At 34.8% G+C, this 72,089-nt stretch overlaps 4 protein-coding genes and 1 long non-coding RNA gene across 7 annotated transcripts; 4 read left to right on the top strand and 1 right to left on the bottom strand.

Annotated features, from left to right (window-relative positions):
* The first annotated feature begins 12,499 nt into the window (after positions 1-12,499).
* On the top strand, positions 12,500-20,488 carry LOC130988982 (uncharacterized). Of its 2 annotated transcripts, none has more exons than XM_057912979.1 (15): positions 12,500-12,874; positions 13,061-13,234; positions 13,710-13,761; positions 13,853-13,960; positions 14,699-14,783; positions 15,579-15,633; positions 15,743-16,111; positions 17,177-17,236; positions 17,694-17,792; positions 17,933-18,043; positions 18,566-18,637; positions 18,736-18,852; positions 18,963-19,112; positions 19,782-19,882; positions 19,957-20,488. In XM_057912979.1, the coding sequence occupies exons 1-15, from the start codon at positions 12,812-12,814 to the stop codon at positions 20,282-20,284; spliced, it is 1,944 nt and encodes a 647-aa protein (XP_057768962.1). In that variant the 5' UTR covers positions 12,500-12,811; the 3' UTR covers positions 20,285-20,488. The 2 variants fall into 2 exon arrangements, with proteins under 2 accessions (XP_057768962.1, XP_057768957.1); XM_057912974.1 differs by having other exon boundaries at positions 12,580-12,874; positions 19,782-19,886; positions 19,961-20,488.
* A 3,569-nt stretch (positions 20,489-24,057) lies between these two features.
* On the top strand, positions 24,058-26,701 carry LOC130988974 (uncharacterized). Its single transcript, XM_057912964.1, has 3 exons — positions 24,058-24,462; positions 25,329-25,544; positions 25,695-26,701. Exons 1-3 carry the CDS (start codon positions 24,217-24,219, stop codon positions 26,538-26,540), a joined length of 1,308 nt encoding a protein of 435 aa, XP_057768947.1. The 5' UTR covers positions 24,058-24,216; the 3' UTR covers positions 26,541-26,701.
* A 23,962-nt stretch (positions 26,702-50,663) lies between these two features.
* On the top strand, positions 50,664-51,901 carry LOC130988963 (auxin-responsive protein IAA31-like). The gene is made up of 4 exons (XM_057912955.1): positions 50,664-50,864; positions 50,952-51,211; positions 51,283-51,364; positions 51,655-51,901. Exons 1-4 carry the CDS (start codon positions 50,707-50,709, stop codon positions 51,704-51,706), a joined length of 552 nt encoding a protein of 183 aa, XP_057768938.1. The 5' UTR covers positions 50,664-50,706; the 3' UTR covers positions 51,707-51,901.
* Positions 51,902-59,442: 7,541 nt separating this feature from the next.
* On the bottom strand, positions 59,443-61,897 carry LOC130988955 (uncharacterized). 2 transcript variants are annotated; one of them, XR_009090341.1, is made up of 4 exons: positions 61,368-61,897; positions 60,255-60,354; positions 59,844-59,898; positions 59,443-59,744 (listed from the first exon to the last, which is right to left on the bottom strand). It is a non-coding gene; the product is annotated as an uncharacterized LOC130988955 (long non-coding RNA). The 2 variants fall into 2 exon arrangements; XR_009090337.1 differs by having other exon boundaries at positions 60,288-60,354; positions 61,368-61,896.
* Positions 61,898-66,827: 4,930 nt separating this feature from the next.
* Positions 66,828-68,301, top strand: LOC130988948 (lysine histidine transporter 1-like). The gene is made up of 4 exons (XM_057912941.1): positions 66,828-67,255; positions 67,826-67,931; positions 68,014-68,105; positions 68,188-68,301. Exons 1-4 carry the CDS (start codon positions 67,253-67,255, stop codon positions 68,287-68,289), a joined length of 303 nt encoding a protein of 100 aa, XP_057768924.1. The 5' UTR covers positions 66,828-67,252; the 3' UTR covers positions 68,290-68,301.
* Positions 68,302-72,089: the final 3,788 nt, after the last annotated feature.

Here is a 72,089-nt window from a genome sequence, read left to right as displayed (position 1 = left end):
ATGCATGTAAGTGCAAATATAGAGGTCCATGTATTGGAAACAGGAGTGCAGAATGTCAGCAAAGGATTGTCCAGAAAGAAGTTTCCAAGCTTAAGTTTTAGAGAGAGAAAGTGTGTTTTGGCAAAGGCAAAGGCAAAGCAAAGCGGAGACACCGGCGCCAAAGGAGGGGTTGCATTAGGGGGACAATCACCTTGGGTAGCTACCCATTCTTTTTTCTTTTCTTTTATTATTCACCTCCTTTTCGATCCCACTTTTTCTTTATTCATTTTGCTTGCATATTCCATTTACAAAACCAACCTTGTACTACATATTGACTCTTCATTAAATGTAAGGACGAGCACAATATTCGAATATTAATTAGTTAGAACATATCCGTTGTAATTAATTTATGATCAAACAAATTGAAATTAAAAGAATTGAGAATTAATTGGGTGAAGATTGAAATGAAAATGATACTATTAAAGAGGTTAGAATTGGGAAAGTGAGATTCGTTTTATTGGCCTAAAATAATGCAGAAACTCATGATTTGGGGAGACCAGTTCGCGTGACCAGATTCGCACACGCCTTAGTAAACCATCTCATTCCATCCTTTCATTTTCTTTCAATTTTAATCAACGCACCAGATCCTAGGTCTCTCTCTCTCTCACACACACACACACACAAATTTATTCCTTCGTAAATGGTAAAAGGGGATGAGCTAGTCAGTCAGAAGATGGGTAGCCAAATTATTCGTACTTTCACGTTCTAACTTCTCATTATTCGTACATATATAACATTTTTAACAAATAATATTATGAAAAATAGAATAAGAAAGAGAATTCTTTCAATACGTCTCCGATCTCAGGCTGATACTATACCGACATATAAAACATTTACTTAATTATTTATTTATTTTGACTTGAGGAGTGAGCCTGAGGAGTGGCCACCAAACTCCTACTCTTATCTTTAATCAAATATTCAAAATATTTCAATTTAAACAAAAATTCGAGTGAGATTCTCACCGTGAAATATAAATATATAGTATAAGTTTTTATTGATCTCACGCATGACTATACCCTTTTATTTGTGGGGTGGTAAACTGGTAATTGCATATAAATGCACAAAGTATTACTACTTAATTTCGATTTTATATACTAGCTCATCCATCCGTCCCATCAATTTAGTCCACTTTCACTTTTCACACATATTAAGAAAATGCATTCAATCTTCTTTTGAAAAACTAATTTTTATGTTTTTATTTTTTATACCCTTATTTATTATTTTTCACGCATCATTTTCACATTAAGTGAAACGTTAAATAAAGTTAGTTTAGTAAAATAATATTTTTATATAATATTAATTAAAGAAGTGGACTATCTTTTTGGGACTAATATTTTTAAAAATTATGCCTTCAAATACACAAAATTTTAATTGTTCGAATTTTTCACATAATTATCAATTTTCGGCGAATTAATTAATGTCATAGTACCTAGTTGAAATCATGAATATGAGCTAATTGTTAAAATATGACTGGAACTTTCATGAGTGTTTTCAGAAAGATGACCATATGTTACGGAATTTGAAATTTCGTAACATATAGTACTCTTTCTGAAAACACTTAAAGTTACGGTCATATTTTAACAATTAGCTCTCAACAATTAGCTCTCATGAATAGTTGAAGTAGCATAGACATCTAACTGTATCGTTTAGTACATCAATTGTTTATATCATTAAAAATTTCAGACACCCGCATCAGTATTAATTTGGAAGCAATATATTTAAAAATATGTGAAAAAATAGAACAATTGAAACTTGTGTATTTAATAGTAACATAATTTTAATTCAAGTATAAAATCAAAATTCGACGAAAATTTATAAATTTAAATACAATTACCCCTTCATTAATTGATCATAAGTACCAATACATGTTTAATTAATCAGAATAGTAGCATCGATCGCTCTAGTTCTTGGTCAAAATTTCATGGCTGCTTTCACTGGGAAAAGTGAAGACAAAGTTTCTTAATTTTGTACTTTTTTCTTTTATCTCCACTCATTTTGATTGTAAAGCGAGGGAATTTTCTTGCACACATTTAACATTTTGTTCATAGATTGCTCCCATCAATGCAAGCATGTGTTGCCCCTCCTCCCCAAAAAGAAAAAATAAATATACAAAAATATTCAACGTTTAACATTTTTCTAAAAAGCATACTAACTTTAATTAATTTGAACAAAAAATATCCCAAATTAAATTTTCGGCGCTCAAAGTTGACAAGTCATGGCTAGGACATGAAATCAATAATCGATAATATTCTTAACCATAAAATTAATACGTACAGTTGACCACGTTTAAACCCTAAAAATCGATTTTGGATTTTTTTGTTACACAGTTCAAAAATCATAGCAACCAAAATGTTACGATTTTAAATATTGAAACATTTTTAGCAAAAGTGTTAAAATTTAGACATTTTCTTAACCATATAAAGGAACCAAAATATTTGATAAGTTAATAATAAATTTTAACTAATCGAAAAATATGAGCACCATCTGATGAATCTTGATTCGATCGACACAAATTTGTGTCGAGACTATTATATTATTTGTATTATTATCAATTGCTTTATTTTTCTTAGAAATTATCACATGCTCTAATTAAACAACCGAAATTTGAAATTTCAATCTGGGATGCATCGAGAAGTCATGCAAGGGCGAGTAGATTTAGGGGGGTGTATTCCTTCAGGATTTTTATAGATTTCTGCAGACTTTTAAAATCTAGGTGTATTAGTTCAAGACTTTTAAAAGTCTTTTAAAGTCTGGGTGTATTAGTTCAAGACTTTTAAAAGACTTTTAAAATCTGGGTGTATTCGTTCAATACTTTTAAAAGTCTATGAAAATCTAGGTGTATTCGTTAATCTACGAACTTTTAAGTTGGAATGACTTTCATTGATTTCGTTCAAAAAATAGGCATCAACAAATCCGACCAAACACCACGAGAATTCACAAATCTGCCAAAATCACGCGCTCGCTGGGTTCCAGCGCCCGCTGGACCCAGCGCTCGAGCCTGACGAAGCCAGCGCTCGCTGGTCTTGCGCGCGCGCTGGGCTTCCGCGCTCGGACATGCCAGCGCTCGCTGGCATGCAGCGCTCGCCGGGCTCTGCCCTCGGACAAGCCAATCTGTAGAGGCTTGGGATGGAGCGAGGTGGAGATGGGAGGCAACGGGGTGGAGCGAGGTGGAGATGAGAGGTTGCGGTGTGGAGAAAAATAGGAGGAGCGGCGCAGAGGAGGAATAAAATTAGGGCACCCAGCGGCAATTACAAATGCGTTGTAATTGTATTGAATTCCTTGATCTCGCAAGAAGCAGAAGACGATGGCTTGTATTTCCCAATGAATTTGACTATGTAGCATCTGATGTAGTTATACTTTCAGGTATGCTCATTTAGAGGATAATAACTTCATTTTTGATAGAGAAAAATATAGCTTACGTCGTCCCTTCTTGCAGCTGGAGTATTTGGTACAGCGAAAATACTTTTCCAGTAGCGATTGAGAGGATTGTCAACATCAGAGAAGCTTGGCTCAGGATTGAGCTGCAATGGCAATAATGTAGCTTATCTTGCTGGAAGCTCAGCCCCTTTAAATGCTTTAGGACTAAAAGAGACACAGTTTTCCGGTTTACCTTTCCAAGAGAGACCAGGACCATCCATTTCTTCATCGTATACTTCATCATTGGGGTTCACAATTCAGGTAAATTAACACGCAATCACTTCTTAAGCAGATTTCTTGTGCAACATATATAACGTTCCAAATAATGAAAAAGAAATTTCATGAGTCAACGCATTTGTAATCTGTAGAGGCTTGGGATGGAGCGAGGTGGAGATGGGAGGCAACGGGGTGGAGCGAGGTGGAGATGAGAGGCTGCGGTGTGGAGAAAAATAGGAGGAGCGGCGCAGAGGAGGAATAAAATTAGGCCACCCGGCGGCCGCTCGAATATATATAGTGGCCATGTCCAGCGCTCGCTGGGTATCCAGCGATCATGGGCCCTCAGCGAGCGCTGGGTTCCTCTCTACCGCCCGTTGAATCCCAGCGCTCGCTGGATTTATGGATTTCAAATCCGTAGAAATCATGTCAAATTCTTGGTAATTCATTAAAAATTCGATCTGAATTCATTTTAAAATCATGAAGAATCTGAGAGAATTCTATAGACTTTTAAAATCCACGGACTTTTAAAATCTACAAAAATCCTGAACGAATACACCCCCCTTAATTTTGGAAAACAATTACTCCCTCTGTCCCGTTAATCAAGTCCCCTTTCTTTTGGGCACGGGTATTTAGGAGAGTTAAAGTGGATGTAAAAGTAAATGACCCCACATGTTTAGTGAAATATTTAATGTTATTTATACACTAACTAATTTCTTTAACTAATTGCCTTTAAAAAATAAATTAAATAATGTCCTCAACTCAAGATTTTTAATTGAAACTGATACATGGACCTATTCGGTCAATAAATTAAATAATGTCTTGCAAACCATTACTCGAATTTTCATGTAACAACCTTGTCAAAGTTGCAAACAATATATACTTTTTAAATTCTGGCTATATCAAAAAACGTACGGCTTATTCAATATATATTTATATGAAAAATACGGCTTATTCTACGCTGCTCTATAGTGTGTGTCTATGTATATATGGGAGGGTTACAATAAAAACATTTTTTAAAATATAAAATATAAATAATTTTCAACTCTTAGATCATCAAGATCTACGGCTGATTCGTAATCTTGTTGGATAAATTCGTGGTCCTGAGTTCGAATGTCAAAGATAGCAAAAATTTATTTTTCACAATTCGTAACCCTGTTGGATGAATTCATATGTGTTCTACATAAAATTCGTAAATTGGAAAACATTTGTATCCACTGTAAAAATTAATGCATTCGCTGTTAAAATTAATGCACTCAAAAAAATAAAAAAAAAATTGCTCCATTCAGGATTCGAACACAGAATCTGCATTCATCCAACAAGATGGTGCATCCATCGTAGATCTTGATGATCGAATGGCTGAAAATGGTTCTTCGTTTTTCTTTTATTTAGTGATTCTTTTCTGAATATATATAGGAAGAGGTTCAAGAAAGAACCACTAAATAAAAGAAGAACGGAGAATCATTTTTAGCAATTCGATCATCAAGATCTACAGTGGATGCATCATCTTATTGGATGAATGCAGATCCTGGGTTCGAAAGAAAAGGCGTGATTCATTGTTATGGATGGATGTAATCAAGAATGTTGTTGGAGTTACTTTAATTCTAATGGAGTAATTATTTATTTATATTTTTGAATAAATTTTTGATTTTATATTTTTTATTAATTAATTTAATAAGAGAATTAGTATTTCGTTTTTTTGGATACTTAGTCTTCCTTCAAAGTAGGGATGTTGGTTAACCAACACACAAATTTTGGCTTGAAGAAAACTCCAACAGCCACGTTTCTATCCCACAACTTTAGCTACATTTTTCTAGCCCACCAAGCATATATTTCATCTATAAATAGGGACTGAGTATTCTGCAATCATTACTAGTTCATTCACGAAGAAACACAAGTGCAACTGTGCAGGTGCAAGAAGTTATTGTTCCAACATCTACCTCAACGTTTAGTATAAAACACACCTTTTAAGTAAGAAACTCGTGTGTCTAACATTCATTGAGTAGTAGACTCGTTTGGTAGAGCTAGTTAGTAGGTTTGTATGTTTAGGATTCATATATTAAATTCGTTTAACGTCTAGTTGTTGCTAGCATAGTTGATAGGATTAGAAGAGAATTCTATTCTTATCAATACCACTCAATAAGAGGGATTCTATTGAGTGAATTCATGTATATTTTTTCATTGTAAAAGGAAGTTTTTTTAGTTAATATACAACTGCAATTAATTAATATTGCAGTATAAAATCATTTTATTATGCGTATTTTATTTTATATTAATTTTCTGCTTTTCATACAGTAATATTGGATTAATTGTTCCATCATTCTATCCAACATTTATGTGTTTGCGACAAAACCTTTCAAATGTCAATACCACCCCAATTTGTGGGTTGGTCCAAATTGACGAACAATTCAAGAGAGTTAAGGTTTAAATTTGTAATTTGAAAAAAATTCTAACTTTAATGAACTATAACTGAATAGCCCGACAACCCGATAAGAGTAGTCCAAAAATAACCCGAGTTCAATAAGTCTCATGACTCGAAAATGAGTGTGTTCGACTAATTAAATGAATTTTTTTTCTCGTTATTTGGCTTTCAAACATCATTACTTTACTTTTATTATTAGAAGTAGTAGTAAGATTTTCTTTTTAAATATTTGAGAAATGTATTTTAATTCAATATTTAAAGTTTATACTCATTATTTTACTTGTGCTTTTAATGCTTAACATAAAATGTTTAGATGTAAAATTAGAAAATGGTAAACTACTTCTTTAGAAAAAATGTGTGTATTCTTATCCTTTAAGAATTACTCCGTATTAATTATTATGTAAGTTAATGTAGAAATGTCGTTCACAAATATAGATTAATTATTATGTAAGTCAATGTTGAAATGTCACTCACAAATATAATCATCATGACAAATATATTAGTTAATTTTTTTATATAAATTTTTAAGTCCAATTAACCTGACGGATTAATATGAAACCCAAAAGTTTAGAATTATAGTTGAAAATTTATAACCCCAAAATTTTTCAATCTGAACGACTCGTGACCCGATAGGACTAATCCAAAATTCGATGAATTAGCTCTGTTGACATCCCTAATTGTAACCAATAAAAAGATGATTATGGATGGTGAACAAACTTTCTTTTATTTATTTTTTTCGTTTGAAGTTTATAAATAATTTTATTCTGACAAACCTTTATATTTAAAGATCAAAATTTATCTTTTTTGTTAGAAACTCTCACATCACAAATTATTAAGAGTCGTTTGGTTTGAATGATAAGTCATGATTGATAAAATAATTCATTTTAATCAAGTGGCTCATGATTAATATAATCCAGCCCATATTTAATCAATCAATTATATGATTTTATTGTGTATATTAATTATTTAATCACCCCTCAAATCCAATTAATTTTACACAAAAATTTCTGTAAACCCGGATGTACCGTACACTCGGGTTGACTCGTATCCAGATCCTGACCTGCATGCTAATCCAAACCTGCATCCTGATCCAAATCGTGTAAATGATACTATTCAGTTATATAAATGACACTGTAACATTTTAAAATGTTATAGTGTTATTTTTTATTTTATAGTGTTTTTTAAAATATTATAGTGTCATTTACAATCTTATAATGTCATTTATGCATAGTGTCATTTGTATAACATAATAGTGTCAATTACAGGCAGTGTTATTTGTATAACCGAATAGTGTCATTTACACGATTTGAGTCAGAATATAGGTTTAGATCTGAATGTGGGTCAGAATTTGAGTACAAATTAACCCGAATATACGATACACCCCGATGTACCTAAAACCACCTCTTAATTTTATCAAACTTATTTATCTCATGTATCCATCAAACCAAAACGCCTTCTTAGAGTATTAATGCAGCTCGTATTTTTCTCCTACAAGAAAAGTTCATATATACGATTAATAATTACACAAAAAAATAATTACCAAAAGTCCTAACCGAATGATCACTCCTAAATTCCATCATATATACCACCGAACCATATGCTCCATTCAATTTTCATCACCATTACTCATTCTTTTCACCACCTGTGCATCTAAATTCTAACTTAATTTATTGTAAGATTTATAAAACATTAATTTTCTCCAAAAAAGAAATATACAAATAAAAAGTTTTCAAAGAAGACCGTTGATGTAACAAAATTGACTATATATGTATTGACCTTTTATCAGTACACACACTAGATTCGCTAATACTATAAGAAACTTTAGCTAAAAGTGACATAATAACCAAATATAGTTAACTAATATTGGAAGTTGTAAATGTACTGTGATCAGTACACATTTAAATGATTAATTGATTTGTTATTGATTTTAGACTATGTTTATATATAGGGCTCGATAAATCAGTAAATTAGTTTATACTATACATTATTTGTCAATCTATTACAAGTTACTATTAATTAATATTCCTTTTGAGTTTGATGCGTATATACTAGGTGCCTTGAAGTTTGTAGATTTTGTTACCTAAGTGCATCCATGACTTAACGAAAAATATTACTCCCACCAGCTCACAAAAACATGAATATTTTGCCATTCTGGAGCGTCTCCAAAAAACATGAACATTTCTATTTTGGTACACTATCCCACCATAATCCCTTTACTTTTCATCTCTACTTTTCATAAAGTGAAACCCATTTTCCACTCACAATACACTTTATTTAATATTCTTAAAATCCGTGCCCCTTACAAACAATAAATATATGCAGCCACATTGTGACCACCCACACACTAATATAATAAGGATAATCTTGATTTATTTAATTTATTTTTTTAAATAAAAATAGGATTTAGTTATTTTATTATATTCTCTATATTGTACTTATTTTTTAATTTTTTTTGCATTTTTTATTTTTAATTTATTTTTTAATAAAAATAAAAAAGTTACCAAAAAATTGCAAAAAAATTACTATAATGTAGAGAATATGATAAAATGACTAAATTTTATTTTTATTTTAAAAAATAAGTTAAATAAATTAAATTATTTTCTACTTAAGTAAATTGTGGGCAGTCACTATGTGGCTGTTTAGCATTACTCACTTACAAATGTTCATATTTTTATAAGACAGATATAGTAATATATTGCATTAACAATTTTTTGGAGATGTAGGTACACTTCACATCGCGAACTATAAAAAAAAGTTAATAATTCGCTTTATAATCAAACTAGACTAAATATCCACATATATAAAATGGAACTACAATAGATGTAAATTGGACCAATAATATCTTCATTAAGAAGATTCTTGAATACCTTGTCAAGGATATCTAAGCCTAAACGACAAAATTAAAATATTAAATTAAATTAAATTCTATTTTTTGCAAGAGATTATTAATTCAAGTCTCGCTGATGTCACATGAAAGATTTTGTATAGAAACTAATAGCACAAGGAAAACTAATCCCATACAACCTAAATTTGAATGTAAACTGCTTGCTCCGTAGAAAAGTGAAATTCGTATAGCAACATCAATCATTATTCAGCCAACACTTCTTTATCAGATGGGATCCTCTGTCCCAAAATATAGTGTGTACCACGTGTACCACTCTTCATTTCTTAATATTTTTAAATTATTTTTTATTCAATTTTAATTTATTATGCTTTTATATAATATATAAATAATTAACAAGGGTTCACTCATCCATTTAGGGTTTATAATTATTTTTTTATATTTATTTGAATTAATAATAGATTATTTGGGTTCATTAATTCAAAGTTAGGGTATATAATTTTTTAAATTTTAATTTTTTAATGATAAATACTAATTAGAGTTTATAATATAATAATAATTTTTATTTTTATAAAAAACAATTTATAAAACAAAGAAATAAAGAGTGGTACAGGTGGTACACACAATATTCTGGGACAGAGGATCCCATCTGCTTCTTTATGAGGTATAATACAATAAATAATACTCCAAATTAATCTAACTAGCCACATAATATATTTACTCTATGATACTCCCTTGGTCCCATGAATCTTGACACATTTAGTTTCGGAGAATTAAGGAATTATAGATTAATATTTTAAGTACGTAGGTAATAAAATACTCCATCTGTCCATAAAAAAGAGTCCTACTTACCCCATTTTTTTTGTTCATAAAAAAAAGTCTCATTTAACTTTTTGAACCATCACATCATACATTTTCTCTTACATTTAACTATAAATTGTACTTTTATTCTATTTTTTTGTACTAATAATACCTCTACAAATTATACTTTTATCTCACTTATACCTACTTTAACAACTTTCTTAAAACCCGAGTCGAACCCCAAATGAGACTTTTTTTCATGGACGGAGGGAATATAAAAGTGACAAAGTATGAGAGAGAATGCAATAATTATTACTACCTTATTTGGAATTGTGTCAAGATTCGTGAGACGGCTAAAAAAAACGTATCAAGATTCGAGGGATGAAGGGAGTATATACTAACAAACAAATGTCCTAAAGAAAATATCTTGAAATCTCTTCATTAAAGCCGACAAACTAGGCTCGGCCTAATGAATCGATCCGAAATGCCCAATTTAGAATTGGAAAGTTCTTGAAAAATCAAAGCCCAAAAGAATTAGGACTACGAAACTGGCTCATGAGTCATGACAACCCATCGAACTATCGGGCTAAAAAGCCTGCTCAATTTTTGTTGATTTTATATGTATTTTATAAATCATGAATAACCGTATGTCTGTGGTGCAGTGATTAACATATTAGTCTTACAAGTAAAACTGTAAAAGTTTTGTATTCAATTTCTTTCAACAATATTTTTTAATTGGGTTAATTATATATAAATTATTGAACTTTCAACGAATTCTCATTTTGCACCGAACTTTAAAATTTTATTAAAATTACTCAATTATTGATTTTCTCTTATTTTGCATGCCCATCCATTTTTCGGCCCAAATTTAAGCTTAAAACAACGTCGTTTCCATCCAACTATACAATATGACGTCAGTTCTATTTTGTTACATGATCATATTGTAAACACAAATTTTTGTATTTCAATTCGATAAAATACAAAGTGCGCTACAAAGATAATTTTGAATACTTGAAGATAGATTTATGCGGGTTGCAATCTCTAGTTGTTCCTCTAATTCTTCTCTTCCATTTGATTCTCGAACAATCTCGAGGATCCTTGAAATATTTGATTTGATGACGATAAATCCAAAGGGCTCAAGCCATGATTTCGGATTGAACGTCGATCTTGATTTGATTTGAGAGCGCTCTTAGAATTTGTAAGAACATCTTAAAGCTTTTGAACTTGATTTGATTTGATTTGAAGAACGTTCTTAGAATTTGTAAGAACGCCTTAAAGCTTTTGAACTTGATTTGAAGAACGTTCTTAGAATTAGTAAGAAGGCCTTGAAGCTTTTGAACTTGATTTGAAGGATACTTGAATGTTCGAATATCTCTTTGGATACTTGAAGATCACTTTGAAGATTTGAATTGGATTCTTGGACTTGAAGCTTTGGATAGAATCCTTGAACTCTTGAAGCTTTGAAGACTTGAATGGAATTCTCGAACTCTTGAAGATTTGAAGACTTGAATGTAATTCTTGAACTCTTTGAAGTCACTTGAAGATCTTGAGTTGAATTCTTGCAAAACTTCAATTGATGGAATTCTTCTAATTCCTCAATTCTTCACTTGAGAGAATGCTCCTAGCTCTTCAATTCTCCACCACTTCAACTTGTTATCAATGTGAGCACCCCAACACCCCTATTTATAGATATAGGAGGTGGGCTTGATGGGCCTTGAGCCTCCATGCATGGGCTTTGTGGTTTAGGTGCCAATGGACCCATTAATTCATTTATATATTAAATATTAATTATATATCTATTTAATTTAGGAATAAAATCCTTTCTAATAAAATAGAAAATATAATTGAATATTTAATTCATGAATTTACACGTGACACGATTTAATTCGACTACAAATTTAATTGTCTACATATATTTATACCATACAAACATATTTATGCCAAGCAAGTATATTTATATTGTCACCAAGACGAAAAATAGGTGAGTATGCAAAATAAGAAAAAAATAATAGTCAAATAATTTTAATAATTTTTTTTAAAATTCATGTTCAAAATGATAATTAATTTGTTAAAAGTTAAATAATTTTTATACAATTAATCACTTTTACTTTTTTGGCAGACTTGACCCAATAGCCTGATGGCCCAGATGAGTTTAGACAAAGCTTAGAAATTTTTGATCCGATAGAACTAGCGAGGAGCGCGATCCGATCCACATATAATTACTTAAAAGGCCAACCCGACTCAACCATTTACTACCTCTACTCCGATACCAGTGGCGAGCAAACCAACAATTTGATCTAATTTTGGGCCCAACACTCATCAGGCCCAACAAACCAACAAAATGATTTCATATGAAATTCGTAATCATTTCATGATTCATCCGTTGAATCTATAATTTCACAGGGATCAATTTGAAAAAAAATTGAAGGAAATATTGAGAAATATAATAATTGGAAAAGAAGGCGATGTGAACTTTTAATCTCAACAGATTATAAGTTACTTTGCAAATACAAATGAAGATCAGTATTGGATTAACTGCGGTAACTAATCCAATTTTAGAAAGTGGATGTTGGCAAATAAGGATCTTTGTGTATTAAAAATTCCGAATTGACTGCCCTGAAATAAAAAATTAACTTACATTGCTATAGCATTTTGCACTTATGCCCCCCACTATTTAAAACCTTAGGAAAAACAAAAATCATCATCTCATCTATCTCAAATAATAATAATAATAATAATAATAATAAATGAGATTATTGGAGTATGAGGAGAAAAAGGAATGGTGGATAAAATGAGTAAATCAGCTTACAATTAAATGAAAACAAACACGGCCCGAACATCCTAACCGACCCAACTGCACTGCGGGCCCCAATTTAGAGTCTCCTCTCTTCCTCTCTCTCTCATTCTCTTTCTCTCTCCTCTCTCTTCCCTCTCTCGGCTTTCATCCTTTTGGCCGACATTTAATAAAAGAAATAAGAATCCCTCTTCCGTCTCCTTCGTCTTTAAGGAATCAGACACGATCCTCCCTCACCCCCCTCTCTCGCTCGCTTCCTCTGATTCGTAAATACAGTGTAACGATGCACGAACCTGACGCACATGATTTATCGGATGATGCCGATTATGCCGCATCGATTCAACAGGTAATCTTCAAATATGGATGTTGTCTTGATTTCTGCTTAATTGCGTTTTGTTTCAATCTTAATCATTGGTGACTTCCCCATGAATGCAAGAGCGGAATTTATTTATTTATTTTATTAATTAATTACTGTGTGAGACCAATTAATTTCTCAATTGCCCTTGCATTTGGTTCAATTGATTACTTTTAGGGCCCTCTAAGCATAAATCGGAATGACAGCATTGGACGAAGCTCACCCAGCGAGCCGGAAGGCGCAGAGGTTGTATATACTAAGGATAATGTGACAATACATCCTACTCAGTTCGCTTCCGAGAGAATTAGTGGTCGACTGAAGTTGATGAAGCAAGGAAATGCACTTTCCATGGTACTGCCTTTTGCAGTTTATGTGGGAGAAAATTTGAATATTTCGCTATTAGTTTCTGTTATTCGATTGCTAATTTTGTGGTTATGAAATAAACCTTTTCTTGGTTACAAGTTTTACTGTTTCCTATGGAAGAGTAGCTCGTTTTATGGTTCATGCAGTAGAGAAATATGTTTAGTCCACAGTATATCGCATGGTAGTTAACATTGCTTTTCACTTTTGAGAAATTGGATGATATGAGGATTAGAAGGCACACGAGTTTGTGATTGCTAAGTGACACTGTTCATTTTCTTTCCTATAAAATCAATTTATTGATTTCATCTACTTAGTCTAGAAAGTATGAGCATTGAATTTAGGTGCAAAAGTATCCCATGTCTCGGTTATATTTGAAGCCAATTGTAGTATTAGTGCATCGTGTTCTATGAATAATGTATCCTGAACCATGATTTTCAATTAGTCTTCCCTTTTCTTGCTGTAGACATGGCTTCCTTACAAAGGGCAAAGTTCAAATGCAAGATTGACTGAGAAAGGTAGAGCCTCCGATACTGTAACTCTTCTATCTGATGCAAAGTTTTTTTGTCATCCGATACATAAATATACTTTTCCACTACATGGGTGCAGATAAGAATCTTTATACTATCAGGGCCGTGCCATTTTCAGAAATTCGATCAATACGTAGACACACTCCTACCCTGGGTTGGCAGTATATTATTGTAGTTATGTCAACAGGTAATCATCGTATGAGATAGTACTCTCCGATATGTTCAATTTCAATATGTTCCCATTCTTGTATTATGTTTTGATTGTTACTGCTATAAGCCTTTTAGTAAAGTATGGATGCAACTGAAGAGGAAAAAGTTTAAGTATTATTAGGAGATGTAGCATGCATCATGTGGAGAATCAATCTATTTTTGCATGTATCTATATTCTATATCTCGTATTATGGAGGTTTGTCAGACTCCTTCTTTTGAAGCAATTGAACGTTACTAGGACAAAACTCAAGTAATAGCTGCCAAGAGGATTTAGAATTCCATTTTTAAACAATAAAGAACTTTAAGTGAATTTGTATGCCCTGTAGTTCCAAGTATATTTTTGGCTTAGTCAGAAACAACAATTATGTACGTTTTATAAATTATACTGCCACAATATATTATTCAACTGCCACAGTATATTATTCAAAGAAAAACCTAAAACAATTTTAAACCTTTCACAAGTACATAGAAAGAGTCTTAAACTTTGAAAATCATGTTTCACTATGCTTGTGTTGCATTTGGCATTTTGCCTAAAATATTTTTCTTGTCCTCTAGTTTGGTTTTTTGGTCCTACCCAATTACATTCTTAAATTATATAAGTCTCAGGCGTCTACATCTGTGCGTTTAGCATTAAATCTTATGAGAGATGGCATCCTTACATCTTGTGGCCAGTGGTCAAGTCTTCATTGTCATTAACACCCTGTATGATAATCAGGATTGGCTTTTCCGCCACTTTATTTCTATAATGGAGGAGTCCGAGAATTTCTTGCAACCATCAAGCAGCATGTTGTTCTTGTCAGGTAAATACCTCCTACCTAATGCTTGTCTTTTTTGCTTGTGTAACTTCATTTGTATAGTGAATTGAGAAGTTGTTTATATGTTTCTTGCAACACATACAAAGTTGTTAACCGCATAAGTATGAACTCTCAAAAGGGTCTTGAGTTATGGATCTGATTTTAAGCCTTTATTATTTACTTTTGCTTTTCCTTGTTGGTCGCCTTACGTACTCTATTATGTTTTTAACTTGCTCAAGTAATAATCTAATAGTATTATTGTTTTGCATTTTATATGTGCCATACGTGGGCTACCTCTGGGTAATAGTTTTTTTGTTTTTTGATAAATTAACAATTAAATAAGTAAATTTTAAGATAGCGTCACGGTGGACTCGAACCCATGACCTCCGAGTAGTAGTTCTTGCTTCTAAGAATGTTATACCAGGAAATGCTGGATTGTATAACAAACTATGTCTTTTTTTCTTTTCTTTTTTAATTTAATTTTTATCTTTATTTCAATTGACGCTGTGATAAACTCCACTCTTGTATTGAATAATGAGGCTCCCACCCGCAGACAAATTCACGCTAGGAAAGCCCTGTGCAATGTGCTGAACTTAAAAGGATTTGAACTCTTATTTTCATTCACGGGATCACCCATCCACCACTAAACTACCCCTAAGGGTGCGTCAAGGAAAATGTCTGAACCACGTTTTTCTTATCTAGTTGTTCAAGAAATGATGAAAATGTGAAATTATTATACTGTGGTGGTTGCATCCATTTGAATGTGAGAGCAGTTATGCTTACATGATTTCTTATTTCCAGATCAGCAGATGATGCCAATGTGTTTCTTGTGAATGATTTTGAAAATCCTCTCCAGGTATGAACTAAGATTTAGTTTGATGCAAATTAGATTGCTTAGATGCTCCTGTTGACCCCCCTCCCCCCTTGCTCTGCTTCAAATAAGTGCAATCTTTTACTTGGTACAGAGGACTCTGTCTTCGTTGGAGATTCCTAGGGCTCTTACTCCTGTGTGTGAATCCCCCACTGCACCCGATCAAGATAAGGGTGAGTTAGATAAAAGCTCCAATATTTTTCAGAATGGCAGGAGACAGAAGCATCATGATCCTGCCCGCGACATTTCAATTCAAGTATTGGAGAAATTTTCACTTGTTACCCGTTTTGCTCGTGAAACAACTTCCCAACTCTTTCGGGACAGCCAGTTTGATAGCTTTACTTCTAATGAAGGGTGGAAGGATGGCCCGTTATCACCTTCACCTGCATCTAATCGTATAACATCATCAAATGATTCTCCACAAGTTCTTGATGAGGTTCCTGTGGCAGCGGATCCAGTAGAGGTAATAATTTATCACTTCACATCTTGTTTATGTTTCTAAAAACTTGTCTTGAGTGGCCTCGTTGCCTTGTTTATGTTTCTAAAAACTTGTCTTGAGTGGCCTCTTTGCCTTGTTTATATTTCTCTTCAGAGGCCTCTTTGCTGTTTGCCTGTTATCTCTTGACAGTTAAATCTGGGGTAGTCTCAACTTTTCCTTCTGTTGGTTGTCATGATTATAGACATTTTCTAGCTTATATAGATCTCTTTTTAAGAATGATACCTACATTTAGTTGAAAATGTGATACCTCCATCGAGCTTGATGTCAAAATCTTGTTAAGTTTATTTTTTCACGGAATATGTTATAGTTTTTGCTTAAACATCTACTTTAAGGACTGTTTCATTTAGGGCGGTGTACCTTTTACACCCAGAAAAACCCACCTAGAAAACTAGTTCTTGGGGAAGAAGCTGCAACCAAACTTTTGAGTTGTTCAATTTTAAGGAGCTTTAGGAAGGAGATTATGGGATTTTCAGCATCTCAACTCTTTTTTTTTTCTTTCAAAAATATGTTTTTAATGTCACCCACTGCTAAACGAAACGTCGTCCACCTTTAGTTTTGTGTACAGCTTATGTTGTGGAACTGGTAATGATATTACATCTATGAGCTTATAGTTAAGCTCACATCATACAGGGGTATTAATAAGAACATATATTAATAGCAGTGTGCACAAGATCTTGTAGGAAAACAAACATGTAGCACTTCCTTGTATCAAGAAAAAAATTCACTATATTTCAAAATAAAATCGAATGCAATTAAGTTGAATGAAAAAACATGGTGGTAGTCTTAGTATGCAATGTTGATGGAGGCAATACAGGCAAGCCTTTTCAAATTGTAGAAATGATAACCTTGACATCGCCTATGGTATTGGGCGTGAAGTCTTGTTCAAATGAAAATACCCCTTGAACGTGAATCATAAAATGTTTGCAGGTCTATCTGTTTCGACAATGAAATTATGCAAAAGCTTTCAGATTTTCATTCACTATCTCAGTACAATCAAGTTCTTGTTGACATTTCTTCTTATATTGGCAGATCGACAAATTATCACTGGTGTGGGGAAAGCCACGTCAGCCACCCTTGGGGCAAGAAGAGGTAAACCTGTTTGCCTGTCTGATGATACCTGAAATTATCTGCTTTTGAGGTCAATACTAGATAGAGTCAACCTTGGTCCCCCCCTCCAAATTCCTCTCAGTTGGTCATCTTACGTCGGTTATACATATTTGAAATGTTGAACATTACAATACTTGTTGATGATCATGATGATGGAACAAATAATTACTTCTGTAGGAATGCTCCATTCAATCCCTAATACTTAGCTCCTTTAAGTAATTCCCCCCCTATGTTCCAATTTGACTTCTATGTAGTAACGTGGCAGACTTAAGGAGTTGAATAATAATGCCATTCGGAGGCTAGCACAAGACTCTTTATTCTGGGGCTGTTATATTCTCCTGTAATTATTCAATCATTCATATATTTTGTGTTTGTATTTTAAGTGATTGCTACCCCTGTCTGTTTCATATGCCATCTGAGTCAAAATATTTCCTTGCAGTGGTCTACGTTCTTGGATGCAGAAGGGCGAGTAGTGGATCCAAAGGCATTGAAAAAGAGAATCTTCTATGGGGGCGTTGAACATAATTTGCGAAAAGAGGTCTGCATATTGAAAAAAATTATTGTTCTGATGCTTGACTTTAGCTTGACAGTTAAAGTTTGTATATTGACTTGTTAAAGTTTGTAGATTAACTTGTATTTCTTCTTCCCAATCATCGTCCAAAAAAATTCTCTTAACAGGTTTGGAGATTTTTATTAGGATACCACTCCTATGAATCGACATCTGCAGAGAGAGAGTACCTCATGTCAGTAAAGCAGTCGGAGTATGACACAATAAAAAAGCAGTGGCAGGTTTGTCCTCTATATCAGTTGAGTTATGGCATAATTTAAAGATTTTATTTCTTTTTTCTTCCCCTCCATGCTGTTCTGAATATGCTGCTGGTAATTTTGTTGGAATTGGTTCATTTATACTATCTTCTAACTAGTACTTTAAGTTCGAGGTTCTTCTCCAATTGAAATTAGAACCAGAGGCGTGCTAATTTATCTATAATATTGGAAGCGAGCCATTTCATAGTAGATATATTTGTGACTTGACTATATTTTTTTATTTTTTATTTGGGGGAAGGTGACCTTACTAATTATAAGGCTTAAAATAGAGATCTAATTTGATAGAAAATATTCCATGAGACAGGATCTTAATATGGAAATAGGAGGCACAAAATTATGATATAACAAGGGATCTGTTTGCATTCTTGTCCAAATTTGTTCTATGTAATGCCTTTAACCACCTGGTACATATGGTTGTTTTATTCATGAAGAATACACATTGCTTGGTGCTTCTAAATTACAAGTGTTGTTCCATTTTTTGCTTAGAGCATCTCCCCAGAGCAGGCAAAGCGATTTACGAAATTTCGAGAGAGGAAAAACCTTATTGACAAGGATGTGGTAGGGTCTACTGTCACACTTTTATTTCAGAGAATGTTTTTATCAAGATGCTTGATGATGTATTCTTAGTGAAGGTGTACTTTTTACTCTCATCTCAGGTGAGGACTGACAGATCACTGTCATTTTACGACGGGGATGACAATCCTAATGTATATCTCATGCGAGATATACTGTTGACGTACTCGTTTTACAACTTTGATCTTGGGTATTGTCAGGTAGTTTCCTTTTGGTGTCATTACTCTTGCAACTTCTATGGAACTATGTTGACCATATGCGCAGTTATAAATCTTCTGCTTCTCCTGAATGCTCTGTTTTTTGCCTTCAGGGTATGAGTGATCTTCTCTCGCCAATCTTGTATGTGATGAGAGATGAATCTGAGTCCTTTTGGTGCTTTGTTTACCTTATGGAGCGTCTTGGACCTAATTTCAATCGTGATCAAAGTGGGATGCACTCTCAACTTTTTGCTTTATCAAAGGTTCTCTTCCTCCACCAGCTTAGAATGTGTTAATTCTATTTGTGCAATAATCTAGTCCATTAATAGTGTTATTATTGTTTTTTGCTGAATCGATTTTCTATCAACTTACTGAGTTATTGAATTATAATTCAATTTTACAAATATCACATACATCATATTGTGTATTATCTCATTGGCCTCTTGAAGTTCCTTTAAGAGATATCTATATCTTATTTCCATTTTGATAGAAAGTATTACTTGACACTTGACAGCTATTAAAGGTCAAAAGTGGCATCCTTTGTGTGACGGTGGGAGTTATAGTTTACTACTTCAACTGGTTTTAATGGTACAAAGACCAGTGTCTGAAAGATTTAAATCTATGTGGGGGAAGAATATATTCTCAAATTGTGCCAAACTATCAGAAGCTCTATTAAGCGTTTTGACTAAAAAACATTCACATTCTTGTCAGACACTGATATTCTGAAAATGATATAACAGAACTTTTCTTTAAATTTTTCTGAATAGTTATTTGTTATGCTTATTGGTACTACCAATAATCCAATAGTAAATAGTTGGCTTATTCTTCTGGCTTGTTGCACTTTGTTTTGCATGGTCTCCTAGTCTATCTAAGTTACGATTGCATTGCAGATATTGTTAACTCTCTAATCAATATCATTTCATGTCATGCAGCTGGTCGAGGTGTTAGACAGCCCATTGCACAACTATTTCAAGCAGAATGATTGTCTGAACTATTTCTTTTGTTTCCGCTGGCTATTGATACAGTTCAAGAGGCAAGTGTAACTGCCCCCTCCTCTAATATGCGTGTATTTTGATGTGTGGATGACGACCCCCATGTTTTTTGCAGGGAGTTTGAATACGATAGTACGATGTGCATATGGGAAGTTTTGTGGACTCACTATCTGAGCGAGCACCTACACCTATATGTCTGCGTTGCCATTCTCAAGAGATACCGTAGGAAGATAATGGGGGAGCAGATGGATTTTGACACTCTCCTAAAATTCATCAACGAACTGAGCGGTCAGATCGACCTTGATTCAACCCTAAGAGAAGCTGAAGCCCTGTGTATATGTGCCGGTGAGAATGGCGCAGCTTGTATCCCTCCTGGAACCCCACCTTCGCTACCAGTCGAAGATGCCTCAGCATATCCCCAGCTTGACGATGAAGTATTGTAGATGATTTTTGACGAAACCAACAATCGAAATTTCTTCACTATTCACTCTTCAATATTTATCTTTTTGAATATTGTAAATATTTCCTACATATTTGGGTCGATTGCACTTGTTATTTTAATATCATTTCGTGCGAGGAGGCCTTAAGTATGAGTAGAAATAATATGCCTCAATAGCTCCCCTCCTTTTTCTGGAGGGTTTACTTAATCAGTTTCTAACTTCCTTTGATTCACTTGATTCCTGAAATTCCACTGTATATTATTGTCAGAGAAAAATTAAAATAAGTATATTGGCCGCCTCTGTAAAATCATTTTGTCATTTCTATAAAAGTCCCCTTAACATTTTGAAATAATCATGGATTCATGTGTGATGTGTGAGGTGTTGTAATTGAGATTTTCTTCAAAAGTAATGTCAATTACCATATTTTGAAAAATGATGACCCTTTACATTTCTTTTTTGAGATACTAAAGTTAACATATTTTGAAAATTTGAAAATTGTTGAACTTCGAATTAAATTTTAACCATTTTTTCAAAATAGTAAAACTTCTAAAATTAATAACTCTGGGGTATAAGGATTTTATTAATTTTGAGAGATACTAATATATCGATAAACTGATAATTTATTGATTTATAAAATATTTTCTTAATTTTGAAAATTATAGTAAATTTTAAATCAAAGTTATGATGTGTAGAAATAACAAGAGATAATATTTAAATTAAATAAATGCATATCAATTCATTGTGGCTGATATTGTTGGAGAAATTTATTAGTTTATAGAGTTTATTAATTTATTGAGTATTATTTTAAAGAGGTTTATTATAGTTATAGAATCAAATATATCAAAAATTGTAATAAAAAAAATTAAATATAATAAATATTATATCTATATTTTTTGTTTTTATTAAAAAAATAATATTGGTTACACATACAACATACACTCTTTCCGCTACTATATTTTAAAATGATAATAAAAAAATTAATGAACTTTCAACATATAAAAAAATGTTTTCGAGTCAAATGAACTACACAAATAAGACAATTTTTTAAAGTATTTGGCAAAATATTTTATAAAATGTCTATAAACCGTTAAAAATTGTCTTATGCACAAAAATATCTTATAAATTGTTTATGAGCTTATAAGTTTTTTAAAAGTGTTTTGCAAATTAAGCTCTGTTTTTAGAATTACAAAAGGTATCCATTATATAATAAAAAAAAGCCTCTAGCACGTAGGCGGGACCACACCATACAAAGATAGGAAAACTACATCGCACGCAGGCGGGACCACACCCACACAAAGGTAGAAAAACTACCACTCACATGCAGGCAGGACCTCTAACCATACAAAGGACGAAAAACTACATCGCACGCAGACGAGACCACTACCACACAAAGGTGAAAAAATTACATCGCACGGATGCTGTATTGAACCCAAAACCTCTCATAAAGGAGAGTCTTTGGGTGCCTCAGCTTTGTCACTTGAGCTAAGCTTCATTGGCAGCAAACTAAGCTCTTAAATAACTTATAAAATATAAAAATAAGTTCATCCACTTCTTAATTATTTTTCCATAATCTTATATGCAACAATCATTTTACAAGTATTCTTTATCTATGAATTGCTATTTTCATCGTATACTCTTTTAAGTTCATGTGCCTTCAATTTTTTTTTCTCTAACAAAAATTTTCTCTCTCCAATATAAAGTTATGTTTTGAACTTATAAATTCAATTATCTAAAATTTTGACAACTTATAATATTTTAAAATATCTTATAAGTGGTTGGAGCTTATAAGATACTCTCTTTGTCTTGTAAAAGTGTTATTTCTATTTTAAGGTGTCCCACAAGAGTTTGTATTTATCATTTTTTTATTATTATATTGGATCGTGCATTGCACACGCCCAACAATTTTGCCAAAAGAGCTCGGCGCAGGGAGGCAGGCCTGGTGAGCAAGATAGAGGTGCGGCATTGGTGGGGCGCGCGCCCGGTGTGCGTCGGTGTCTGCAGCCTAAGTCTAATCCCTTATTTATTTTGTTGGATTGAAACTTTATGATATCTCTTGACCTTTTATTATTTTTATTATTTAAATTAGTTTTGCTTGATTCTTATCCTATCATAACGTTGAAATATGAGTAATTCTACTATTGAAAATAAAAATATTTAATTATATACTCCCTCCGTCCCAACGAATATGCTACATATTCCTTTTTTGGTCATCCCAACAAAGATGCTACATTCTAAATATGAAAAACATTACAACTAATTAATCACTTTATTACTCCCTCCGTCCCATGAAGCGTGACCCATTTCTTTTCGGCACGGGAATTAAGAAATTGACATTTTGTGTGTTAAGTGTGGTAGGTGAAAAAGTGAAAAGGTGAATAAAGGGTAAATTTTTTGCTATTTTTAGAAACAGGTCAAGCTTCGTGGGACAACCCAAAAAGGAAAGTGGGTCACGCTTCGCGGGACGGAGGGAGTATTACATTCTCTCTCCTACTTTATCAATTTATTACATTCCCTCTCCTACTTTATTACTTTTATACTACACACTTAAAACACTAATCTACAACTCCTTAAATTCCGTGCCGAAAAGAAATGTATCATCTTGACTGAGACGGAGGGAGTATTTTTTATCAATCGTACAAGGTAAATGCCCTCTTAGGGCTTCCTCTACGCTAGGTAGTAATGGGGTAGTTAGAGGATAGTACCATAATGGAGGTCTTAAAAAATGGGGTAGCAAAAAATTGAGGTAGCAATGTTGCTACCCGGTTCCTTGTCTCAGAGATGGGTCCCACACTAATTTTTTACTATAATTTTTGTATGTTATTGTTTTGATTTTTTCTTTCTTTTTTTGCTTCTTTCTTTTTATGCAGGTATTCAAGTTGCTTTTTATTTATTTTGTTTCGATTTTTAGTTTTTTTTCGTTAGTTTTTATTTTCTTTTTTTTACCTTTGTTTTAAAATTCTAAACCCTGATCTATTTTGCTTTTGAGTTGCCTTCTGTTTATTTATTTTTCTGAGTTTCTGTTCTTTTTCTCGTTAATTATTTTAATTTTTTTTCTCTTTTTTTGTTACTTTTATTTTACAATCTTAGGTTCTGTTTTATTTTCCTTTTCATTTTATTAGCATAACTATAATTTTTAAATTATATTTTATTATTAAAAAATTAATTTATTTGTATAATTTTATTAATTTTATTGAAGTAAAATATAATATAAAAATTAAAATACACAACTTATATATATATATATATATATATATATTATGTGTCTATTATAGTAGAAGTAGTGATAATGATAGTGGCCTAGTGGGGTCTATGAATAGTTAAAAATGAGATAGTGGTACAGTGAAAAAAATATGAGGTAGTTGTTGAGGTAGCATACATGTGGCACCACTATGGAGTAGCTCTTAAAATATAAACCAAGTAATGTCCAACAATCAGAACCCATTAAGCAGGATTAACAATAGTAATAAGATGACATAAAAGGAAGTTTACAATTTTATTATGGGATCTGATTGACCAAATATCATCCCAATTCGCGATCACAAATGGCCGGCTGTTCTAACTTCTGATCATTCTCCAAACCATAATTAATCACTAATTAGGATTTGGCCATTTATTCTTCCCTTTTGGTTTACAAAACTTGTTAGGCAGATAATTAGCAGTCAGTAAACAAATTTGCATTTTAAGGAAAAAGTAAAAGAAAATAAAATTTTCAGCTGATTGATGTATGAAGCTAAAAGAAGATTTAATTACATGCAGAAGGCGAGAGGACGTATTCTTCCTCTGATTTTGCCATCTGTATGTTGATTTCCTGTCAACCATCGATTCAAGTTACCGAATCCCATCACAAAATCTCCATCATTTCTTCTGTTCTCTCTCTCTCTCAGTTTTGTTTTGTTTTCAAACTTGGCCTCTGTATTTCAAAGCGGTAGACACAAATGGAAAAGAAGAAAAAAGGCCCCAAACCAAGTAGACTCCAAGAAGAAGAGGTAAACAACAACAGCTTCGATGGTAGTGGTGGTAATAGCAAGAGAAGAAACTCAAGCGACAAAATGGAGAATGAAAAAAGAGCAGCGACGAAAAGAGGGAGGCCCCACAAACAACAGAGGCGCCAAGAAGAAGATTTGAACAACACCACCTTTGATTGTGCTGCTGCTAATATAAATGCTTCTTTTTCTTCTCAAGTACGCTATTTCTAACCCCTGTTTCTCTCACTCACTCTTTTTTTTTTTTTTTGGAATTTGATCTTTGTCTAGGACTAGGGCACCCTTATTATCTTCAATTTTAAGTATGTGTGGCTGTGTGTGAAGATGGAGACATGGAGTCCTGTTTTCTTGAAGCTTCTAGGAGAAGTGAAGGTTGATGTTAAGGATAAAAAATGTAACTTAGATACATAGCTTTGGTTTTCTGTTATACAATGTCGATATTCTTGCTACGAAAGGGATTGGAAGGAAAATCACAATATATGATCTGTATATATGGTAATTGAAGACACCATTTCTGCTTGGCGTTCTTTAGGTCAGTGTATAATGTTCTTGTTCTTGTTCATGTTAATATTTGTGGTGAATTGAAGTTTTATGCATAACCTGAAATGATATGAATTTGAACTGTGTGAGCACATGCATCCTTGAGGGATCTTTTCATGGTGAAAACTTGTGATTGCAATCAGTTAAACCCGTTTTGATTTTCTGTTGAAGATATACTTAGAAGGGAGGGAGCTAGAGAAGAAAATCAATCCTACCTTCTTGTTTCAGGCAGCTGATGTTTAGTGGACTTATTGTGACATACAATACAATATGCCATTCATGGTAGAATCATCTTTTCAAAAGCATGTTCTCATTGGAATTACTTTCTTAGGAATAGTATGAGTTCCTCGTTTCACCCCCGTTTTGATCAATCTTAGATGCCAGAAGTGGAGAGTGGTGGATCGTGGATGAATTAAGTGGAGGATGCAATTGTCATGAGTGATTTTCTTCTGTTTGATCATACTTTAGCGAAGTGTATTATTGTGTTAAATTAAGCATTCTTTTCTATGGTGGTGTATTGTTAGGGGCATGAGTCTGCATCACTGGATCAACCTAGGCCCCGAACCCGGTTTTCTATGTCATTTGGTAAAAAGAAAGCAGCAGTGAGCTCTCAATCAAGAATCCCACCTCATAGCATTGGTGGAAATTCTTCTGAAAATTCTAGCTTGTTGCTGGTGAAGCAGATCCTATTTGAATCTAACAGTATGGATAAAGCAAACCATGTTGCATTGGAAGCTAAGGTATTTAATGACTAACCTTTTGCATTAATGATTAGTTTCTTTGAAAACTTCACAAGATATATAGAATTTGATTGAAATGAAATGAAAGTTGAATGCTTTTGTAAAGCATTCACATTGAAGCATTTTAACATTTCCTTCCCTTTTTTCAAGGATACACATTCTGAACTTGAGAGTATAAGCCCTGATGAAGTTGTTGAAGCCCAGAAAGGTATGGACCCGAGGAAGAATGTGCTCGATTTGCAGAAATTTACATCTGAGCTGCTCGCCCAAACTCAGCAACCAGAATTGTCCTTCCAAGCAGGAGAAGCTTCTTCCTGCTCAGACGACCTTATGGTGAACAACAGTCTGCTCGAAAGGGAAGCTAATGTGGTCCCGAATATCTCTGCTCGAGCTAATGAGAATCCTACTACTACTCCAACTCGCAGCAAATCTCCTCAAAAACACGATGCCATGTCCGACTCCGGGGATGCCATGATCATCGATGTTGAGGGGTACAAAGTGAAGAAGGAAGTGGCGCCGCTCCTCAAGGCCATCTTCAACAAGTATGGAGACATTGCTAAGGAAAGCTCGTTTTCTACGGAGTTGCGCTCGTCCATTCTGGATCTGGTCTGCACCATTTATAAGAGGTTGGAAGGTTCAAAACTCATGCAGCTGACGGCGTTGGAGCTGGAGTCCATGCTCGGACAAATCGGAGACCTTAAACTTGTGAAGGTGGACGTCGGGTGGCTTCACGAGAGGCTGGAGCAGATATCCAAGGCTAGGCAGTTGTATGATGGGGCTTCGACGCTCGAGGATTTGAAGGCGAGGAGCGTCGGGGTCATCTGCGAGAAGCAGAGAGCAGTGCAGAAATGCGAGGAAGAGCTGCAGGCGTGCATGGCTGAGGCAATGAAGTTGCAAGAGAGGCTGCATCAGGAAAAGGAAGAACTGGATGCTGCTCGGACCCTCGCCGACCAAATCCATATCTCCGGTGGATCTTTGGTTTGGGGACTTGTTTAGTTTCAAATGCTGTTTTTTGGGATCTGATTTTGTCTGAATTTGCATGTTTTGCACCTGCTCATTTTCGAATGCTGCATTTTGCCTAATTTGAAATGTCAATGCTGTAGAATTTGTAATGCACTTTCCTCAAAATGGAATGTTATGAGTTTTGATTTGTTTTAGTTTAAAGCTGGAGAAGTAAGTTCTGCCTTTCTTAAAGAATGTTAGTTTTTCATGTAAGAGAATTCATATACTCATACAGCCTTGACATTAATTAAAAAATACAAAAATATGTCAAGAATAGAAATTCAAGATTAATTCTGGACCAAGATCTACATCTTTATTGGTGTTTGGTTTCAAATTTTGGTCAATCACGTATAATTCAAGACATCTCGATCTCCATTAAAAATATATACAATAAAAATATTTACATTTTTTTTTGTCTCTTGTTTATGTAATATTTTGAAGAAAATAATTCATAATCCACGTTGCATCTCATTGTGAGCAAATGAATACATGAAATCATTCGTAATTAAGCTTATGTCTAATATTCACAACCGCCTCAATTGGTAAAACACTTTCTTTTCAACTTTCAATTAATAAGTGGGGGTGCCGAGCAACTTAACGTGTGTGAGGTGTAATTCTAGAGAGAGAGAAATAGTAGAAACAAAACTTTAATTGGGCTTCTATTCAAACACACTTTGAATGCAAATGACGTGGAGTATTGTATGAGATCATTATATACATTAATTTTTATAAGACGATATTCATACTCAAATTTAAACACAATCACGGATGAATAAAATCACAAATGTTTCATCCAATCAATATAACGTCAAATCCGAATAATGGTTTGCGGCTATTGAAATGTGAAACATTCTTACACAAAATTTTATATTTAAAAGCTAGCTGCGTACTCATGATCATGAACAACGGATGCATCCAACAAAAAAAATACTCCCTCCGTCCATGAAAGAACTTCCTAGGAGGGAGTGGCACGGGTTTTAATAAAATGTTGTATAGTGTATTGAGAGTGGAGAAAAAGTTGTAAAGTGTATTGAGAGTGGAGAAAAAGTATTAATAATTTATTGTGTTGTTTTAATTAATGTTATTTGAGTGGTGGGAATTGTCTTAAAATGGGAGTATTTTTTAAGTGGTGGGGTATTGTCCCAAAATAGGAAAAAGTAGGAAGTTCTTTCGTGGACGTCCCGAAATAGAAAAATAGGAAGTTCTTTCGTGGACGGAGGGAGTACTAATATTCCTTCTGTCCACGACAAAATTTTTTAAGAGAAAGTGACACGAGTTTTAAAATAATGATGTTAAGTGTATTATAAGTGGTAAAAAGATGTTATAATTAAATGATGAAAATATGAAAATTAAGGGTAAATGAAGTATTGCTAGTGGTGTGTTGTATGATCTAAAAATAAAAAAGATTTTTTTTTGTAGACGTCTCTAAAAGGAAATTTAAAAAAATTTATTATTGAGGAAAGGAGTATTTCTTTTCATCCTGGAACACAAAATCTTCTTTTTATTTTCAACCGCCGACCAACAACTGTTGTCATCCGATCTGTCTCACGTGACCATCTCCACCTCGAGCTTTTCCATTTGATTCTGAAATACCATTACTTTTAATATTCAATATATTTTACATCTATATTTATTTAATTATTTTTCACAACTCTAAATATACAAAATCCTAAACTCCAATCGATCAAAGTAAAGTTAGTTACTGTCATCTTCATTTTGAATTCACGTAAAAGAAATACACGCATAGAGAAATCGAAAATGAAGATGAAAGTAATGGGTTAAATATAAGATTTGATGAATAGAGTGAGCAACATAATGGGATTGGTGCACGTGATTTGTGTTCCCCTCAATCTAATCGTACGTGGACAATGGCAGAGATTGGATTGGGTTTGAAATGTCAAGTTCGAAGGCGGCAGCCCCATTTATATTACTTGTATCTTATGCATTAAGTGATGAACCACACCTTCAAATTTCGATGCATGCATAAACATATTTACTTAATCTACAATACAAATATTTAATTATTTAATATCTTCGGAACACATGTTTCTTCGTCTCCTATTTTTCTTTATTCCCCTTCAAAGTATGTCTATGAATTAAAATGGAGTAATAAAAAGACGTAGACAGGAAAACAGGGTATATACTATATAGATCGGATCGAGTAGCTGAATCTAATAAGTAAAAGTATTCAAATAAAAATCATTATGATCTTATCTTTAGATTTGGATTGAATTGTAAAAATAGTCTAGTCTTTAAAATATTACAAAAATTGCTTAGTTTGTGAACGCGAATTTTGAATATAAAGTAACCTTATTGACTATTTACAAAGAGAGCATTCTCTCAGTCCTGCGAAGCTTGAATAATTTTTTTTTACAGAGATCGAGCGTGTGGCTCATATTTGTTGTAGTGAAACTTGATTGACCAAAAAAAAAATACATCAAATTAAATGGGACAATTCAAAAAAGAAAGTAGACTAAATCAAATGGGACGGATGAAGTCTCATGGATACCAAACAACTAAAGCCAAATAAGTTTGTTTTCTGTGCCTTATCATAGCTACCAAACAACCTATTATTTTATTTACAATAATTTTATTAATATTAATATTTAATATGATACCAGATTTTTTTTGGTATGGATGGAGAAAATGGAAGTAACATGGCACTAGTGTATTACCCGTCGAAATTCGACGGATACATATTTTTTGTAATTTATATATTTTATGTTATTCTTATGATAATTATATAAAATAATTTTTTATGTAAATTATTTATATAATTAATTAAATTAAATTAAATTAGTAATACATTTTAAATTATATTAATCTCAACAACTTTTAGCAATTAAATTATTAATTTTGTTGAGATCATAAAAATACCCATTAGTTTTCATATGAAATTTTATAAAAAGTTAACGCATAAGAAAAAAAAAAGAGTAGAAATACATATAAATTTGACACAGGTATGATGGCGGATTGATTTGTTGCATTTGTTGTTACAAGATTTATTAATTTTGTTCAATTTTGTTTTTTATTTTGCCTTTTGACCATAATTTTATATGGAGTTTGAAAAATCATAATTGAATTGTGAGTATCATATAATTCCGAACTTCTAAAAGCATAACTAATTATGAAAATAATCTCGCCTGATATTTAAAAGACCGTAATTGATTTATCGAACATCGTATCATTTGGAGTTTCAAGACCAACCAAGTTGTGGGCATCATCTCGTCGCAAACTTGACAGATCATCTCTAACTTCTGAGCATTATCTTGTCTGAAACTTGAAAGAGAATCATCTCGTCTAAAATTTGAAAGAGCATCATCTCGTCCGGAGTTTTGAGCATCATCTCATCTAGAGTTTGAGAGAGCATCATCAAATATGAAATTATATTCAACCATGACTCCAATTGTCAACTATCTAACAAACATAACTCTAACAATTTAGATATTTTATTTATATATGTAATTTTATTAGTTCAAACTCTAGAGAGAAAGAAATGAGAAGAGATCTTAAAGCAGTAAAAGAGAGAGCGTGTGCTTTATTTCATCATCGTAGGTATTTATAGGCATTACAGTCGGGGTAAAGTAGTAAATTCGTTTGGTCATCTATTCCGCATGCTCGCCATTAAACTAATTAAGGCTATTATTAGATTATAACTTGTCAGGTCGTTGTCCCCTAATTACAGAGCTGGATTATGTCCTCATCATCCCGCTCTGTCTAGTAGCTCTAGATTTCCTTCCTTGGGGCAGACTTTTACTCTTTGGCTCCGCTCTGCTAAATAGCTCCGCCTTCTGGTTAATTGTCTCTGACGTGTGGCTCCGCGCTCTGGCTCCAATAGCTTAGCTCTGACTCTGGATCTGGCGATTTGGCTTTGGCTCTGACTCTAACGACTTAGCTCTGACTCTAGATCTGGCGACTTGGCTCTGGCTCTGACTTTAATGACTTAGCTCTGGCATCTCTGCTCTGGCAGCTCTGCTCTGGCAACTTGGCTCTAGCCCTCTGGAAGCTCTTGTAGTAGCCCGCTATTTTATTTTATGATTAAGATTAGTAAATGCGATATTTAAATTATTGCATCCTCAGTTATTTTTAATCCAGTAATTAATTTCCTGTTAAGTTAGCCTAGATATTTGAATTTAATGCAATTGCATGTTATGATCGCAATCGAATTATTGAGCCAGTCAATAATTTATAATTTTAGATTTATAACTGACTTAGTAAAGTCAAGTTATTTTTTTTTACTTGCAATAGAAATATCATTTCTATGTATTTACCTTTATCACTCAAGTCGTGGATTTATTTCAGCTTGTGAAGTGAATTAAATCTACAGATTTAATTTAGATTTATTCTACAAGTCACGATGTTAATGGATGAGAAGTCAACAATCAAAATATGAGAATTTTTAGAGTATTTTGTATTTTTAGCAAGACCCGAGATTAATAACATATATAGATTTACCAACAGAGAATGATTTATTTTATTCATCACATCACAACTTTACAACTTATTATTCACTACATCCCTATTTTCTACCTACTACATCAAGAAAACAAACCAAACTTCCTACCTACTACATCAAGAAAAGAAAAGGGAAGGCATGCGTGTGGGAACAAAATCAGCCATTTTAGTAGACTACTCAAGTATAGCCATTAATGCACTCCTTCAAATAAACATATCAGCCAACAACACTCTTCATTCATTCCCTTAGACACCAGATTTTAGACACCAGATTTGAGAGAGAGTAAGATGATTTCTGCTGCCAAACCTTGAGAGGTAAGTTTTGATTCGAATTTCCTCCATTCCTCTTTAGTACCTCCTGAAATTGTCAAGAAACAATATTTGCTGTTTCAGCTTTCATCTCATTGAATCCAATCAACAACATCAGCTACCAACACAAAACAATTGCAAGGTATCTATACTAAGCTCCTTTATTTCGAATCCAGTTTGCATATCATCCAACAAGTATGTTATTTTCTAAAGAATTCAGAATAAGCATAAATAACATAATCTTTTATCCATATAGAATCAACAACCCATGACTTTCACACAAGGCAAAAACAATGAGAATTTCTTACGACACCTAGCAAAATCATGCCTAGTGTAATCTCCAGCATAAGCATAATCGGAGTATGGAAAACCAAGATTTCATAAGATAGAATGAAACTAGAGAACTTAGCTTTAAGATGTAGTGCCGGCTGCCGGTTCGGACGAACCCAAGGGGACGGCGAACCCCTGTTGCCGTGACGAACACCGAGAACAAAAACGGCGAACTCTCGATTATCTTGTCTGGATCAGAGCAACGGCAGCAGATGAGACCGGTGGCCGACGGCGTTTGACTCGCCGGAGATGGAGGAAGGCAGAGGATGAGGCTGAGACGCCGATTTAAGCGCGAAGTTAGGACTTTCACTCCGTTTGTTGTGGAGACCACCTATGCATCGTGTGTGTGAGACTCAGAGAGGAGAGGAACTTCCTCTGGCCGGGTTACAAAATCGGGACGGCGGAATCAGGCGAGGAAGCTCGCCTCGATACTTCGCAATTCGTGAAATCGAGAGAGAACAAGAGATCTCTTTGAGTGTTCTGCTCAGTGAAACCAAGAGGAGAGAAGACGCCGGACGGAGCTGGCGGAAGCTGAACGGCCGGGGAATGAGAAGCCGACCGGAGTTGAAGGGGAAGGCCGATCGGATTTTGGGAGAGAAAACCCGTTTCAAACTTCAAGGGAGAATTGGGGCTTTGCTTTCCCTTCGTGGAAGAGACGAGGAGCGAGGCAGGCAGACCGGTGCCAGGGTCCGGAGCAACGGCCGCTCGACGGAGGCAGCAGACGCCGACCGGAGCAGAAGGCGGCGACTTTTGGGCGAAGAAGAAAGTTAGGGCTCGACCAGGTCTTCGCTGATATGGTGAACTGAGGAGGAAGTGAGGCGAGGGGAGAAGGTACGTCTCGCCGTCGACCTCGCCGGAGTTCGGAGCCACGGCGGCGAGCCCCCCTCAGCGGAGAGGGAGTCTTCGACTGATATGAGGGAGAGGAGTCGACTGATTTCTGTGAGAGAGGAGAGAGGGCCGACTAATTAGAGAATGAAAGAGAGAGAGATTCAATTGGGCCCTATTTTATTTTCCCTTGGGCCGAAATGTTGGGCCTTCTTTTAACTGTTGTGGGCTGCAGATTATTTGATGATGGACTGGTCTTCCAAATCACTTAAGCCCAGATCCCCTTTTAATTAAGGCCCTTGTTTTTATTTTAATTGGGCTGTTATATTATCTTAGCTGGGCCTTGATTGATTAATTTATTTGAGCCCAACTATTCATTATTTATTCATTTGGGCCAAGAGTTATTTAATTACTTAAGCCAATGAATTATTTCAATTGAGCCTTTCATATTAATTATCCAAGCCCACTTCTATTTAATTAATTATTGGGCTGCCTTATGTTGAGCCTTTTAATTATTCGAACTCATAAAATTTCAAATTCTCATTATTAAGCCTGATTAATTATGAGGTTATAAAGCGAATAAGCTGAAGTATTTATTTATTTTTCTATCGACTACGAGGAGCGGGATTTATTTAATCGGCGGATTAGAACACCCTGAAGAGAACGGATTAATTTTAATTAATTATCCGGCTTCATGAGACGAGACTTAGCTTCTGTTTAAATCCGATAGCCTGGGTTAACAATAGAATTTCCATGATTATTATTTCAGAATAATAATTCATGCATAAAAGGATCATGCATCGTTAATTCCGTATTTTCATTATTTGAGGATTTTACTCGAGCAGTATCTTATTTATATTCTCGTAATAAAGGTCAAGCACGAGATTAATAATCAGTCAAGGAGCTAATGTACCACAGAAAGTTTCTATCAGGTGGGCATTACTTTCATATATATCAAATGAGTTTAAATATTACGTTCAAGCAAGTTATTTCATGATTAAATTAATTGAAGTTATTTCCAATATTGTCTTGCCATAAAATATTTAAATTTCAGTATGATATCTATCTGATGTGACTTTTATCATGTAATCGAATTCGGGTCTTGAGCAGTTGATAGCTATCCTGCCAGGGCTAGTGTACACCAGTGACCGTGAGTCATCTAGCGGGTTGGCCGGTCAAGTGTTCGTGAGAGGTGGCCACCTCTCCGGCACACAGTTCCAGATATGATAGATTACAAGAGAACTTAGACTGATCAGTCGAACTTTAAGAATCACAAATGAATTTAGTAAGCTTGGGCCTTTTAGCTAAAACTCCCTTGCTGTACTGTTTATGATGGCATGACAATTTACAGTTTTGAAGCATGTATTTTTATAATTAGGCATACGTGCCCACTGAGTACTCTCGTACTCAGCCCTGCATATATTTCTAAATGTGCAGGTTGAGCAGTGGCTGATGAAGATGAAGTGAAGAGCGGAGCTTTTGTCAAAAGTTAAATGAATGAACTCTTGGATACATGTCTTCATACATGTAATCAGATTATGTTATTCCGCTGCGTATTCTTAAGTAATAAGTCTTTTGAATTAAGTCGGATTTATCCGAACTTACTAGTTAATTGAATCTTTGTGGCTAAACATAAGTTATATTATAAATGTCCCCTTCGCTGTCAAAGATTAAGTTCGATCCTTCATTATATATTTACCCTTTCTATCCCCGCTTCTAATCTTCCTCCCTTAGTCATGGTTTTCCGACTTAATTATCCTTAATTAAGTCCGGTCGTGACAGAATGGTATCAGAGCAGTTCGTTTGCTCTGAATCCAAGAGTTACCCAATTAGTCCTAAATTTGATATTAGTATAAAAGAGTCAGTCAACAAAAGCTCATCACTTCATCACATCGTCACGCTCAACAAGAAAGAAAGAGGTAATGATTTTTTTTATCAAACGTTGAAAAGTTCACGTTTTATGCGAATGTATAGATGCTTATATTTAAGTTTTATGTCTTATTGATTGATTAGATATCTCAATAAACTTAGAAATATTAAGAATGCATGATCACTGTTACGAAAGAACAGTAGAAGGTAGAAATTCAGTTATCTTTCACTATAGCCATAGTGAAGAGCTAAGCAAGAGGAAGAACATCAAATGTCACTTGAAGAGACCGAGAATTCAATGAGAAAAATGCAATGAGACGAAAAGAAGAGTGTCACACATGAGTCTGTGATACGGGCATAGTTCCTTATTCAGACTATTCGCCCGTGATAAAATACCGAACCAACTATTGCTTGACCCGACAAGAACTTACTTGAGACATTGCTCATAGTGATGAGTAGCTAGCAGTTGCGTAATGAGCTAAGCCTCATTTCAAGCCCCTCAATTATCACCAGTTATGGCGTGAAGAGAACCTTCATGATTTATGAGTGAACTATAGAATTAGACTCACATAGAGTCATAAAGCTTAGTATAATGATGTTATAGTGTTGCAATTAGAACTGTCACCTTATAATTTCAGATATTCGGAACCTTTTTACATTACACATGAGCATGATTTAGAACCCCTATTGATTATGATCGCCTACTACGAACCGGAAGGACGAGATGTGACATGGGTAACTAGAAGTTACCGACCATTATGATCGACCAGAGAAATTTATACAAGTGCGTAAGACGAGAGGAGTTCCCGAAAATATTTTAGAGTTTAACAAGAGTTAAAAGTATCGACAATGGTTCGATGCTAAAGTCAATATATTGAGATTCTAATGAGACCCTAAGGGTATACTCAAGTTAAGTTTACATACCTTAGCTGATCAGGGACATTTCCCCGGCTAGAATGTCTCGAGTGGAACATCCAGTCTAGTAATCAGAATGAAAGTAATAACTAAAGTTGTTCCATGATTTAGTATTGTGTGTGGTGACACAGACCTTGTAAAGATGCTCAGAGATGCAAAATCTATTTCCTGTAAAGGCGTGAGAGAGTGCTTCGAATTACATAAATGCATTACAAGCATTATGAGAATGAACGCTAGATACAAGAAGTACGACATTAGGATCGTTCAAAGGATGAATATTGAATAAGGTCGAATGTGTTTGAATGGTCTTGTTTCGTGTAAAAAAAAAAAAAGATTTTAAGAAAAAAGTGTTGATTTTAGGAGGAAAACCCCAAGCTTGGGAAGCTTCAGCATATTCTCAAGGATAAATTTTAGATGTGAAAAAAAAAAAAAAAAAAAAAAAAAAGTGGAGATCTCAGACCAGAAGTACCTTTTGCAGCCAATAAACAAAGAGTTACCAAGTTCGGAAAAGTAATTCCGTGTGACTGAGAAGTAATTGTGTTGGACCTGGCCAGTCCACATGACCAAAATCTCAGTAGTCGTCATATATGGGTCTCTAAACCTATATATATTTAAACTTTCATCTGAAAAGCCAAACGGGTTTCGATTATTAGGTCATTTCGTTTCGACCTCCTAGTCAATTCATTTCTACCCTGAGGTCATTCCTTTTCAATCATTTGACAAAATTTTTGATTCACTTTGCATAATTGCCATTTGTGACTTTAATCATTGTGGTTTATTAGTTGTTAGTAGATTTTCGGTGACCTAAAGACAAACAAGTATTCACTAGATTAAATCCATCAGACACGTATGCCTCGACCCAAGGGTCAATCACGTGATGCAACTAGACCATCTCTTACGGATTTGGTAGAACGTTATTATTTTTAGAAAACAATGATTGTTCTGATGCTTTGGTATGCCCTATGTTGGCTTAGTTATGTTTGACTAGTATTTGTACGGAAAGATTGGCTCCGTGACCAAATTCGTTAGTGATGGCATTGTTAGACAACCAGTTCATCATGAGTAGTACTTGAATGGATCAGTATATCCAGATCCAGATGTTGATGAAAAAGTTCTCATCGAAGGAATTTTCTTATGTCTATTTAGCGACCTTATCGGTCTTTTGCGACAAGTCACTTCCGCCACATTTTACTTATATGCTTATACAAGGAAGAGTGCGAGCAAGATTTGAGAATCAAGAAACGGTTTACAGAAGCGATGATATGCATAGGTATGTAATAATGACTATATGTCAACTCATCAGTATGCCACCAAAATAAGGGCGTCCGAGAAGAGGAGGACGAATTCTGCGAGATAATGAAAGAGGCCCAGTACCATGGCTAGAACAATATAGTGCCACCAACCATACAGCAAAAACGTAGAATAGAAGAATTATTTTGATGAGAAAACCCACATGTCTTCGATAGGATAGGAGATCCAACGAAGGTTGAGACTTGGGTACAAGCTAGTGAGCGCATCTTCAAATTCTTGCGCTGCACAGATCATAAACGTCTTACTTGCGTATTCTTTCAGCTGACTTATGGTAGGAAGCAAGGAGGAAGACAATGACAACTGAACAATTAGGGAATTTGACGTGGGAATAGTTTAAGATGGAAATATATGATAAGTATACAACCAAAAGCTATTGCAAAAAGAAAGAAATGGAATTTTACAATCCTAAGTAGGGAAGAACAACAATTACTCCATACGACATGATGTTATGTGATATGTCAAGATATGCGCTCGAGCAAGTAGACACATATGAAAAGATGGTTAAAAGAATTCGGCGTCGGACTGAGGCATGAGATTAGAATGGCTTTGGCAAGCCATGGTGGATCGTCTTACGTTGAGTCGCTTAGCAAAGCGTTAGGCATTGAGGCAGCTATGCTGGGAGAGAGACCAGCAACTGCGCCTACGTCTGCACCTCCACAGACTCAGGCTCAGAACTTTTGAAAAAAAAATGGGATATAGTAACCCTAGCCAAGCTAAGAAAAGGCCATGGCAGGGGCAGACATCCCAACAACTTGACTATGACACATCTAAACAGATGGGGGATAACAAGTATGGGACTCCACCCTGCCCAAAGTGGAACAAGAACCATGGGAAACTCTCCAGGACTGGTAATGAAGGTTGTTGCATAGTAACTGGAATGAACATTATACAAATCGTTACCCGAATAAGCAACAAAGGGCGGGTCTCAGGCTAAACTCGCCTGTTCAGACTCTGCATTTGAGCAATCCAAGCTTTGCCCAACCATACCAAGAGCAGTAACCACACCAGCGATAGTAACAACAACAATAATAGCACATGTGTGCTTGAATTTAGAGCTAAGCATAAAAATTATTCAAGTTGGAGTGAACAACTCGTATGTTATGCCGATGAGAGACTTATACATAATTTTAGGAATGGAATGGATAGTTGAGAACTATGCCACCATCATTTGCAATGAAAGTCAAATTTCTTTTCGACCACGGGAAAAAAAACTGACACGTTTTCATGGGATCAGCATGGGTAGGAGAAAGACGATCATCTCCGCCCCTCAAGCAACAAAGATGATAAGAAAATGGTGTCCACCCTACCTTGTGTACTTGCACAGAAAAAAAAAAAAAAAAAAAAAAAACCGAGAAAAGTATAGGAGACGAGACAATCGTACGTGAATTTCCAAATGTTTCCTGGAGATTTCACCGGGGTGCACCCGTTCTTTTATAAAGAATAAAGATGGCACATTGAGAATGTGTATCCTCTACCGAGGATATACATCAACTTATGGAGAGTTGAACAAGGTGACACTCAAGGACAAGTATCCTCTATCGAGGATAAACGACTTCTTCAAGCAGCTCAGAGGAGATAGTGTGTCCTCAAAGCTAGATTTAAGGTCTAGGTACCATCAACTATAAATTTGATAAGAAGATGTACCCAAGATGGTCTTCCGAACCAGATATAGACACTATGAGTTCGTAGTGGTGTCATTTGGATTGACCAATGCACCAGCCATGTTCGTGGACTTCATGAACCGAGTGTTCCATCCATACTTAGGCAAGTTGTCTTAGTCTTCGTAGATGATGTCTTGATCTACTCGAGGAACGAGAAGGACCATGAGAAACACCTGAGGATAGTCCTAAAAACATTGAAAACAAAGCATCTTTATGCTAAGTTCTGCAAGTGCGATTTTTGGCTCAACAAAGTCACGTTTCCGGGACATATTATCTCATTAGAAAGGATCAAAGTGCACCCTGAAGAAGTACAAGTTGTACATGAGTGGAGATCGCCTACTAACCTCAATGAGATCAAAAGTTTCTTGGAATTAGCAGGTTGCTATAAGAGATTCATAGAAGGATTTTCCAAATAGCAAGACCAATGACCCAATTACTCAGGAAGGGAATTAAATTTCATTGGACAGAAGTATGTGAGAAAAGATTTCAAGAAGCTCAAGGAGAAGTTAACCATAGCTGTTCCAACAGCTGACAAAGAATATATGATTTATACAGACGTGTCCAAGGAGAGTACTTAGTTGCATGTTAACGCAAGAAGGAAGAGTGACAACATACGCATCACGGTAGCATTAACCACATGAATTGAACTAGCCAACTCATAAACTAGAATTAACTGCAGTAAGGACAACACCTATATGAAGTCAGGTGCGAGATATTCACAGACCATAAAAATCTGTAATATTTTTGAGCAAGAAGATCTTAACATGAGACAGTAAAGATGGCTCTAACTAGCGAAGGACTGTGACTGTAGTATTAACTACCACCCATGCAAGGCTAACTAGGTAGACGATTCCTTGAGTCGTAAGACTCAACTTAAGTTGGGATCTCCCCTCACTCAGGAAAAGGAACTCATGAAAGATTTTAGTAGAATGAATTTAGAAGTGGTTCAACCACTAGAATCTGTAGAAGGGATTATTGCCACGATGGTAATAACACCCAACTTTATAGGAAAGCTGATAATACGCAAAGAAGGAATGAGACCTTGGAGAAAATACGTTTAGCAATAAGATCAGGCAAGCCTAGACGTACCATGAGACGTGGATAATGCGTTAATGTTCATGAAAGATTGTATATCCCCCATGATGACAAACTCAAAGATGAGATAACGAGTAAGGCTCATGACCCGCCGTATACTGCCCACCCGGAAAGCACAAAATGTATCAGGACTTAGAGAAAATTTTTGGTGAAAAGGTTCGAAGAAAGATATAGCTTCATTTGTTGAGGAATGCCTAGCATGCCAACAAGCGAAGCTTTGCACTAAAGACCATGTGGAAGCTACAACAATTGAACATTTCAAAATGAAAATGGGAGCACATTGCAAGAGAGGTAATAGTGGAGTGACTCACGAAATGCGCTCGTTTTGAACCAATACTGATCGCATACGGATCAGACAAACTAGCCCAATTATATGTCTGAAAAATTATGCGTTGCACGGCGTGCCCGTGTCAATTACTTCAAACAACGATTCGAACACCCAGACTGTAGATAAACTTGCATAAGGAATTAGGCACAAGATTTAATTTCAGTGCTATCTTCCACCCACAAACAGATGGACAGTTTGAGATAACAATTCAGATTCTCAAAGACATGTTAAAAGTAGTAGAACTAGATAGAGGTGGGAGTGAGGAATCAATGTTACCATTGATTGAGTTTGCCTATAACAATAGTTATCAGGCAAACGTCGATATGGCGTCTTATACGGCATTATGTGGAATAAAATGCAAATCACCATTTTATTGAGATGAAATAGGTGAAAGGATAATTTGAGGGCCAAATATGACTGGCGAAATGAGTGAGATAGTTTGTCATATTAAGATAAAGAATAAAATAAGCACAAGATAGACAGAAATCGTATGCTGATACGCGCCGAACTAAGTTAGATTTTAAAGTAGGAGGCAAAGTCTTCCTAAAAGTATTACCCTCCAAGGGAATAACTAGGATTGACGTAAAAGAAAAGATTACACCACAACTTGTGCGACCATATGAGATTTTAGAAAATAGGCCCAATAGCCTATAGATTAGTGTTACCGCCAAGTTATGAGAATGTCCAATGTTTTTCACATATCCCAATTCAAGAAGTATGTTTTGGATCCAAATGACGTGATCCACCCAAAACGAAATGGTCCTTAGCTCAAATTTGAGCTATGAAGAAAAGCCAAAAGACATCTTGGATCGTTAAGAGCAACCGCTTAGAAACGAGTTCATCACTTTGGTGAAAATCCATGGAGACACCATGGATAAGAAGAAACTACATGAAAATTTGAAGGTAAGATGCTAGAAAGATATCAGAACTGGTGCGATAATATGCAAATTTCGGGACGAAATTTTTGTTAAGGGGGGGTAGTATGTAGTAGCCCGCTATTTTATTTTATGATTAAGATTAGTAAATGCGATATTTAAATTATTGCATCCTCAGTTATTTTTAATCCAGTAATTAATTTCCTGTTAAGTTAGCCTAGATATTTGAATTTAATGCAATTGCATGTTATGATCGCAATCGAATTATTGAGCCAGTCAATAATTTATAATTTTAGATTTATAACTGACTTAGTAAAGTCAAGTTATTTTTTTTTACTTGCAATAGAAATATCATTTCTATGTATTTACCTTTATCACTCAAGTCGTGGATTTATTTCAGCTTGTGAAGTGAATTAAATCTACAGATTTAATTTAGATTTATTCTACAAGTCACGATGTTAATGGATGAGAAGTCAACAATCAAAATATGAGAATTTTTAGAGTATTTTGTATTTTTAGCAAGACCCGAGATTAATAACATATATAGATTTACCAACAGAGAATGATTTATTTTATTCATCACATCACAACTTTACAACTTATTATTCACTACATCCCTATTTTCTACCTACTACATCAAGAAAACAAACCAAACTTCCTACCTACTACATCAAGAAAAGAAAAGGGAAGGCATGCGTGTGGGAACAAAATCAGCCATTTTAGTAGACTACTCAAGTATAGCCATTAATGCACTCCTTCAAATAAACATATCAGCCAACAACACTCTTCATTCATTCCCTTAGACACCAGATTTTAGACACCAGATTTGAGAGAGAGTAAGATGATTTCTGCTGCCAAACCTTGAGAGGTAAGTTTTGATTCGAATTTCCTCCATTCCTCTTTAGTACCTCCTGAAATTGTCAAGAAACAATATTTGCTGTTTCAGCTTTCATCTCATTGAATCCAATCAACAACATCAGCTACCAACACAAAACAATTGCAAGGTATCTATACTAAGCTCCTTTATTTCGAATCCAGTTTGCATATCATCCAACAAGTATGTTATTTTCTAAAGAATTCAGAATAAGCATAAATAACATAATCTTTTATCCATATAGAATCAACAACCCATGACTTTCACACAAGGCAAAAACAATGAGAATTTCTTACGACACCTAGCAAAATCATGCCTAGTGTAATCTCCAGCATAAGCATAATCGGAGTATGGAAAACCAAGATTTCATAAGATAGAATGAAACTAGAGAACTTAGCTTTAAGATGTAGTGCCGGCTGCCGGTTCGGACGAACCCAAGGGGACGGCGAACCCCTGTTGCCGTGACGAACACCGAGAACAAAAACGGCGAACTCTCGATTATCTTGTCTGCATCAGAGCAACGGCAGCAGATGAGACCGGTGGCCGACGGCGTTTGACTCGCCGGAGATGGAGGAAGGCAGAGGATGAGGCTGAGACGCCGATTTAAGCGCGAAGTTAGGACTTTCACTCCGTTTGTTGTGGAGACCACCTATGCATCGTGTGTGTGAGACTCAGAGAGGAGAGGAACTTCCTCTGGCCGGGTTACAAAATCGGGACGGCGGAATCAGGCGAGGAAGCTCGCCTCGATACTTCGCAATTCGTGAAATCGAGAGAGAACAAGAGATCTCTTTGAGTGTTCTGCTCAGTGAAACCAAGAGGAGAGAAGACGCCGGACGGAGCTGGCGGAAGCTGAACGGCCGGGGAATGAGAAGCCGACCGGAGTTGAAGGGGAAGGCCGATCGGATTTTGGGAGAGAAAACCCGTTTCAAACTTCAAGGGAGAATTGGGGCTTTGCTTTCCCTTCGTGGAAGAGACGAGGAGCGAGGCAGGCAGACCGATGCCAGGGTCCGGAGCAACGGCCGCTCGACGGAGGCAGCAGACGCCGACCGGAGCAGAAGGCGGCGACTTTTGGGCGAAGAAGAAAGTTAGGGCTCGACCAGGTCTTCGCTGATATGGTGAACTGAGGAGGAAGTGAGGCGAGGGGAGAAGGTACGTCTCGCCGTCGACCTCGCCGGAGTTCGGAGCCACGGCGGCGAGCCCCCCTCAGCGGAGAGGGAGTCTTCGACTGATATGAGGGAGAGGAGTCGACTGATTTCTGTGAGAGAGGAGAGAGGGCCGACTAATTAGAGAATGAAAGAGAGAGAGATTCAATTGGGCCCTATTTTATTTTCCCTTGGGCCGAAATGTTGGGCCTTCTTTTAACTGTTGTGGGCTGCAGATTATTTGATGATGGACTGGTCTTCCAAATCACTTAAGCCCAGATCCCCTTTTAATTAAGGCCCTTGTTTTTATTTTAATTGGGCTGTTATATTATCTTAGCTGGGCCTTGATTGATTAATTTATTTGAGCCCAACTATTCATTATTTATTCATTTGGGCCAAGAGTTATTTAATTACTTAAGCCAATGAATTATTTCAATTGAGCCTTTCATATTAATTATCCAAGCCCACTTCTATTTAATTAATTATTGGGCTGCCTTATGTTGAGCCTTTTAATTATTCGAACTCATAAAATTTCAAATTCTCATTATTAAGCCTGATTAATTATGAGGTTATAAAGCGAATAAGCTGAAGTATTTATTTATTTTTCTATCGACTACGAGGAGCGGGATTTATTTAATCGGCGGATTAGAACACCCTGAAGAGAACGGATTAATTTTAATTAATTATCCGGCTTCATGAGACGAGACTTAGCTTCTGTTTAAATCCGATAGCCTGGGTTAACAATAGAATTTCCATGATTATTATTTCAGAATAATAATTCATGCATAAAAGGATCATGCATCGTTAATTCCGTATTTTCATTATTTGAGGATTTTACTCGAGCAGTATCTTATTTATATTCTCGTAATAAAGGTCAAGCACGAGATTAATAATCAGTCAAGGAGCTAATGTACCACAGAAAGTTTCTATCAGGTGGGCATTACTTTCATATATATCAAATGAGTTTAAATATTACGTTCAAGCAAGTTATTTCATGATTAAATTAATTGAAGTTATTTCCAATATTGTCTTGCCATAAAATATTTAAATTTCAGTATGATATCTATCTGATGTGACTTTTATCATGTAATCGAATTCGGGTCTTGAGCAGTTGATAGCTATCCTGCCAGGGCTAGTGTACACCAGTGACCGTGAGTCATCTAGCGGGTTGGCCGGTCAAGTGTTCGTGAGAGGTGGCCACCTCTCCGGCACACAGTTCCAGATATGATAGATTACAAGAGAACTTAGACTGATCAGTCGAACTTTAAGAATCACAAATGAATTTAGTAAGCTTGGGCCTTTTAGCTAAAACTCCCTTGCTGTACTGTTTATGATGGCATGACAATTTACAGTTTTGAAGCATGTATTTTTATAATTAGGCATACGTGCCCACTGAGTACTCTCGTACTCAGCCCTGCATATATTTCTAAATGTGCAGGTTGAGCAGTGGCTGATGAAGATGAAGTGAAGAGCGGAGCTTTTGTCAAAAGTTAAATGAATGAACTCTTGGATACATGTCTTCATACATGTAATCAGATTATGTTATTCCGCTGCGTATTCTTAAGTAATAAGTCTTTTGAATTAAGTCGGATTTATCCGAACTTACTAGTTAATTGAATCTTTGTGGCTAAACATAAGTTATATTATAAATGTCCCCTTCGCTGTCAAAGATTAAGTTCGATCCTTCATTATATATTTACCCTTTCTATCCCCGCTTCTAATCTTCCTCCCTTAGTCATGGTTTTCCGACTTAATTATCCTTAATTAAGTCCGGTCGTGACAGCTCTGCTCTGGTTAGCTCTAGCTCTGGCAGCTTTGCTCTGGAAGCTCTGCTCTGGCAGCTCTGCTCTGGAAGCTTTGCTCTGGCATCTCTGCTCTGGTTAGCTCTAGCTCTGGCTCTGGCATCTCTGCTCTGGCTCTGGCATCTCTGCTCTGGCAGCTCAACTCAGCGGTGACTCGGCAGCGGACGAACCGCAAGCTCAGCGACGATTATTTTGCCGGAGTTTAGAAGAAGGAACGGCAACGGGTTATAGGAAAAAGAAATCTTAGGGCTCTTGTATTAATTGCTTCGAATGGAGAATTCTCATGGGTTTAAGAAGTGGAATCAAAATCGAACTAATTAAGGAATGGAAGAGGGAGTCAGAGATGAGGCGGAGCAACGCCGCCCTTAGGACGGCGGCGACGCCTGAATTTAGAGGGAGAGAGAGGCGGGCAGTTTAAGGGGGGAATTAGGGCTCAATTTGAGTGTGCAATCGGCTTTAGAGAGAGAAAGGGATTGGGAGAAGAGAGAGACAATGAAGGGGGAGACGACGCCGACCTGATTCAGGGACGGCGGCGATGGGGTGAGGAAAATGGAGGCGTGAGGAAGAGGGAGGCCTGACTTTTGTTTTAAAAGTGAGAATGAGAATATATAAATTGGATTCTCAAATGCCACGTTGCAGATTGAGATTGAAAAGAAAGAATTTGAGGCCTGCCACGTAGGCTAAGGCCTAATCGTATTATAGAATAGATATTATTATTATTATTATTATTATTATTGTTGTTGTTGTTGCTGTTGTAGTAATGGACGAACAGAAGCAAATAAAGTTTGCAGAAATGAAAAATATATTTTTCTTCCCTATATAAATAAAATGTATGGATTTATTTTATAAAAAATAAAAATAAAATTTCAATTATTTTGATAGACATATAATAAGATTTTGTTTTAAAGTAATCAGTTTATAGAATTTGTGCCTTATTATGCAAACATGTAAATCAATGACCGGACCCGTTTATAATTTACATATACGTGCATGTCTCAATTCAAAATTAATTTTATTGAAAATTAAGAATATAAATATTATATATATATATATACAATATAATACTATATTGCAACATATACATATAATATGTACGCTATTGAGAAATATAAAATTAATAACAAATATACATCTAATCGCTAACATTCAATTAAAATAATTTATCGTATATAGATTATAATTTTTTTTCTTATCAGACATGTAAATCTAATTTTTATCTAGAAAAAATAAATAATAAAATTTATTAATTTAGATTATATGTAATGTTAATATTATATATATATATATATTATTAATTATATTTATTATAATTAATGAATCTTTATATAGAATGTAATAGTTAATTAATTAATAAATGATGAAGATTATATATAGTAAATTTTGAAATGGTGAGATTTTAGATATGCCACATATGTTAAGGCTTAATCCTATTATATAATAGATTATTATTATTATTATTATTATTATTATTATTATTATTATTATTATTATTATTATTATTATTATTATTATTATTATTATTATTATTATTGTAGTAATGGACGAACAGAAACAAATAAAGTTTGCAGAAATGAAAAATATATTTTTCTTCCCTATATAAATAAGTATGGATTTATTTTATAAAAAATAAAAATAAAATTTTAATTATTTTGATAGACATAAAATAAGATTTTGTTTTAAAGTAATCAGTTTATAGAATTTGTGCCTTATTATGCAAACATGTAAATCAATGACCGAACCCGTTTATAATTTACATATACGTGCATGTCTCAATTCAAACTTAATTTAAAATTATTTTTATAGAAAATTAAGAATATAAATATTATATATATATATATATATATATTCATACAATATATTATATTGCAACATATACATATAATATGTACGCTATTGAGAAATATAAAATTAATAACAAATATACATCTAATCACTAACATTCAATTAAAATAATTTATCGTATATAGATTATAATTTTTTTCTTATCAGACATGTAAATCTAATTTTTATCTAGAAAATATAAATAATAAAATTTATTAATTTAGATTATATGTAATGTTAATATTATTATATATATATATATATATATTTATTATTAATTATATTTATTATGATTAATGAATCTTTATATAGAATGTAATAGTTAATTAATTAATAAATGATGATGATTAATGAATTTTTATATAGAATGTAATAGTTAATTAATTAATAAATGATGAAGATTATATATGGTCAATTTTGAAATGGTGAGATTTTAGATATGCCACATAGGTTAAGGCTTAATCCTATTATATTTAATATTATATAATAGGATTAAGCCTTAACCTACATGGCATGCTTAGAATTGCTCCATTTCAAAAACTTACCATATATATATATTCTTCATTATTAATTAATTAATTAACTATTACATTCCATATAAAGATTCATTAATCTTAATAAATGTAATTAATTGTAGATGTATATATATATATATTAACATTACATATAATCTAAATTAATAAATTTTATTATTTATTTTTTCTAGTTAAAAATTTGATTTACATGTCTGATAAGAAAAAAATTATAATCTATATACGATACATTACATATAATCTAAATTAATAAATTTTATTATTTATTTTTTCTAGATAAAAATTAGATTTACATGTCTGATAAGAAAAAAATTATAATCTATATACGATAAATTATTTTAATTGAATGTTAGTGATTAGATGTATATTTGTTATTAATTTTATATTTCTCAATAGCGTACATATTATATGTATATGTTGCAATATATTATATTGTATGAATATATATTAAATTTATATTCTTAATTTTCAATAAAATTAATTTTAAATTAAGTTTCAATTGAGACATGCATGTATATGTAAATTATAAACGGGTCTGGTCATTGATTTACATGTTTGCATAATAAGACACAAATTCTATAAACTGATTACTTTAAAACAAAATCTTATTTTATGTCTATCAAAATAATTAAAATTTTATTTTTATTTTTTATAAAATAAATCCATACATTTTATTTATATAGGGAAGAAAAATATATTTTTCATTTCTGCAAACTTTATTTGTTTCTGTTCGTCCATTACTACAATAATAATAATAATAATAATAATAATAATAATAATAATAATAATAATAATAATAATAATACTCCCTCCGTCCCTAAAATAACTTCCTCTTTTTCCATTTTGGGACGTCCCCCAAATAACTTCCTCTTTCTTTCTTTCCATTTTTGGAAACCTACCCCACCACTAATAATACTTTATTTATTCTTACTTTTCACTTTTCACCACTCCCAATACTAATTATAACACTTTTCACAACTTCCAATAATAATTATATCACTTTTTCTCCATTATCAATACACTTTACAATTTTTTATTAAAACCCGTGCCGTCCCCAAAGAGGAAGCCATTTCAGGGACGGAGGGAGTAATAATAATAATAATAATAATAATAATAATAATAATAATAATAATAATAATATCTATTCTATAATACGATTAGGCCTTAGCCTACATGGCAGACCTCAAATTCTTTCTTTTCAATCTCAATCTCCAACGTGGCATTTGAGAATCCAATCTATATATTCTCATTCTCACTTTTAAAACAAAATTCACGCCTCCCTCTTCCTCACCCCATCGCTGTCGTCCCTGAATCCGGTCGGCGTCGTCTCCCCCTTCACTGTCTCTCTCTTCTCTCAATCCTTTTCTCTCTCTAAAGTCGATTGCACACTCAAATCAAGCCCTAATTCCCCCCCTTAAACTGCCCGCCTCTCTCTCCCTTTAAATTCGGGCGTCGCCGCCGTTCTAAGGGCGGCGTTGCTCCGCCTCATCTCTGACTCCCTCTTCCATTCCTTAATTAGTTCGATTTTGTTTCCACTTATTAAACCCATGAGAATTCTCCATTCGAAGCAATTAATACAAGAGCCCTAAGATTTCTTTTTCCTATAACCCGTTGCCATTCCTTCTTCTAGACTCCGGCAAAATAGTCGCCGCTGAGCTTGCGGTTCGTCCGCCGCCGAGTCACCGCTGAGCCCTGAAGTTCATCCACCGTGCCGTCGACCCCCACCCCACCGACGACTTCTCTATTTTGATACCTCCATTAATTTCCTGATCTGTCGTGATTCTTCCTACACACCTATGGTAAGTATTAAATTAGTTTCCTAATTTAATAACGTGTTTCACTATTTTAAATATAGAATGATTATTATTTTAGAAAGAACAAATTTTGGAAAGAATTTTGGCATCTGCTATCAAGCATGTTGTGATTGTTGCATGGAAGCAATATGATTTATCAACTCTGATGAGGGGTGAAATATGCAAGGTCCTAAGATCAGGACAAGTGGCTTTGCTTGGAATACCAAAGATGAGCAGTAGGGAGCAAAGAAGCTGTGAGAAATAGGCAGAGGAAAAAGTCCAGAGCAGAGGGCCAGAGTCAAGTTGCCAGAGCAGAGATGCCAGAGTTAGACCTAACCAGAGCAGAGATGCCAGAGCAAAGCTTCCAGAGCAGAGCTTCCAAAGCAGAGCTGCCAGAGCAGAGCTTCCAGAGCAGAGCTGCCAGAGCCAGAGCTAACCAGAGCAGAGGGCCAGAGCCAAGTTGCCAGAGCAGAGCTGCCAGAGCTAAGTCATTAAAGTCAGAGCCAGAGCCAAGCCGCCAGATCCAGAGTCAGAGCTAAGTCGTTAGAGTCAGAGCCAGAGCCAAATCGCCAGATCCAGAGTCAGAGCTAAGCTATTGGAGCCAGAGCGTGGAGCCACACGCCAGAGACAATTCGCCAGAAGGCGGAGCTACTTAGCAGAGCAGAGCCAAAGAGTAGAAGTCTGCCCCATGGAAGGAAATACAGAGCTACTAGACAGAGCGGGATGATGAGGACATAATCCAGCTCTGTAATTAGGGGACAACGACCTGACAAGTTATAATCTAATAATAGCCTTAATTAGTTTAATGGCGAGCATGCGGAATAGATGACCAAACGAATTTACTACTTTACCCTGACTGTAATGCCTATAAATACCTACGATGATGAAATAAATCACACGCTCTCTCTTTTACTGCTTTAAGAACTCTTCTCTTTCATTTCTCTCTAGAGTTTGAATTAATAAAATTACATACATAAATAAAATATCTAAATTGTTAGAGTTATGTTTGTTAGATAGTTGACCATTGGAGTCATGGTTGAATATAATTTCATATTTGATGATGCTCTCTCAAACTCTAGATGAGATGATGCTCAAAACTCCAGACGAGATGATGCTCTTTCAAGTTTTAGACAAGATGATTATCTTTCAAGTTTCAGACAAGATGATGCTCAGAAGTTAGAGGTGATATGTCAAATCTGCGACGAGATGATGCCCACAACTTGGTTGGTCTTAAAACTCCAAATGATACGATGTTCGATAAATCAGTTATGGTCTTTTAAATATCAGGCGAGATTATTTTCATAATTAGTTATGCTTTTAGAAGTTCGGAATTATATGATACTCACAATTCAATTATGATTTTTCAAACTCCATATAAAATTATGGTCAAAAGGCAAAATAAAAAAAAAAAAATTGAACAAAATTAATAAATCTTGTAACAACAAATGCAACAAATCAATCCTCCATCATACCTATGTCAAATTTATATGTATTTCTACTCTTTTTTTTTCTTACGCGTCAACTTTTTATAAAATTTCATATGAAAACTAATAGGTATTTTTATGATCTCAACAAAATTAATAATTTAATTACTAAAAGTTGTTGAGATTAATATAATTTAAAATGTATTACTAATTTAATTTAATTTAATTAATTCTATAAATAATTTACATAAAAAATTATTTTATATAATTATAACAAGAATAACATAAAATATATAAATTACAAGAAAATATGTACCCGTCGAATTTCGACGGGTAATACACTAGTTTAACTAGTAGAGAAATAAAGTTTTTTCGAAAAAATTAAATGTTGAGGACGCATGCAGTTGAGAGGATTTGTGAATATTGAAATTTGATAAATATTTAATGAGGCATGTTGATTAATATAAAATGTTATACCAAAATTAAAATAGATAGTAGACAGGTGGGGAACATTATATTGAGTGTAATTTAAAGCAGAAGGGAAATAAGGGAAAATAGGTGTTGGGAGAGTAAAAGCATATTGTTGGGTCCAAGAAAAGGATTAAGTAAATTGGGAACAAACACTTCAATTTGGTCGGTTGATACTCCAGCAATGATAGAGACATGCTTGGGAAATTGTTCTCTGTCTCCCCACACACTCACACTGCACTCTTACATATATATAGCTACATCATACCCACACCCTAATCAACCCATTTTCATATCGCCTTCTCCTTTGTATTGGGTTTTGTGAAATTAATGAAAATCAAGATGGATGATCTTCAACTACACCTCTCACTCTCAAACACTAATTCCACCCACAATGAAAAGAAGCGCAAATTTGATGAATCATTCTCAGATGACATCACCGATAACAAACGCACATTGCCATTGTTGATTTGGGACAGCATCAACAGGTCACCTCTCTCTCTCTCTAGGTCGCCACATTAATTTGTTTAATTTCCGATCCAATTGCGCATAATTAAGAAGATGATTATATATAGGGACAGCAGCAGATGTGTGGACGTGGAGGAAGATGTGATGGTAGGGTGGCCGCCGGTGAAGTCGTGGAAGAAGAAATTGGCTGGGCAGCACCACCGTGAAAGCAGCGCCGCCAACTACATCACGGTGGAGAAGGGCGGAGGAGGATCGAATTACGTGAAAGTTGAAATGGATGGGATTGGGATAGCGAGGAAGATTGATTTAAGCATCCATCCTTCGTATCAAGCCCTCACAGCCACCCTCATGCCCATGTTTGGCAAGCGTAAGTAAATCTCCTGCAAACGCTTCTTATTTTTCGAAGATGTTGTTGTCAATCATTACTTTGCCAAACAGGTCCACAAAATCTCAAAATGTACAACCTCACGTATCAGGATAAGGATGGCGACTGGCTGCTTGCTGGTGATGTACCTTGGGAGTAAGTATAGTACTAGTAATTTTTAATTAACCTTGAAAACTGTATCGTTTTAACTTATTTTAGGAAAAACACAATGTTAACAAAGACCATAAAATTGTTGACTTAATATATTAAAATACCCACTTCCATAATATGTCTATGAAAAATACCCACCCCTAGTAAGGGGGTGGGTATTTTTCATAGACATATTATGGGGTGGGTACTTTTAATTTTTTATTTGTTTCTAGCTATGTCAATAATATTAATACATCACTTGTTTAAGTTTTTTACTTATCGATATTATTTTGCAGAAGATTTGTTGGATCTGTTCGACGTTTAAAATTGCTGCGGAAGGAGTGGTGATTGGATTTGGAGGAAGGGGTTTCTTTTTTTTGGATCATCAAGTGAAAATTGACAGAGTAGCCTTGCTCTGGATTTGTATTTTGGTGTGTCTAATGAATTATTAATGTAGTTTTAGTAGAACTTAGTTTGTGTAGTTTTTTGTGAAGGGCCGACATTGTAAGATAGAAATTTTATGAATGATCTAATCAGTAATTAGTTCGTAGAGTTTGAATCCTTTATAATTTTTGGTTTTAAGTAGTCAACATTTCTTGGTTTATTATAATTGATGACGTTATTATATTAACAGTAAATTATGTGATGTCATAGACTCATAAACAAAGCTCCTGGTCAAAATTATGAGTCCAAGTTTGGATAATATTTTTCAAAACGCACCTATCACAAGTTTTGTTTAAAGAGGTTTAGGCTCTATTTTTTTTTTGATCGGATAAAGAGGTCTAGGCTCTATTATATGAAAGGTCCAGTTAGACACCACTCTTTGGTTGTTATATTAAAAAAAGATGCACTCCCTCCATCCCATTACAAATATCTCAATTTTTATAAGGTGGTCCTCATCTTAGCGCGTCCTCTTCACAATGCATTGGCTCTATAAGAGACGTTAAAATCTCTATTTTCATTTAATCTCATTTCTATTCTTCTATTTTACAATTAAATATTTTATTAGAATTAAATTTAAATATGAAATTAATTGACATAAAAAATACAACAATTAAAATATAAAATTATATTAAAAATTAGGTAACAAAATTGATCAAATCATTCAAAAAAATTTAAAAATTAAATAAACCAAAATAGCCCAAAATAAAATATGGGCAAAAAACCAATAAAAAGCCCATAAAAATTGAAAAAATAGGGCAATCTCCTTCTTCTTCCTTGCGGCTACTATTCTTTTCGCCAGGCTCCAGCGGCTCTCTTATATTTCTCTCTCTTTTTTTTTAATCGCGCATGCTTCACACGTGATCTCCATTTCTCCCCTTCGTGCCCGACACTAGCAATCACGCCCAGCATGAGCCCGAAAGCAGGGGCGGATCCAAGATTTGTTGTGAAGGAGGGCTGAACTCGAAGATCGCCCCCGAGCCAAAATTTCTGGGCAGTCTGTACAATTCATTTTTGTGTAAGTAGAATTTTAATGGATTTAGGATTAAAATTCGACCACCGACTATAATAAATAATTATTCTTTTTCTATTGATTCAATAATATATACTAACGCTACCCCTGCAAATTGTACCATTATAGTTGAAAGAATATAAAAACTACATCTATAATTTTTTAATAAAATAATCTATCTTCTACAAAAATAAATTCATTTTTATTTTTATGTTGATTTTTTTTTTTTTTTGAAGTTGGATTGGGCTAAAATTAAACTATGTAGATATTAGGGTAAATATATTTAATACATATCGGACAAAATTTTGTGGCTGCACTGGGCTGGAGCCCAGTACAACACCTATATAGATCCACCCACGCCCGGAAGGTTCTCCAACGCATGACCTTCAACCAGTGCAGACTCGGTCCGACACACTAGCAACCACGCTGGACATGCTCTAATGGGTTGCCTATTAATTAAGAGACTAATTAATTAATGGGTCCACCACTTACTCTTTCTTTGTATTTATTTTTATAAATCCCAATTTATTTTTTCTCTCTCCATCAACTCACTTTATCTATTAATTACATATTTTTTAATTTTTATGTTAAAAAATAATGGGACATTTGTAATGAGACGGGATGGAAGGAGTATTCTTTAAAATATGTATTTTTCCAAAAAATAAAATACTTGGAACTTCAAATTTGATAGTCAACTCATCAGATATATTTAAATATATGTATTTTCCCGAAAAATAAAATGCATCGCATGTTTTTTTTACTCGAACCCTTGTGTACTTCTCCTCGTCCAAGAAGGAAAAAACATGTAATGAGATAATGCAACATCTACTAAAAAATTCGTGAAAGGGAAAAGATGCATGTCTTAATTAGTAAAGTCCCATATATGTTTATTAGTAATATTTAGTACTTCACATAATTTAAAATGGTATATTAAAAATATTAAGTTCAAACTTTATCGCGATTTTTTTAATTAATCCATCTCGATAGAATTTTTTTCTATTAGAACATTGTTTAGAGTTGCTGCTTGCTAATGCGTATTTATTTTGCTTAGTGTTGAGAACTTAGTGAAATATCATAATCTTTGTTTTGATGAAAATAAAATTAATAGGTTTTTTTTGTAATAGACTATAACTGCTTGAACTCAAGTGTTAGAGTTCTTTTTCTAGTTTAGTTGTTGTTCTCAAGACTGAAGACTGAAGAACGAAAGACTGAAGACTGAAGTTGCCGAAGCATCAGTCGAAGAATCAGTTTTGACCGATTACTTAATGCGAGCCATGTGAAATCAGCGGACTGATATTAAAGTCAAGTATCAGTTAAACATTCTTCCTCGGACTGAACCTCCAACGTTGAAAGGAAGCCACACACTCCAGAAGTACAGCCGCATTAAATGGAGAGATCTCAGGATCGTCCTTTCTCTGCATAGGTCATTCCTCTTTGGTGATTACCTTTTCAGATGTGTCGCATCTCCTGCTCCTCAACATACCCGTTCTCACCAAACAAGGAACCTCGAAGATTGAAGCCTCAGCCCAAGTTCAAATTATTCTCTAACGGAAGAAATCTTGAAGACCTTCTCCGCCAACGGATCTATTTAAGACTCCTCCTATAAATAGCGCTCGAGGATCACTTCAATCTTCACCGATTCAACGACATAAGCTGAAACGCTGCCAAAATTGTTTCTCAGCTAAAGCCCAGACTCTCCAAAGTTTGAATCGAAGAAGAGAATCCCAAAGCCAAAAATCAGTCACTGCTGATTACATATATTCTCTTAGACCTTAGGCAAACCTCGTTTATCCAAAGCCTAGGTCAAACTAATTGCAAAGAACTTGTTCTTTGAAGGTTAGTTGGCAAGTTTTCAAACCTCCCTTCAACCTTCTGAATTGAGTGTTTGTGTTGTAAAGGAGTTCAGAAAGGTGTTCTGTCTTCGTGAGAACCTAGTGCCCAGTGTGGGCTAGGAGTGAGAAATCCAACAAGGTGTGTTGGTACTGAAGATTGGATCTTCGGTTGTTTCGGTTGTGTGCACCTGTAAGCACACGTTCAGGTTTGCAATGCACCCGGAAGCACTTGCCCAGTGAAGTTGTTGGTCTGATTAACCGACCGTGGATGTAGGAAGTGTTTTCCGAAACACGTAAAAATCTCTGTGTTATTTACAACTTTCAGTATTTACTTTCTTACTTGTGTTCTTCCCTTCGTAAACATAAAACTGATTAATTGCAAAGAGAAACCTAAAGACTGACAACGTGCTTAACTCACAGGCTATTGCGAAACAAAAGTTTTTCGATGCGTGTGTTATCAGTCTAACTGATCTATCTTCTGATAGACTGTAAGATTCATAACATCTCTGTTTATCAAACTCGACTGAAGTCTTACGTGTATCAGTTAAGGTCTTTGACTTAACTGATAACTCTTTACTGAAGAGTATTCAGTATCAGTCGCCAACCCTGTATTGGTCATAACTCTTTTTAGTAAAACAGGTTGTGTGAGTTTGTGTTTGACGTTTCGTTTTGACTCTGTTAAAGTCAAAAATAGCCTATAGGTGTATTCCCCCCATACACCTATTCGAGATCCTCCGGACCTAACACTTAGTAATACCGATACTTTTTTTTTTTTTGAAAACTCTATTTGATAATGAATGTTCAAAAATTATTTATTGAATATTTATTTTACAGCGGAGTTGTTTGGAACGGCCAATGTCGGAGTTAATCACAATATTTGGTATCGAATTGGTATATATTCGACATTGTGTAGGACATTGTTTGCTACAACTACCAAACAACTTTTGGTATGGCCGTATGGGGGTTGTTTGTAGGGACGGAGAGGGCACTAAACCCACTAGAATTTATAATATGTTAAAAATTTAATTTTTAATTTGAAACTAGTTTCAACCTGATTTAGATGGAAATTTATTAAATTAACTTATTACATTCAATTATTAACATGATTAGCCGATTATTATGTGAAGCAAAAAATTGCTCAATTTTTCTTCCTTTTATTATAATTCATTTCTTTTTCTAGAAATCATATTAATTCATTTATATTATGTGATTTGTAACCTTTTTTTCTATTCCATTTTCTATTCTTTTTCTTTATATGTTTCTATTTATTTTATATAAAAATTATTAATAGAATATTATATAAATAATAGCATATTAATTATAGGGCAAATGTGCACATTAGCCCCTGAAATTGACATCCTATAGCTTTTATCTCCCAGACTCGGTCAAGGCTCATTGACCTCCAGAACTCTCGAAAGAAAGGGGCATTTAAACCCCTCCGTTAAACGGCCCCTAAACGCCGTTTCCTTTTAATTTTTTTCCGATTTTTTCTCACATACTCTTTTCTCTGGCGACAAGAGCCACCGCTGACTCACACATAGACGCAGCTGACCTCCCTCGTCCTTCCCCTATACCTCACTCCTAACCGACTATCTCTCAGATCATCGGCGCTTGTTGCACTACCTGAGCCCTAGCTCCCCCGAATCCAGTCACCACTCCAGCGACTCTCTCCTCCCTCAGAAACAGAGCACGCTCAACACACGGATGAAATCCGTCCAATCTCCCCTAAAATCCGGCGTCCGCAGCGACGAGCCACGACCGCCGCTTTCACTTCTCCCTCAAACTCCATATCTTTCTTAAACAGATCCGCCACCGCGGCTCCATTTCCGACGAAGCAGCGCCCGACCTCCCTCGAGTTCTCTCCTCCCTCTGATCTCGTTTCCCCCCCGGCTCTGACCGACAACAGCGATTAGCTCACCACCAGCCGCCGTCTCCCTCTATCTCTCGGCTCCAACTAACAGCAACAAGGGTCGCCGCCCTTGTCTCCCCCTCCTGGATTGACTCTCACACCGACACAGCAGGCCAACAACAACCCAAGTTCAACAAAATTCCCTCTTTAAATGGTGGGGCCCGCCAAATTTTTTTTATAAAGGAAATGGCGTTTAGGCGCCGTTTAACGGAGGGGTTTAAATGCACCATTGTTTCGGGAGTTCAAGGAGGTCAACGCGCCTTGACCGAGTTTGGGGGGTGTCAAGTTCAGGGGCCAATGTGCATATTTGCCCTTAATTATATACTCCCTCCGTCCCACTAAAAGTGGCATGTTTTCTATTTTGAGCCGTCGTCCCACTATTAGTGGTCTGTTTTCATAAATGAAAAAAAAAAAAAAAAAAAACCCTTAAAAATATGTAGGCCCTATAATTTTTAATCACTTTACACTTTCTCTTAATTTTCGTGCTGAAAATTTTTGAACCACTTATAATAAGACTGAATGAGTACTATTATAATCCATTGTAAGAAACACTATATCCATATATAATCTCATTACTATTATAATCTATTGTAAGAAACTCTATATCCATATATAATCTCATTTAACATACTAAAATTTGAGATAATTTCGTCACGTTTACACATAAATATCAAAATCACTTAATTCAAATAATCATTGCATAATTGCCCGCCCTTTGCTGCACGACACAATTGAGGGATTTGCCTAAAAATCGACGTATGAGATTGACGCTTTTTTTTTAAACTGGTGTGCAATGTTTCAAAAAATATCACTTTAAATTTTAAATTTATATTTTCCTTCTTAAAAAATTCTCGAACTCTTGGTCTATAAATTTACACAAGATTCATTATTATGGAAGATCTATTACCCTATCCGTCCATTAAAAGTGTGACATTTTTAATGGGCACAAATTTTAAAAAAATTGGTGGTGATTTTTATGTAATGGAGAAAAGGTCCCACCAAAATTTGAAATAAGTGGTTGAGATTAAATTAAAGATGATTTTTTTTGTAAATAAATGGTGTTTATAAGGATAAAGATAATAAAAAATGATGATGTCATATCTTAAAATGGAAAATGACATAGTTTTGTCACCCAAAATATAAAAGGTACCATATTTTTTGTGGACGGTGAAAGTAATTTATAAGTTTAAACATTATAGAGAAACAACCGTGACTCTTAGAATCAAAATGGATGGCCCGCCTTTAGCCCACTGGGCCAATTGGAGAAGTTGAGCTAGGTCGATTGCTCCAAAAAATGATGGTATTTTTTTAAAAAATCGACTTATGGGGACTTACACTTCGGTCGGCCCACATGTCAGGACTTGGGCCGAACCATGGAATTAGGTCGGATCATATTTGGAAGCTTTGGTTTTCAAAATATAGAAAGCTTTAGAGGAATATAGAAAGATTTCATTTTTGATAGTGGAGAGTTTGAGTTTCCACCATAGGTCGCGAAATGAATTTGTCCATCAAAGGTGTTTATTTTTAACAATTGAATAATTTTTCTTTAATATTTTACTTTTATCCCAATCATACTCTTTTTTATAAAACTAGTGTGTAACCCGTCGAATTTCGACGTGTATCATTTGATGTTATAATTAATTTATATAAAAAATACAAAAATTATTTTTTAATATATTTATAAATTATGGAAATTATTCACTAAAACATTTGTTAATATGATATAGGTCTACGTTACACATCAAACTAAAATGAAAAAGTAAATTAATGAGGACTTTCATCCTCAACATGACTTAGTGAAACATATATTCGAAAAAATTATTTGTCACCACTACTATTTACCACCCATACCCGCGGGCCATACCCGCAACCCGCGGATACCCGTCACTCGTCGGGTATCCACCATCCGTTACCCGTTGGATACCCGCCACTCTCTACCCGTCGAATATCCGTCGAGGCTTCAGAGTTAGGGGCGCTGCTGCTTCTCGGCGTCGACATCCTGCAATCAACCATCCAACAAATGCAATAACCCAATAAATAAATCACCACAAATTTTAGAGAAAATTTCAACTTCTTGTACACTACTATTTGCCACCTATTACCCGCGACCCGCAGATACCCGCTACCCGTCGTATACCCGCCACCCGTTACCCGTCGACGGAAATTATTTGATGTTAAAAAAATATAGAAATTATTTCATAATATATTTATGAATTATAGACATTTTTTATTTTAATTAATTCAAAACTGTAATAAAATTAGAATCATTATTCCACCCACACAACTCACTTAAATAAGTATAACCCTCATTAGTATTATTATTATTATTATTATTATTATTATTGCATTTGGACCCATCACTTATTTGTATTTATAAAGTATCTAATCAATTAACATAAATTCTTATGATAATTAATTATTTATCTCAATAAAATTTAAATTTGATTTTAAAATTAAGTGGCAATTTTGTAGTTATAATAAAATTGAATGTTTATTTGTAAATTATAGTTTTTTTCTTCTATTTCAGTTATATTTATCTCCTTATTTTTAATTTATATTTTAAAAATATAAAAGTTATATTCATTTAAAGATTAAATTTTTTAAAAAAAAATTCTCATGTCTCCTCTTTTCTTGAATAAATCTATTTTTAAATATGTTTTCATTTAGAAATAGAATACAATAGATAGAAACCCCTAAAATTCGAAACTCAAAACTATACGCCCACATATCATGGTATAGATCCGGTGCGAATTTCTACCACATATAGAATAGAAAAAGTGTGTGGGAAAAAAGAATGTGATTAGTTGATTTCCACAAGCGAAAATGTGTATTATCTTATAGTAATTGCAAATTCAAATTTCTGATAACGTTAGATTTCCATAACCCGATATAACACCACAACACACATTAAAATGAATTAAAATACGCAACTAAAGACTGGTCACATCGGGAAAACTAAAAAAACAACAAAAAATCAAAAGTTTGCAGCTAATAACAAAGCACAAACAACATATAAAACTCGAGCCACAGTACATTAGCAAAAACAACAACCAACCAAGAGGACAATGCACACACCGAAGAGATGGCAAGCTTTGCGGACGCGATCGAGGCCCCAGAGAAGGTTGAGTTGCAGCTGGAGAAGCTTCTGCGGGTAATAAAAGGCGAGAGGAAACAATTTCTCGCCAACTAAGGCTGCAATTAAGTAGTAAAAAGATCAAAAATAATAACGTAAGTATAGTTAGAAGAAGTGCAGATGGTAAGATATATTAATAATACAGTTTCTATACCAACCTTTATCTTAGAAGAATCACCATGAATGCCATTAACTAATGGGAATGATGTTGGCCTGCAAAATTTAATTAGGAGATTGTGGAAAAGCAAACATTAGACACTGGATTTACATGCTAACTCAATTTGACTAATAACACACCATGAATAATATCAGATACAACATTCAGCAAGTTCTTTTCTTCTTTTATTTTAAAAGTCATTATTTAATTACAACTTGTAGCACAAGTTGTAATTATAGATTTAATTGCCATAAAAGAGCAAAAAATATCAGAAAGACCAGAAATTATCTTAGAAATCCAGTACCAGGTAGCAACGGAAGGATTTTATTCACCATTAGTCACCTCACAACTTTCCCTACGCTTACTATCAATCACCTACTCTATCAGCTATGTACAGAATACTATCAATCACCTAGTTGATCACCATTTTCAGCCAAAGCCATACCATGGTTTCAGCTGCTCGAAAGGTAAGATTTAGCCTAACCCCTTCACCATTCCTTAATGAGTTCAGCCTGCAATTGTTTAAACAAATTACGCAAATTTTATTTCAGCATTTCTTGCTAGCATAACAGCAACCAAGTAAGCAAGTAATTCTCATCAACACTCCTTATTTTACTTGCTAAGTTTTGATGTGCATGAAATCAGAAAAACTCCACGTAGCCTTAACACCAAGTTTAGATTGACAGACATACAATACCAATGCTTAATGACTTGCGAACCTGCTTGGAAGATATCTTCAATAATATCCAAATCATAGTAATGAGCTAATGAAGAGCTCGAAAATGCCCAAGAATGCAGGCAATGAAGATGTTATCAATTTAAGATAATTGGACAAATAAGTTAAATCATTCAGATGATTCATTATATAGTGAAGCTCAAGAAGCCTTTATAAGTACAAATCTTAATATTGCATTAATGAAAGCATAAGAACACAACACATCCTCAAAAATTTTAAGAAAATTCATATAAACATTTCTTTTGCACCCATCATATCTTGACAAAACCAAAAAAGATAAAGGCTCACATTTCAAAAATACCCAACTGATATGTATAATTCTATTTCTCAAATACAGTTAATTTGCCAAATTGTTCATCATACATATATTCTGGTAATTGAGTAAAAAAAATAGTAATAAAATAAAATCGATATATTGTATACCTTGAGAAATAAGCAAAAGGAGCAATAAGCAAGAAGACAGTAGAATGTGCGGCAATAAGATTTCTCATTTAAACTAATGAATTTATAACTAAAATGTAGGTTATAAAGTTTCCATTGTTAAACCTAAACCCTAAGAATTTGCTGATTATTAATCGATAGGTAAATCTTTTCAAATTTTCACATTTCTAAAATTTAGTACTAATCATAATGAAATATAATCTTTCCTAACATAATAATTTTCCATTGTTAAATCTAAATCCTAAAAATTGGCAGATTATTGATCGATTGGTAAATCTTTCCAAAATTTCATTATTCTAAAATTGAGCACTAATCATAGTAGTCAATCTTTCCTAATTGAATACTTACCATGGAGAGGCGCAGATCGCTGGCGGCGACTTGGTGACAGGGCAGACGGAGACGACGGTGGCGGATGGCGGTGGAGGGGAAACGGGAGTGGCGATGTTATCACCAAGACGTATTGCAGCAGTGATCGGAGTAGATTTCGTTACCGAGCAGATCTCTGGCAAAGACTTGGTGACGGGGCGGACGGCGGTGAAGGGGAAAGGGGAGCGGCGAGGTGGCAGATCGGGGCTGAGCTTGGGGCGAATCGCCGGAGGCGACAGCCATGGCTGTCGTGGTCGCCGGAAATCGCGAAGAAGCAGTGAGGATTTGGAGATCTAGGCTTTGTTTGGGAGAGAGGAGAGAGATTAGGGACTGAGAGATGGAGAAGGGGGTCGAGAGAGAATCTGTGGCCATGGCCGTGGCTCGCCGGCGGCACTTTCCCTGGAGTTTCAGGGGCGGCTTCGATGGGGTGAGGAAGAGAGGCGTGAGGAAGAGAGGCATGAGTTTCTTTTTCTTTGAGCAAAAGAGGGGCGTGAGTTGTGTTTTAAAATTGAGAATAAAATAAATAAAATAAGTGATGTGGAATTATATTACACGTCAGCGATAGAGAATTGAGCTTGAGAATTGAGCTAGAAGCTCTAGAATTGCAGGGATTTTAAACCTTGAATTCTTAGGCATGCCACGTAGGACCCCGGATTAAGGAGAGCGCATGAATCCTTAATCGTATTATATATTGATGTTTACTTTGTACGATTGAAAAGATATAAAATTAAATATATTTTTCTTCAAAATTATGATTTCTTCAATCCAGCATTTTAATGAAACTAGTATATAGTGCGATAATTGTGATTTCAAACTCACATAAAATGCGTATATGTTTTATAGTTATTACTATTTCCGTCCCAATTTGATATAACATATTTTCTTATTTGAACGTTTTATACCATATATATTTACATAAAATGTTATTGTGGCCCTACAAATAATTATCTATCTTTTCATTTAAAAAATAATACATTCATTGTCTCTTCTACTTTTTTGACAAATATACCCTTTTTTTTTCTTTCTTTCTTATTTTATTATAAGCTATTTGTTAATTAAAATATGTGTCCAAATCCTGTGGCTTATTGAATTGTGATGAAGTGAGTAAAATAAACTAATAAAATTAAAATTTGATACCAAATCTATTATTTGCAAAGTCATCAATGTAATTTATACAAAAATATAACATGTGTCTATACATAGATATAATATCATTTATATATGGAATTGCTATAACTATACAAATCAAATTTATCGAATCAGATAAGTTGTCTATGAATTGATATGTAACATTACAAACTTGCTATGAAAAAAAGATCAATTAAAACACAATCAAGTTATAATTTTCAAACCCTGGACTAATAATTCATTCAACAAAGCTATGATTTCACCAAATATCTTCACAATTTAAGGGACAAAAATATTTGCTATTAAGCATATTGGTCTCATACATGCTATATTTCAACACATATTATTGAAATATTAATAGACACGTAAAGATATTTGAATTTAATTTAATACTTATCAAAGATAATTGCATGGATACCAAAGAAAACATATATTAAAAAAATATGTACATTAATAAAAAAAATTATCATATTTAGAAAGCAACAATAATTTTGAACAAATTCAAACATATGATTTTCTTTATCTCTTACTCCTTCCATCCCGATTCAGTAGGCCACAAGCATACTGATTGTGTCATATGCGATGAACATTAAGAAAAGTCAATGTCAATCTCTTTCTCATGTAGATTTGTACTTAAAAAATATCTAGTTTTACTCATGGTCAACTTTACGTTGATGTATTGAGGGTTATTAATCTACGATGTTTGAAAAAATTTTAAGTGTTACTAATCGTTGAGCTTTGAAAAAATTGATTTGTACCATGATGAGGATGGTACATCTATTGAAAATATTGTATACGACATTTTAAAAAAAAAGTATGATGTAGTAATATATTTTGGCATGTTATTTCATACATTACATCTAGTTTATTAAAATATTTTTCTTTATATTTATAATTAAATTTAATAATTTATATGTATATAAAATTCTATAAATTTTGATACCGTGCATCACATGAGTACAATACTAGTTTTTGATAACCACGAAGCAAAATCGATGTAAGAAAAAATAATTTTTAAGTTTGGATTCATACTCACACGCTGAATGCGGAAGTATTTTTCCGTTGCTAGACTGCACGCAGGTTCGAAGCAGCAGGATGAATCGCAGGCATCATCGATATTTGTGAATTTATCAAAATTAAAATGTCGACGACCTCGGCGTGTGGCGTGCCCTAGTTGGTTTTAGGGTTTTTTTCTTTATAAGGTGGTTTGATTTTAGATTTTGAAGTAGGGTATATATATATATATATATATATATATATATATATATATATATATAGGGGAAGGCTAAAATAAGAACGCTTCTTAAAATATAAATTAGGAACCATTTTCAGCCCTTAGATCATCAAGATCTACGGTTGATTCATCATCTTGTTGGATAAATTCATGGTCCTGAGTTCGAATCCCAAAGGTAGCAAAAAATTATTTTTCGCAATTCATACCTTTATACAGTTTATTCATGCGTGTTATACATAAAATTCATGCATTTTTGCTGGTTCGTAATTCTTAAAATAAGGGTAGTTTATTAAATAACCGCCCCCTATATATATATATATATATATATATATATATATATATATTTGTGTTTATTGAAATTGGAAGGTGGCCGACATCGGCGTGCCCTTTGGTTTTAGACTTTTAATTAAGTAGGGTTATATATTTATGGTAAAAAATAAATAAAAAGATTAAGTGATTCAGTAGTAGGACTATCAAACTTAACAGGACGGACCAGCCCGGCCCAACCCAGTGGGCCTAGGCATTTTTTGGGGCCGGGTTGGGCCGGCCCAAAAATTCAACGGGCTGTGGAAATTGAAGCTCAACCCATCCCTACACGGGCCGCCGAGCGGATTGGGCCAAAACGGACCAAAAATTGATAAAAATTTATCAAAAATATTCTATTTTATTAAACCTGCTTATATATATATATATATATATATATATATATATTCAGTTAGCAAAAATAAAGGTATATCCAAAATATGTACAACGTAAACAATGAAGAATTCACTTAGCAAAAACAAAGGTATATATCCAAAGGTGGTGAAAAAACCAATAGTTCAGTTCATACTTATTTCTATCACTATTCACTAATGAACTGTAGGTGAAGTGCGATGATATTGCGTCTTCACACTCCTCAGCTCACACTGTGCGTTAAAAAGAAACGTTATTTCTTTTGCACAGTGTAACAACGCATTATTTGGATGCAGCGAGCTAACGAGTAACGACTCGAACTAGAACTCTACTCTACAAACTATATCCTGTGCACTTCGAAACCAAAAACCCAAAATTAGGTGGTGGATCCTGCAGAAAAAAAGCAGACACATCAAGTACAACATCAAACCAAGTTCGAAGTACTCCACGGGATTGAGCCTTAATGTTATGCCATGTAGGTTGTACTTATACTCCCAGACTGCAGTAGATATGACTCATGGCTTTAAACTCGGCCAGTACTTCTCCATTTTCAACCTAAGTTCCCCATGAATATCACGCTCGGCATTTTGGTATATGATATAAAGTCCAACCGTATAAATGCATGATTCCAATTTCCAAACATAGAAAATTTATTGGAAAGGAAAAGAAGACTAAAGTCCATTCTCCAGATTTTTTTTTAAGAGTCTACATGCTTATATTTGAAGATCCTTCATAATATCTATGAAAAACAGAAAAGTTAGAAATCATAATGTATAAGATCAGATTTATTAATAAAAATAATGGAGTTTCTTGATTGTCAATCTAATTTATTCTAAGCCTGAATACAATTCATATTTCTTCAAATTCCACTACATAAGAGAGGAAACGTGCGAAATTGGAAAGAAGAAAAGGTGGTTGTGGTGGGCCACCTTTCTTTTTTTAATTGGAAATGGTGATTGGACTAGTTCTAATGCAATTTTTTTTTTATAATTGGGGCCCAATACATATATGAAAATATTTTATTACTATATAATATTTTTTTTAAAAAAAATTGGGGGCCCTATTTTGCCCTGGGCCCTAGGCGGCCGCACCCCTGGACTAGGCCCATGGCCGGCCCTGGTACCACACTAGGTGAAGTGCGATGATATTGCGTCTTCTCACTCCTCAGCTCACACTGTGCGTTAAAAAGAAACGTTATTTCTTTTGCACAGTGTAACAATGCATTATTTGGATGCAGCGAGCTAACGAGTAACGACTCGAACTAGAACTCTACTCTACGAACTATATCCTGTGCACTTCGAAACCAAAAACCCAAAATTAGGTGGTGGATCCTGCAGAAAAAAGGCAGACACGTCAAGTACAACATCAAACCAAGCTCGAAGTACTCCACGGGATTGAGCCTTAATGCTATGCCATGTAGGTTGTACTCATACTCCCAGACTGCAGTAGATATGACTCATGGCTTTAAACTCGGCCAGTACTTCTCCATTTTCAACCTAAGTTCCCCATGAATATCACGCTCAGCAGAAAATGGCTGTATAGGTGCAAAGGGATGAAGTAAACCATATCCCATACGTTACTGGCGGCTCAGACGCTCAAATAGGCCGTGGATCGTCCAAAAGACCAATGAATTCCATTACACAGCTAAGCGTGAATCTGAAATCACGATCACCTGAATAGGGCAGGGGCGGTATAAATGGATTGTGTGGTGATTTATCACAAATCCACAAACATAAGTCTTCACTTAGTTCCAAAATAAAACGATAATAAATAATTTTAAAGTCTTCAACTCTCCAATTTTCCATGCTACATATATCAAATCAAGTATTTGAATCTTTTTTTGATTGTATTTCCCCCACCTCCTCTTGCATTTCTAAAAAAAAAAAAGTTAGTATCATTAGGCCATAGTAGGACTCTTGGGAGTTGTCGATTTGAGAATAATAACTGATTTTCAAACCCTATACTAATGGGCCAATTTGGCCCGAAAACCCGGTGGGCCTTTTGGCCTGTGGCCCGCATGATCCGACGGGCCGCATAGGTCTGGCCAGATAGGCCCGATTTTTTTTGGGCCTTGAGATTCCTAGCCCAGTCCCACCAGCATGCATAATGGAGCCAAAGTAAATTTAGGCTATTAGACTGCGTATGCTATGAATCAAATAAGCACACACACTGTTCGACATCAATATATAATACGATTAGCGATTCCTGGCCTCTCCTTAATTCACTCTCCTACGTGGCATATCTAAGAATTCACCATTCAAAATCCCTGCAATTCTAGAGCTTCTAGCTTTAAAATTTAAATCCCACGTGGCAATACACATCCACGTCATTTATTTTATTTCATTTACAGCAAACCCTAAGTCCTCAATCTTTGGACCTCTTTCACACTTTCACACACACACGCCGTCCTCTGCCTCTGCGTGAATCCAGTCGCCCACCTCCCCGCCAAACACCGCTAGACGCCGTTCTGCCGCCACGATTCGGACGCCGTCTCCGCCTTCTGCACGGATCCAACCGCACCGTCCTCCGCCCTGCCCGCCCAAAGCTCTACCTCTCCGCCAACCACCGCCAGCCGATGTCCTGTCGCCGTGATTCAGATGTGGTCCACCGTCCCGCGATTCAGACGTCATCTTGGCCTTCTATGCGAATCCAGCCGCGCCGTCCTCCGCCCAGCCCAACCCAAAGCTTAGCCCTCTGGCGCCGTCCTCCTTCCCCACCGCAATTCATCGAGCCTAGAGTGCCTCTCCTCTCTCTTTCCCTTGCCGCGATTCGCCGCACCCCATCGTTTCTCTAACCTTCCTCTCCCCACCGCTCCCCACCGCGTTCAGTCATGGTAAGAATTATATTAGGAAAAAATTGAATGCGCTTGACTATTGTAAATATAGAATGATTGTTTTCATAGAATGAAAAGATTTACTGGAAAGTTTTGATCTTTTGCTTATATTTTACTCTTTCGGATTAGTGTTCATATGGTGGTTGGATTAATTTTGTTGATCTGAAAAAATAGAGCATCTGATTATCATGGTTTTACTTCAAAAGTTGTGAATTGGGATTGAGATAACTTTGTTTATCTTTTTTCTCCATTAAATCTTTTTTGTTGTTTTTGGATGGTTGTGTATCTGCTTAAAATTGGGATTGAGATAACTTTGCTGGGAAAATTAGCAGCTGTGAGTAGTAATCTTGATTAATCTTTGGTCATTTTGTGGTTGTGGGGTGTGTCAAGATGGAATAATCAGCCAATTTTTTTAGGGTTTAGGTTTAGGATTTGCATCTCGATCAATAATCAGCCAATTTTTGTAGGGTTTAGGTTTAGGATTTACCTCTCATTGAATTTGTCTGTATAAAAATTGAGTTGGACCAAGTTTTGAGCCTAAATTAACTCAGTTTCTGTGGCCTGTTGCAGATATATGCCATTCCAGTTTTTGACATGATGGAAAGTGTCCTTGTGAAGAAGATGAAGCTAAATCCAAGTTTGGGTTTGCGTATTATTACAAGGAATAGTTATGTTGGTATGATTCATGAACAATGGCCATTCAATTTGTCCAAGTTTAATCATCAATTTATGAATATAATTTGTTTTTATTTTTGCAGCTTTTACAATGTTTATTGCCATCACATTCCCTTTCTTTGATGGTCTTCTTAGTTTTTTTGGAGGATTCGGTTTCGCCCCTACCACATACTTCGTAAGCAATTTGCAATTCCATACATGAAAATGCATATTAATTTGTTTCACTTTTCTAAATGAGTATATAATGCTTTCTGCAGCTTCCCTGTATCTTATGGCTCGCCATCTGCAAACGGAAGCGGTTCAGCTCCTCTTGGTTTGCGAATTGGGTATGTATATTTAGCCTACAAATCAACAATTGAAACTAAAATAATGCTAGATTTTTTTATTTATAAATTCATTAGCTTGAATTATTAACACCACATCCTGTTTTTACAGTTACATAACTTTGCTTTGTATATATGATGCTCAACATTGCTAATTGTTTTTCAATTCACAGGTAAGCAAGAATTTTTTTTTACAGAGTTAGCTATTGGTTTTGAGGATCCTCGCGTGCACCTTCATGTTGGTGATGGTATGATTCTAAGTTCTACATCACATATTCATATGTTGTGCCTTTTCAAGTGTATGTTGAATTTAAAATACATTTACAAACTACGACCTGGACATGTTATTAAAAAAAATTATTTCTTTTTCTGTTTCACTTTCCGATATTCAATTTGAATTTTATTTACAAATCTGAATGTGCAAATTGTTAATTGAGTTTCTAGAGAGAATTATATTATTTGTGAGAACGGGAGAACCATCAAATCTAATGCATCCACTGTAAAAATTAATGCATTCGCTGTTAAAATTAATGCACTAAAAAAATAAAAAAAAATGCTCCCTTCAGGATTCGAACCCAGGATCTGCATTCATCAAACAAGATGATGCATCCACCGTAGATCTTGATGATCGAATGGCTGAAAATGGTTCTCCGGTCTTCTTTTATTTATGGTTATTTCTTGAACCTCTCCCTATATATATATATATATATATATATATATATATATATTCATTTTTAAGTTTGCGGGTGGCGGGTATCCGACGAATAGTGGATTAGCGGATACCTAACGGGTGGCGGGTATCTGCGAGTGACGGCTGTGGGTGGCAGAGTGTACCCGTCGCGGGTCACGGGTCGAGTGACAGGTGTGGGTGGCAGAGAGTACCCATCGCGGATCACGGGTCTGGTGGCGGATATGAAGCGGATATCCAACGGATGGCGGGTATATTCATCAATTATAAATATATTATTTATGTTAATTTTTATATTTTTTATAAATTATAACATCAAATGATACCCGTCGAAATTCGACGGGTTACACACTAGTCTCACATTATGTCATCTTCTTGGTGTTTTTATGGTACGGAACTTCGATTTGAATGCTTGTATGACCCGATGACCCCCTGCTCCATTTGACTTGGAAATACTAACTGACTCCCAAATATTGTTCTATAACTCTGAGGGAGAGCCTCAATTTTTTGAGCCGGGAGACAACCTTCTGAGTATTTCTACCAGTGCAAGTGCCGTATCTTTGGAAACTCTAGCTTCGGAAGTGCAAGGCCTCAAGCAGAAATTTTTTTAGTTATAGGCTGAGGTAGCCACCATTCGGCAAGATATCACCAACTTAGGTGCCTCTATATTTGTTGAGCTGCGGAGACAGAGAACACGGCCTTTGTTTTGTTTTTCTTTTTTATTTTTTCCTTTTTCTAGTCTGGGTCCTCTTTCTTACACCTTTTTCCTTGTTTGCTTGAGGGCAAGCAACGCTTAAGTGTGAGGAGGTTGCGCCCTTTTTGTTTTCATAGTTGTTGATTGAGTCTTTGTATATTAATTTGTGTTGTCGAGTCTGGTCCAGTGTTTAGTAAGCCAAATATTGTCTGATTGTTGGTTTTTGTAGACGCATCTTGTTTGTTTGAGCCTTGTGATGAGCTTGGTGAATTGATATGCTTTTAAATGAAGGGACGCGTGATCTATTGGTTGAGTTATTGTTAAATAACACCTTGTATGATGAAATAAGGCAATAGTTGAGTCCTATCCACACTTAAAGTGAGATTTAAGCTTAAAAAATGAGTAGAGCACTCTCTACTTTACTTCTTTATGAGAGAATTGATGTTCACAGAGTTGCGATATTATGTATGTCATGTGTGATAAATGATAAAAGTCACTAGGATGAACCAATTTGGCCTGCACTTCATTGCCAACCAGTACACTAACCCCTAGTGAACCAATTTGAAGTCTTGACCACGTTTTTTCATCTAAGGCACTAAATACGTAACCAAGGTTGTTTTTGACCTTTTTTGGCCCTGTGATGCATATTCAAAATTCGAAATTTCATCATATCTTATCGCTGGAGAAAAGAAGGCTGTGCTTATATGCTCTGTTTGCCCAGACAGCTGTGTGCTACATTTTATGTTCTGAATAAGTGGATTTGTGATTTGTTTGACCAAACAATGGCATTGATTGTAGTCATGATTTGAGTGGTTATTGCTTGAGGTTGTTTTTGATGTGGTAGTTGCATGTTCGTTTGAAGATATTGGTAAAGAAAGGCGTTGAAAAAAAAAAACTGAAACAAAAAAAAAACTAAAAAAAAAGGAAGAAAAGACTAAAAAAAAAGTTGCACCTGATTGGAGTTGAGCATGCAGTTTGATTGTTATAGATTGGGTTCTTTACCCAAGGATAAGTTGGTTGTCTTTTTCTCGAGGTACTTATTGATTGAGGTTGATGTTTCGGTTTGGATATGCATACTCTTGTTCTTAATTTCTGAAGCCTAGGTACCTCTTTAGATCCGTCCAAATTCATAAATGGTCCATAGTCCCGTTACGCCAAATGAACAAAGACCTTTTTGAGTCACAAATTGACTGCTATATATCGCGACCGCGTGAACTTATCTGTGTGTGATTGTCCTGAACAGTATATGGAGTGAATGGGTGAATCTGTGAGCTACACCTAATCGTTGCCCGATTTTGACTAAGTTGATGATGGTGAATTGGTGATGCATTCTTGAGATTCCATGTAAGTTACTTGATTCATATTGGCATGATAAGTTTCCGACATATCGGCATTTACTTGGTTGTTTGTGTTGAGTCAGTTCATGTCTCATCTCTTCACCTTTCATTGTTCTTTTTCTGTATCGAGTCTGGGAAGTTGATGTTTCTGGACAACTTTATCTCATCTTTGAGTCTTTTCTTCACTTCATACTTGAGGGCAAATATAAGTGTGAGGAGATTTGATGTGTGTGTTTTAGTGTCCAAAATTTAAGTTGTTTTATGTGGCTTTTGTTGGTATAATGAAAGTTTGGTGATATTTTGTACAGGAATTGTATAGCTCCCGAGTAAAATATTATGGATGCGAGAAGCTGACGAAAGACGAGATTTTTGTGAAGTTTTAGCTTGAATATAAGGATGCAAGAAAAGAGAGATGGACTTGAATTATTTTGAATTTAATAGTTTATAATTCATTTATTAGTATTGATGGGCTATTTTTATTTTGTGGATTGATTAGCCCACAATTTTGAGATGGACGGCTACTTTTTGCTTAGGGATTTAATCCCTTTATTTTTGGTTATGCTCCTAATCGCCACGTAGGAATTATATTAGAGAGCAATTTTAGTTTTGAGAAAACACTTTTTACCTTAGACTTTTACTTTGACTTTGGGGATTTTGGTGACTAGGACATGTCTTCACCTTGCTCCAATTGTAGTGACTATTTTCAATTTCAATGGCAATTTATTCTTCAATTTTTATTTTTGCTTTTATTTATTCGATTGTTTCTACTTTAATTATGAGTAGCTAATCTCATAATTCAGCGAGAATATTAAAATATCTGTGAGACCTAATTATTTATATAATTAATTTCTATATATTTCGATTTATGTCTTGTGTTTAGAGTTAATTCCGATTTTATTTAAGCCTGATCAACTTAAATTTAATTGGATTAAAGTCAATTGGTTCCTCATATCCGTAATTATTGAAATATGGCTGATTAGTGATAAAGCTACCATGCTCATAGTATGGATAAATTAATAGACGAATTATTACTTGCGTTCTTAGGTAATTTGTCTAAATTGGGTTTCTTCTTCGTAATGCCATTAGAATATTCAATTTAGGTCTGGCGTCTACAACT

Source organism: Salvia miltiorrhiza, chromosome 1 (genome assembly GCF_028751815.1).
Source record: "Salvia miltiorrhiza cultivar Shanhuang (shh) chromosome 1, IMPLAD_Smil_shh, whole genome shotgun sequence".
Taxonomy (NCBI): domain Eukaryota; kingdom Viridiplantae; phylum Streptophyta; class Magnoliopsida; order Lamiales; family Lamiaceae; genus Salvia; species Salvia miltiorrhiza.
This window is presented reverse-complemented; position numbering and strand designations above follow the sequence as displayed.

Bases quoted from the DNA above. Each gene is read 5' to 3' on its own strand.
- LOC130988974 (XM_057912964.1), top strand. From the start codon at position 24,217: ATGGAAAAGAAGAAAAAAGGCCCCAAACCAAGTAGACTCCAAGAAGAA. The intron at 24,463-25,328 runs GTACGCTATTTC...GTGTATTGTTAG, and splicing joins ATGCTTCTTTTTCTTCTCAA to GGGCATGAGTCTGCATCACT. The intron at 25,545-25,694 runs GTATTTAATGAC...CCTTTTTTCAAG, and splicing joins ATGTTGCATTGGAAGCTAAG to GATACACATTCTGAACTTGA.
- LOC130988982 (XM_057912979.1), top strand. From the start codon at position 12,812: ATGCACGAACCTGACGCACATGATTTATCGGATGATGCCGATTATGCC. The intron at 17,237-17,693 runs GTAAACCTGTTT...ATTTCCTTGCAG, and splicing joins CACCCTTGGGGCAAGAAGAG to TGGTCTACGTTCTTGGATGC. The intron at 18,638-18,735 runs GTAGGGTCTACT...CTCTCATCTCAG, and splicing joins ACCTTATTGACAAGGATGTG to GTGAGGACTGACAGATCACT.
- LOC130988948 (XM_057912941.1), top strand. The intron at 67,932-68,013 runs GTATGATTCATG...TTATTTTTGCAG, and splicing joins TACAAGGAATAGTTATGTTG to CTTTTACAATGTTTATTGCC. The intron at 68,106-68,187 runs GTAAGCAATTTG...TGCTTTCTGCAG, and splicing joins TCGCCCCTACCACATACTTC to CTTCCCTGTATCTTATGGCT.
- LOC130988963 (XM_057912955.1), top strand. From the start codon at position 50,707: ATGAAAATCAAGATGGATGATCTTCAACTACACCTCTCACTCTCAAAC. The intron at 51,212-51,282 runs GTAAGTAAATCT...TTTGCCAAACAG, and splicing joins CATGCCCATGTTTGGCAAGC to GTCCACAAAATCTCAAAATG. The intron at 51,365-51,654 runs GTAAGTATAGTA...ATTATTTTGCAG, and splicing joins GCTGGTGATGTACCTTGGGA to AAGATTTGTTGGATCTGTTC.